Genomic DNA, 59,773 nt, shown 5'->3' with positions numbered 1-59,773 from the left:
TTAAAAAAATTTAATAAATAAAAAATGAAGTAAAAAAAAAACAAATAAAAAAAATTTAAAAAATTTTTTGGTTTTTATTTAAAATGTATTTTTTCCCTGGATTTATAAAATTTTCCAAATCTTTTTTTTTATAATTTCAAAAAGAATTTCCCTATTATCAGTTATACCAATTGCTTGGGAATCGTTTGGGCATATTTAAAAATAGATTCTCGTAGTTTAGGAAATAACAGTTTATTTATTATCAATTAAAATAGATTGAGCGTATAGTTAGCAGACAATAATTTGAAAAAAACATTTCTTTATTTTTAATTAACGTAAAATTATTTGGGAAACACATCTGTAATAGTTTTAACGTTTGAGAAATAATTATTTCATTTGGAAATCAAGTTTAAAGTACGCTTAGTGGACATCGATTGAACAAATTTTATATTTTTTATTATTTATTGTTATTTTTTATTTTTTATTATTGCTATCGTTTGGGAATTATTAAGGCAAATTTAGAAATATGTTTGCATAATTTAGAAACTCATAGTTTATTTATAATTAGAGAAAATTAATTGAGAGCGAATAGTTAGCAGACATAATTTTTTAAAAGTTATTTCTTTTTTTTACTTTAATTGGTATGAAATTATTTGGGAAAAGCGTCTATATAATGTTTTCAACATCTGGGAAATAATATAGTTTAATTTTGATTTTGTCGCGAAAACAGCTAAGAAATATTTTTATAAGGATAAAAGATTCACACAAATTAGTTTTACATAACATGGTTTCATAGAAGATTATAAAATCAATTAAAATATACTTCTCATACAAGAACCAATATTACAATATATTGATTAAATGTTAATATTGACGAAAAAAAGCAACGTGCGTTTTATTAATGTAAATAAAAATAAAAAATACCATTACCAGATAGCTCTCATTATTTGTTATTTATGCGACATTTACATATATATAATCTTTTTGCTTTTTATATTATCGATATTTTTATTTTTTAATTATATTATTCAATTAAAAACAAATTTAACAAAAAGAAGTTATATTATAAATAAATAGTATGTTTAATAAATAATTTTTATAAATCTTATATATTTATATATATGTATAATTAAATATATGTATTTAATATATGTATATATAATTAAATATATGTATATATTAAATATATGTATAATATATAATATAAAATATATAATTTATATATAAATATATATATATATATATATATATATCACAGTAGAACCAGTATGTGCACTCCACCCTTTTTTCTGGTTTGCGTCGATCCACCATGTTTTTGGGTGGAATCAATCAGACGCAAGATCCGTGTGATGCTCAGAGACGGAATACTGTGGTCACAGTGTCACATGTGAATGTCTAATGTGCAATAAATGTACGTTTACAAAAATTATATATTTTTTACATTATTATTTTATTTGAGGTATAAATATAAAATTTTTAACAATAAATAATAATCGAATTATTTATAAAGTTGTGCTTAAGGGTCAACAGGCGACATGGTGGAGACGCCTATCGGCCGGCCGGGAATTACAGATTCTTATTTTCCAGATATTAGCCAAAATATTGAATAAATCTTATTAAATTTAGGATATTCTTAATCAGTAAGCTCATTTGTAGTCCTCTAAAGAGCTATTTTATGAAAAAAAGATAAAAATAAAAATTTTTAATAAACTTGGAAGAATGCGCAGCTAGGAACGGGTAAGGTTGGGTTAGCCGCGAGTCCGTTCCCTCAGGGGCACTACAGACTCATCCCTGTAGTGTACGGGTGTCGCAATCCCGAGGTACCCGAGCTGGAGTGTGTGCGAAGGATGAATGGGGCGTGATGGGCGTGCAGGCCCTAAAAAGGACTTGTCCACTGCACTAGGTGAAGGAAAACACCGAAGATAACACCCGGGGGGGAGGCCTCGTTAGCTGAGTAAGGCAACCTCCTAAGGGGAAGGAAAACCCCCGACAGAGAAAACCAAATTTTCTTTTTCAGATGGGATGACATCGAAGAAAAGAGACGACTTCCCAGGGTCGGATACTGGGAACCGGCGTGGGGGGGGTGTAGGCCTGGCTCCCTCCTCGTCGTCAACAGACGACAGGTCGTCCGCAGTTTTGCCGGCTGGGGCTGCGGACTGGACAGCGACAGTGCCGAGGAAGGATATCGAGAGGACTCGTAGAGCTTACGAGGGCCTCATGGTGCGAGATGACGGAATCGATCCTAAGTATGTTAGGAAACTGCTTGCACGGGTCGATTCCAGGTGCAGCGAGCTTGAGGAGTATCAGGTACTCCTCAAGCATTGTGAGGTGCACGTTACCAAGTGCTGGTGCTCGAGGGAACGCTGGGACTTTGTCCATAAGTGTCCCTCGTGCGGTACCGAGGAGTGCTTGGATGAGCCTGAAGTCAGCGGCAAGGGACCTTTCCCGTCTCCGGAGAGGATACGTGGGGCGAGCGACGACGAGGAGGCTGGGGGAGACCTCACCTTCGTGTCGCTTCCTTCGCCGTTCTCGGAGGACGAGGCTGAGGAGAGAGATCCAACGTGGAGGGTCCACGACGAAAGGATCCTCAAGGGAAGGAAGCAGTACCCTCCCAAGGAGAGTGCTGCGGACCTCTCAGGTAAGAGCAGGCGCGCGCGGCAGAGGTCGCCCGAAGACCACGGGTGACTACGCGGGACTTGCGGAGGCCAAGGAGAGGCTGAACGAGGCGACTCGCAAGGAGCTGCAACTCGCGGACCTGCGGAGGGTGTTGGACCCATCTTTGGGCCCGGTGCTCACTGCAGTAGGACGGGAGAATGCGCCCACGGACGAGCAATATAGGGCGGAGCTCAGGGGCAAGACGGCCCCTGAGCTCAGTAAACTCGCGGGAGCTTTCACCACCCAAGTGGAGAAGTTGGCCGGAGTGCATGGCATTGAGGATCTCTTTGCCATGGAGCTTCGGACTTCGTCGATGAAGCTGGGTGGTGTGATCGAGGAGCTCATCATGAGGGTCGCGACGGACGTCGACCCTGGGATGGATGCGCTTCGCAGCGCAAACCAGGGTCTTCGGCTGAGGATTTCGTCTCTTGAAACTCAGCTGGAGAGTACGAGGGAGGAGCTGGCTTCTCTCCGGGCCGTTTTGCCTGGAGTGGAGGCTCGTTACTTCCCAAGTACTGGGAAGAAGAGAAAGAGGAGGCGGCGTGCTCGTTCCTCTTCTTCGGATCAGGCCGGCGGATCCTTGGGGCTTGCTGCTGAGCGGCAGCGGGACGATTGTCCGGTCACGGTGGCGGCGGTGTCGTCCCTTATTGATCGTCGTATTAACGACTTGAGGGGCGACATTGCGTCGATTGTTGTGGCCTCTTTGAGGTCGGAGCTCGCGGGGCGGGCTGGGCCCGCTCCCTTCGGAGCGACGCCCATGCGTGCGCCCGTGCAGCGAGGTCTTGGTGGCGCAGCTGCGCCGATGCGGTTTCCCGCTCCGGGGGGCTCCGCTGCTTCCGCTTCTGCGGAGGTTTCGGCGGACGTCTCTGGGCGCGGGTCTGTAGCTGGTGGTGGCGGTCGTGGGCGTCGTCGTCGTCGTTCGGGGCCTGCTCCTGGTGGTGGTGCGGCGAGCATTCCAGCTCACGAGGGAAGAAAGAGACGAGTGCCTCCCTCCCTCCCTTTGTCGTCGGTGGTTTCACTGACGGTTGGGACGGCGAGGGAGGAGGACCGCGAGAAGACCTACGCCTCAGTTCTTCGTGAGGCGAGGCAGCGGGTGGATCTGCCCAAACTGGGCATTCACTCGATGCGCCTTCGCCGGGGGGCGACGGGGAGCATCCTTCTGTCCATTCGTGGGGGGGATTCTTCTAGGTTGGCGGATGAGTTGGCGTCCGAGCTCCGGGGAGTGGATTTTCCTACTCAGGACGGAGTCAGGGTGGGTCGTCCTTCCCGCATGGAGGAGGTCCGCTTGAGAGGGCTGATGGCCCTCACTCCGAGGGAGGATATCCTCTCTGAGGTGGTGAAGGCAGCTGGCTGCAGCGCGGGAGAGATCAGGATGGGGGACATTAAAATGTTCCCCAACTCCGATATCGGGACTATGTGGCTTCGGTGTCCTGCCGGGGCTGCGCGTAGGCTAATTAAAGCCGGAAGCATCAGGTCGGGCGGGGGGTGGTGGGTGTTGACGGTTACGTCACTTGCCCGCCGCCCTTTGCAATGCTTCAAGTGCCATGCTTTTGGACACACCGCCAATAGGTGCGGGGCGGAGGTGGATCGCAGCGGATGCTGTTATCGATGTGGCCAGAAGGGGCATTTGGCTGCCAAATGTGTGGCGCCGCCTCTCTGTCTGGCTTGTGAGGGGGCCGGTAAGCCCTCGCAACACAGGGCAGGTTCGGGAGCGTGTGCGAGGAGGATCATTCCTCCCAAAGGATTATGGAGGTTTGGCTCCTCCCCTCAAGGTCGTCGGCGTTCCGGTGGGCCCTCCCCTGTGGGTGGGTCTCCGGAGGCTATGAATGTTTCGGGGGCCGGGGGGTCGCCGGGGGCGCCGTTAGGTGACCCTGCGATCCCTTCGACCTCCTCAATGTCTTCTCGTTAGTCGTGTCTAATGTGGTTATGGGAGCTGCGGCCTGCACTCGTTCTTCTTTGCGGGAGGCAAGCGGGTCCGGTTACGCTCTCTGTCTTAGTCTCTGTCCTCGCACACTGTGGACTATGGGAGCTGCGGCCTGCAATTTGTTCTTTAATCAGAACTGGCGGGTTCGGTTACGCTCTCTGTCTGTGGTCTTTAATGTTGTCACTAGTCAACTCGTTGTCTTTTGTTGTGGGTGAAATACCATCCTTTCACCCACTCAATGTGGTTCAGCCTTTGCGCCTTTTATGTTAGCCCTCTGTGGGCTGGGCCTGTGGCCTTTACTCAGTCTGGTCACGCTTGTGGTTGTGTACATGTTTTGTGCACCGTGTTTTAGTTTTGTGATGTCCTTGTGACGTCTCAGTCTTGTGATGTCCATGTGACGTCCTTGTTGTTTACCGTCGGGCGGTTTTCACCGCTTCCGTCGGGGACGGCACGAGTGAGGAGTGAGGGCTCCAATCTCATTGCACGCTGTCCCTGGGACGAAGAGAGGGGGTTCGGAACCCGGCTCCCTCTTGCTGCCCTCTCCCAGGTAGGGAGAGTGGCGCGGGAAGAGTGTTACCTGGAAGAGACACCACCTTCTTCCAGGGGGAAGAGCCCCGAAAGGGGTCATGGCCGAGGGTGTCCACTGGAAGTTTATGCGAAAGCGGTTCCCGGTGGACAATACCCGTCAAGGCAAGGGTTTCAGTGAGGTTTTAGGTTTGGGTCAGGCCACCTCCTTCTGAGGTGGAGAATCCCCCACACGCCTTCTGGGTCCTCCCTCAGGACCCAGTCGGTACGGTTTGTTGGTTAAAGCAAATTTCCTCACTATAAAAAAAAAAAAAAAAAGCCGCGAGTCCGTATTTTATTTATTATAAATTTTTAAGAGCGAAAATGTAATATCCGGCCTTTTAGAGGACTGCTTTATTATATAAAGAATATATTAAAACAAAATTCACGAAGTTATGTCACTTATTTTATGAAATATCTGGACGATAAGATTCTTACTAGATTTATAAGGAGCAGGGGAAATTTCTGTGGTAACATACTGACTGCTTGACAAGGAGAGAGCATCATTCCATCTTTGTCTCTCTTACATCGCATATGTAGTAGCGTCCATGTAGAAATGTACTTAAATTTTTCGTAGATCCTCGATTTTTTTCATTGCTTCTAAACATTCAGCTAAAAGAGCAGTTGAGACTATTCGAATAAAAAATATTTCATCTTATTTTTTGCAAATAATATAATAATATATTTTTTATTTAGGAGTACAAAAATATATATTACGCATAAGTTATTTATAATTTTCGTTCAAATTAAGAGAATATTGTATTGAATATATTGTAATGCATATACACATTAATTTTCATTAACATGCAATTATACGGACTTGGTAAAGAAAATAAAGTTTTCAGTTTCTTGTATACAAATGTATATTTTTATTATACACATGAAAATTCGAAATGAATATAATGACGTCAGCCAGAAGGCGATTCTTTTTCAATTAATTTTTAAAACAAATTTTTAAAAATATTTTTATATATTCAAATACTTATTATATTATATAAAAATTATTGTGAATTATACTCATTGGAGTAATAATTATTGATTGAAGCTGTTATGGCACAAACTGAACATTTTGTACATTGTCTGTATAATATTTTACTTATTTATAAAATGTATTTTATAAATAAATGAAATAATATATATATATAATATAAGATTATAATATATATAAGATTATTGATGTTACATTGTATAACTCTCATTTCTTTCTCTCTGCTACATAAGTACTTATGACGTGAAAGAACTTACGAGTAACGTATGATGGCTCAATGCAAGAATATTTAATCACGTAAAAAACTTGAGTTCAAATATATCAATATCAATTTTTTTATAATATATATTGGAATATAGAAAATCATAGAAATATATTTTTTATATAGGCGATAAACTTAATTTGATATTAAAAATATTTTAATCATTTTACAACTACACATACTATAAATATATAAATGCAAAATAATTCCGTAAATAAATTTCAAGTAATAAATCAATTGCACACATGCACACAGCTGGTATGTAGAGTTTTATTAAATTTATTTTTAAATTTATTTTCTGAATTATTTTACACTTATATATAGTGTATGTAGTAAAAATATTTTCAATATATTAAAAAATTTTTAAATCGCCGAAATATAATTTTTTTTTCATTTTTCTATATTCTAATATATATATATATATATATATATATATATTATAAAAAAATTGATATTGATATATTTGAACTCTTTATATACTGGATGATATACTGAACATCCTTGCATTGATTATACATTACTCAATATTCTTTCACGTTATAAGTATTTGGAGCAAATTATACAATAGCATCAATAATCAAAAAGAAATCAAGAATAATCAACATATCCCTTATATAATATATATATATATATATATATATATATATATATATATACGCACATATGTGCATAACCATATATACAATTTCCAAAAAGTGGGTGCTTATTAGCCTTGCTACGCTACTGCCTTCTGCTACGGAAGGCCAGAAAGCATTTTCAGGCGGCATCTCGCGTATTCCGGCACGGTAGAGGAACAAGGACAACACGTGATTATCGGTCCTTGTCTCTCTACGGTGCGTCCGCGTGAACAATGCAATGGTATATGTACGTGTACAGACATGCACCACTACATAAAACCTGAGAATTGGTTTCTCGGCGTTGGCAACACTGAAATCGGAGTTTCGCGTTGTCACCGCGCGAGGTCTCCAACATCAATTTGGAGTTTGGCCGGCCGACCTGTCGACCCTTAAGGGTTCAGTATATCATCCAGTATATAAATTAGAGTTCAAATATATCAATATCAATTTTTTTATAATATATATATATATATATATATATATATATATTGGAATATAGAAAAATGATAAAAAAATATATTTCGGCGATTTAAAAATTTTTTAATATATATTGAAAATATTTTTACTATATACACTATATATAAGTGTAAAATAATTCCGAAAATAAATTTAATAAAAATCTACATACCAGCTGTGTGCATGTGTGCAATTGATTTATTACTTGAAATTTATTTACGGAATTATTTTGCATTTATATATTTATAGTATGTGTAGTTGTAAAATGATTTAAATATTTTCAATATCAATTTTTTAAGTTTATCGCCTATATAAAAAATATATTTCTATATTCCAATATATTATAAAAAAATTGATATTGATATATTTAAACTCAAGTTTTTTACGTGATTAAATATTCTTGCATTGAGCCATCATACGTTACTCGTAAGTTCTTTCACGTCATATAAGTACTTATGTAGCAGAGAGAAAGAAATATATATATATATATAAACTTATCCCAGATAACACAAACATATTCTATAAAGATTCTATAAATATTTTTCGAGAATATTAGAATATTCTGAGAATGTACTGATATAATGAAAAGAACATTATATAAATGTGCGGAGAATAATAAAATGGGACTACTTATAATATGCGGAATACATTTACAAAATATTCTTTGCAATATTCTTGTAATATACGGAATACATTCACAAAATATTCTTGTAATATGCAAAACAGATTTTAGAAATATTTACGAAATATTCATAGGACATTCTGCCTGTATTCGTTTTCCTTCTCATTAGGAGCTATTGGGAAAATAAAATTTATAATATATGTTATGTATATGGGAATAAACGATCACAAGCTATATGTGTTTCTATACTCTATACTCTATACGTATAGAGTACGTATAGAGGCACATAGCTTGTGTTTGTTTTATTCCTATATACACACATAACATATATATTATAAATTTTATTTTCTCAACAGCTTCCAATGGAAATAAAACGAATGTAGACTCCTATAAAGTAATATGAATTTTTGTGTATTAGGAATAGAATTTGTAATAAGATTTGAAAGAATTATAAACTTCAAATTTTTTATTGCACATGTATTTCTTAGTATAAAAAACGTTATAAATATTAATATTAAATTAATTTTCATACGTAAATATTTATAACAAATATATTATAAAATAAAGAATTACTAAAGAATTACTAAGAATTACTAAAAATACTAAAATTAAACTCAAATACTAAATTAATGATACAAGGAATTGATAAATATTGCATCTCTTTTAAAATAATAATGAAAAAAATTACTTCTAAAGAAATAATAAAGTTAAGAGATACTTCGTAACAAAATTAGATCACAACTGTTGAAAAATCTAATTAATTAATTAATTAATTAAAAATAAAAAAGTTAATTTTAATTTATTTAAATTAATTAATTTTCGTTCCTTGAAATAAAATTAATTTTTCATCGTATTCTTAGAGTTTCATTTTACATTCTTGATGTGTGACCACTTTATTATAAATCATAATAAATGAATTAGATTACGTCGTCTTTTTAGTGTTTCTAAACTTTGCTTTGACAAGCCATGCTTTGATAACTGCTTCAATGTCACACAGAGTGATTGAGCTATGTGTTTTTTGCACTGCCGCTGGAATATAATATTTAAATAATTAAATAACTACAATTATATTAATTATTTATACTTAGCACATTGACCCACATTAATTAAGTCTTTTTTAAGTGCATAGATGTTACTTCAATAGCCAATAATTAATATATAGGATTTCTAGAATCTGTATTTGATATCCAATTGATATGGCAGAACAATTTTTTATACTTAAAAAGGATTCGATTATTATGGATCATTAGTATAATATACACACTGTGCACGTGTGTGCATGTACATATATGAGTGTAATACTTACTTATTATAACAGCTGCAATACGTAAAAGAGAGAATTTATTTTTTCCTTTAAATCCAATCCAGCTATAGCCTTCTGCTACTTCATTGGAAAATAATTTATGTGGAATTTTATAAGATACTGCCCATAATCGCAGTCTGTTACTAAAACTATCTTGAGCATTATCTTCTACAATAGTGTGTTCCAAATACATTGGATTATTACAATCAATAACATCATTAGAATTATCACAAGATTGGCTACTCGAATCATACAAATTAAAATCATCAAAACAGTCCACATTCGTAGAAGAATGTAATTCATCGTTATCATCAATATATTCTGAGTCTTCTACATTTTCTGCGATTACATTAAGTACCTTTTTATTATTGCTATTCGATGTTAATAATAAATCGTTATCATCAAAGGAGCAATCTTGTGATAACTCTAAGCATGCAGTTGTTCCTCTTTTTATTTTTCTGTATAAAGTAGTCTTAGAATAACGACGTTTCATTTTTAATTTCAGTAAGCAAATTATTTTTATTATTAAATTAAGTTTATATTTTACTAATATTTTGCTCTAGTAGTATTTTTTTTATTTTTTTATGTTCTCAGCTAGACAAAAAATAAAAATAAAAATTAAAAAATGCTTGTAATTAAAAAAGAAATTTATTTATAATAATTCTTACCATAAAAACGTCTCACATTCTTCGGTTTTCCTTATGATTGCGATAATAAAGTTTCCTTGTATTAGTGCTACAATAAAAAGAAATATTTTATGTCCGACTTTATAAAAATATAACCTTATATTTACTGAAATGTTTGATTCTAATAATGATGTAAAAATTATAAAAATATTCTTAAACCTTATTTAATTTTATATAATAAAATTAATAAAAGTGAAAAGACACTTACCTCTGATTAAAATGTGATTAAAAGTTTCGTATAAGCAGCAATACGAAGCAACACAAGAATAATATATGGACATGTAGCACGGCAAAGAAGACCGGTATCGAGTTAAGTATATCATCATAAGGATGATAAATGCGCATGTGCACTTAACATAATGTGCAATAAATAAACTCGAAAAATATTCTTAGAACGTTCTTCTTTGTTGAAATAATCCGATTCTGATTATAATATTCTATGTATATTTATATAATATTCAATTAAAATATTCCGAAATTAAGAACATTTGCATTTTTTAAGAATATTTATAAAACATTATGTGCTATCTGGGAATATTCTATGTATATTTATATAATATTCAATGCGAATATTCCGAAATTAAGAACATTTACATTTAATAAGAATATTCATAGAACATCGTGTGTTATCTGGGATATATTATATATATATAATATTTTATTTATTTATAAAATACATTTTATAAATAAGTAAAATATTATACAGACAATTTATTACATAAATTTTTTTTATGAATATAATAAATTATTTATTATATATATTTTTATTTAATTATTTATATAATAATTATATTTAATATATATTACGCACACGGATAAGAAATATTTTACATTTGCTCATTATATATAAAAATATAAAAGTAATGGAAATTAAATTTTACATTAATTTATAATAGTATTATGAGATATAATAGTTAATACATGAAAATCATATAAGATAAATGCTGTACATCAATTAGTATAATATGATTACAAGTCAATAAATGATTTTGCTAATATATTATTTTGAATTAAAATTAAAAAAATATAAAAACAAAAAAAATAAAATTAATAAATTTTCTTCATTCTTTGTTTTCTTCTTTTATTAATTATTTTTTCTATTATTTGAATAAAAGATGTATCGTGTATAATAGATTAAATAGATAGATAATTTATATAAATATATAATTACGTTTTAAAATTTATATATATATATATATATATATATATATATATATACAGGGTGACCCATTTTAACTTAGGCAGCCAAATAACTTGAAAAATAAGCACACTACAAAAAAATGTTTACAATCAAAATTTCGTCATTTCGAGGGGGACGTACAATGACGTTAACATCAGCCCCCTCACCTCTCCCCCTGGGCGGTGAGGGGGGGCAAGTTTGAAATTATAAATGGGAATCCCTATTTTTTATTGCATATTCGGAATCTTTGGCTAAAAACACATACAATTTGTCTGAAACATTTTTCTCGATTCATGATAGATGGCGCTGTAATCGACGAAATTCAATTTCTTTGATTTCTCTTACTGAGAACCCATGCTTACGATTCTGCAATACATTAACAATAAAAATACCACGTTTTCATTGTTAATACTCGAAATTAGTCTTAAAACAAACTTCTCATTATTTTTTATTACTCATTAATTACTTCTCAAGAAACTGCTTTTAGCGTAACCCAGGAACAACAACGTGGAACGTAGCAATTTTCTATTCCCTTTGGGGTGCTTGATTAACGTGAGTCCCCTCGCCTCTCACAATTCGGGGTGCTTGAACGTGTGGTAACCCAGCCAGTGAAGGCAAGGTCGAGTGGTAACCCAACCAGTTAAGGCAAGGTCAAGTAGTGACCCAGCCAGTAAAGGCAAGGTCGAGTGGTGACACAACCAGTTAAGGCAAGGTCAAGTAGTGACCCAGCCAGTAAAGGCAAGGTCGAGTGGTGACCCAACCAGTTAAGGCAAGGTCGAGTAGTGACCCAGCCAGTGAAGGCAAGGTCGAGTGGTGACACAACCAGTTAAGGCAAGGTCAAGTAGTGACCCAGCCAGTGAAGGCAAGGTCGAGTGGTAACCCAACCAGTTAAGGCAAGGTCGAGTAGTGACCCAGCCAGTAAAGGCAAGGTCGAGTGGTAACCCAACCAGTTAAGGCAAGGTCAAGTAGTGACCCAGCCAGTAAAGGCAAGGTCGAGTGGTGACACAACCAGTTAAGGCAAGGTCAAGTAGTGACCCAGCCAGTGAAGGCAAGATCGAGTGGTGACCCAACCAGTTAAGGCAAGGTCAAGTAGTAACCCAGCCAGTAAAGGCAAGGTCGAGTGGTGACACAACCAGTTAAGGCAAGGTCAAGTAGTGACCCAGCCAGTGAAGGCAAGGTCGAGTGGTGACCCAACCAGTTAAGGCAAGATCGAGTAGTGACTCAGCCAGTGAAGGCAAGGTCGAGTGGTGACACAACCAGTTAAGGCAAGGTCAAGTAGTGACCCAGTCAGTGAAGGCAAGGTCGTGTGGTGACCCAACCAGTTAAGGCAAGGTCGAGTGGTGACCCAACCAGTTAAGGCAAGATTGCATTGTTATCAGCTCTCTCCGCATGAAGGAGATGCTCAAAGTGTGCACCATTATTTTCTAAGAATAACAGTAATCGACAGCGAAAGTTACGTTGTACATTTTCTAGCATTAAAGGAGTTATAGCTTCACAAGCTCTTCTTATTCTTTCCATCATATTCAATCTTGTCGTTGGAGCTTCACTATCCACTGCATCTTTAACGTATCCCCATAAAAAGAAATCAAAAGGGTTCAAATCCGGTGATCTCGGAGGCCACAGAACTGGTCCACCCCGCCCTATCCACCGATTTGGGAACCTTTGATTCAAAAACATCCGTACAAGACGAGCATAATGAGCAGGAGCACCATCTTGTTGATACCATAAATTTAGTCTAACTGCAAGGGGAACATTCTCTAGGTATGCTGGCAAATCATTTTCGAGGAAGTCTAAATACATTGGACTATTAATTGGACGTTCAAAAAAATGAGGTCCAATAACTTGGCCATTGCAAATGCCTACCCATACATACAAACTCCAACGATGTTGATTAAGCACCTCACGATACCAATGTGGATTTTCTGGTGACTAATAGTGGCAATTATGCCTATTGAGACCATTGCTGATGAATGTTGCTTTATCACTGAAACAAATATTACTAAAAAAATCTGGATTCTGATCTAACATCTCAAGAGCCCATCTACAAAATTGTACTCTGAGTACGTAGTCGGCCTCACTTAATTCCTGTACCAGAGTAATATGATACGGATGGTAATTGACTGATCGTAACAATCTATGTGCCGTAGTTTGAGGGATTCCCAGTTGTCGTTCTATTTGACGGGTACTAATATGGGGATTTTGATGAACCATAGCCAAAACTGCGAGCAATCTAGGGTCATTATTATTATGAAGTCTATTCCTTCGCCTTTCGCGATGAAGTGGATTATTACGAGATCTTCTTTCAATGTTTATAATTTGTTGATCAGTAGGATGGCGGCGATTTGGGAATCGCTCCGCATAAGTACGGGCAGTAAGTCTGTAATTTCTACCACATTCACCAAAGGTTATAAGAATATCGACTACTTCTGTAGGAGTATAATTTGCCATTTTACCAGAATTTTATCAGAGTACAAATGTTAAAAAAATACATAAACACTTGTGACTTTGGCACTAAATGGAGTGCGCACTGAGTGTGCACTCGCCGCAAATAATTGGGCGTTTCTTGTGCGGTACTTTGGACTATTCAAGTTGCCTAAAGGGCAAGTTACGCTAAAAGCAATTTCTTGAGAAGTAATTAATGAGTAATATAAAATTATGAGAAGTTTGTTTTAAGACTAATTTCGAGTATTAACAATGAAAACGTGGTATTTTTATTGTTAATGTATTGCAGAATCGTAAGCATGGGTTCTCAGTAAGAGAAATCGAAGAAATTGAATTTTGTCGATTACAGCGCCATCTATCATGAATCGAGAAAAATGTTTCAGACAAATTGTATGTGTTTTTAGCCAAAGATTCCGAATATGCAATAAAAAATAGGGGTTCCCATTTAAGATTTCAAACTTGCCCCCCCTCACCGCCCAGGGAGAGAGGTGAGGGGGCTGATGTTAACGTCATTGTACGTCCCCCTTGAAATGACGAAATTTTGATTGCAAACATTTTTTTGTAGTGTGCTTATTTTTCGAGTTATTTGGCTGCCTAAGTTAAAATGGGTCACCCTGTATATATATATATATTAATTTCAATATATACATATATATATAAATTATTATTTAACTATTACATACGATACGCCTTTTATTCAAATAATAGAAAAAATAATAGAAAAAAAACAAAAAATGAATAAAATTTATTAATTTCATTTTTTTGTTTTTATAAAATTTTTATTCAAAATAATATATTAGCAAAATCATTTATTGCGACTTGTAATCATAATATTACGCTAATCGATGTACAGCATTCATCTTATAAGATTTCCATGTGTTACTACCTCACAATATTATTATAAATAAATGTGAAATTTAATTTGCATTACTTTTATATTTTCATATATAATGAGCAGATGTAAAATATTTCTCACTCGTGTGCGTAATATATTGGTTTTTGTATTTATACTGATTTTACACATATCAAATGCAAGAGAGACAAAGATAGAATAATACTCTCTCCTTGTCAAGCTGTCAGTATATTACCACGAAAATTTCCCCATGAGTATAGATCTAGTGAGATTTGTTCATCCCAAATATTACATAAAAAGAAGTTACGTAGCTTCGTGAAATATTTTTTAATTTATTCTTTATATAATAAAGCAAGGAGACAAAGAGTCGAATTTTGCATTATTGCTCTCAAGAATTTATAATAAATTAAATACGATCTCGTGGCTAACCCAACCTTACCCGCTGCTAGCTGCGCATCTCCCCAAGTTATATTATGAATTTTATATTCATCTTTTTTCCAAAAAATCAATCTTTGTCTCCCTGCGGACAATCCTACTGATTAAGAATATCGTAAATTTAAGGGTCGGCAGGCGACATGGTGGAGACGCCTATCGGCCGGCCGGGAATTACGGATTCTTATTTTCCAGATATTAGCGAAAATATTGAATGAATCTTATTAAATTTAGGATATTCTTAATCAGTAAGCTCATTTGTAGTCCTCTAAAGAGCTATTTTATGAAAAAAAGATAAAAATAAAAATTTTTAATAAACTTGGGGGAATGCACAGCTAGGAACGGGTAAGGTTGGGTTAGCCGCGAGTCCGTATTTTATTTATTATAAATTTTTAAGAGCGAAAATGTAAAATCCGGCCTTTTAGAGGACTGCTTTATTATATAAAGAATATATTAAAAAAAATTCACGAAGTTATGTCACTTATTTTATGAAATATCTGGACGATAAGATTCTCACTAGATTCATAAGGAGCAGGGGAAATTTCTGTGGTAACATGCTGACTGCTTGACAAGGAGAGAGCATCATTCCATCTTTGTCTCTCTTACATCGCATATGTAGTAGCGTCCATGTAGGTACAAACACTAATACGTGAGCACACGGATGCAAATATTGAGAGATAATGTCAGCAAAAAGGCTATCATATTATTTTTATTTTTTTGTATATGTATGCATATGTAAATAAAGAACAAAAATAAAAACTATTTTAAGATGACATTTTATAATTAATTTTTTATATGTATTTGCATTTTATTAATATATATTACATTTTTGATATGTTTTTAATTTATAATTTATATAAACATAAGTATGAAATAAAAATTGAAATAGTTCTGAAAATAAGTATATTAATGATAAAATTATTCAAAACAATAAAAAAATTAAATTTAATATTTTTTAGTGTTTGTACCTACATGGACGCTACTACATATGCGATGTAAGAGAGACAAAGATGGAATGATGCTCTCTCCTTGTCAAGCAGTATTAAAAGCCATATTAAAAGCTCTAGCTTCATTCAATTAATAATCCAATATAATAATCAACAATTATTTTTATATAATATATAGTATTTTTAAATATTTTTAAATATTTAAAAATATTTTTTTTAAGATTAATTGAGGAAAAGAATATTTTAAATATAAAAAAATATTTTAAATATTCTTTTTCAATTAATTTTTAAAACAAATTTTTAAAAATATTTTTATATATTCAAATACTTATTATATTATATAAAAATTATTGTGAATTATACTCATTGGAGTAATAATTATTGATTGAAGCTTGTTATGGCACAAACTGAACATCTTGTACATTGTCTGTATAATATTTTACTTATTTATAAAATGTTTTTTATAAATAAATGAAATATTATATATATATAATATATAAGATTATAATATATAAGATTATTGATGTTACATTGTATAACTCTCATTTCTTTCTCTCTGCTACATAAGTACTTATGACGTGAAAGAACTTACGAGTAACGTATGATGGCTCAATGCAAGAATATTTAATCACGTAAAAAACTTGAGTTCAAATATATCAATATCAATTTTTTTATAATATATTGGAATATAGAAAATCATAGAAATATATTTTTTATATAGGCGATAAACTTAAAAATTTGATATTGAAAATATTTTAATCATTTTACAACTACACATACTATAAATATATAAATGCAAAATAATTCCGTAAATAAATTTCAAGTAATAAATCAATTGCACACATGCACACAGCTGGTATGTAGATTTTTATTAAATTTATTTTCTGAATTATTTTACACTTATATATAGTGTATGTAGTAAAAATATTTTCAATATATTAAAAAATTTTTAAATCGCCGAAATATATTTTTTTATCATTTTTCTATATTCTAATATATATATATATATTATAAAAAAATTGATATTGATATATTTGAACTCTAATTTATATACTGGATGATATACTGAACATCCTTGCATTGATTATACATTACTCAACGTTCTTTCACGTTATAAGTATTTGGAGCAAATTATACAATAGCATCAATAATCAAAAAGAAATCAAGAATATAATCAACATATCCCTTATATAATATATATATATATATATATATATATATATATATATATATATGTTATATATATACGTTATGCACATATGTGCATAACCATATATACAATTTCCAAAAAGTGGGTGCTTATTAGTCTTGCTACGTTACTGCTTTCTGCTACGGAAGGCCAGAAAGCATTTTCAGGCGGCATCTCGCGTATACCGGCACGGTAGATGAACAAGGAGAACACGTGATTATCGGTCCTTGTCTCTCTTACGTGCGTCCGCGTGAGCGATGCAGTTGGTGTATGTACGTGTACAGACATACACCACTACATAAAACCCGAGAATTGGTTTCTCGGCGTTGGCAACACTGAAACCGGAGTTTTGCGTTGTCACCGCACGAGGTCTCCAATATCAATTCGGAGTTTGCCTGGGTGTACTGCCGACCCTTAATAAGATTCATTAAGTATTTTGGCTAATATCTGGGATGAACGAATCCGTAATTCCCGGCCAGCCGATAGGCGACATGGTGGAGACGCCTATCGGCCGGCCAGGAATTACAGATTCTTATTTTCCAGATATTAGCCAAAATATTGAATGAATCTTATTAAATTTAGGATATTCTTAATTAGTAAGCTCATTTGTAGTCCTCTAAAGAGCTATTTTATGAAAAAAAGATAAAAATAAAAATTTTTAATAAACTTGGGGGAATGCGCAGCTAGGAACGGGTAAAGTTGGGTTAGCCGCGAGTCCGTATTTTATTTATTATAAATTTTTAAGAGCGAAAATGTAATATCCGGCCTTTTAGAGGACTGCTTTATTATATAAAGAATATATTAAAAAAAATTCACGAAGTTATGTCACTTATTTTATGAAATATCTGGACGATAAGATTCTCACTAGATTCATAAGGAGCAGGGGAAATTTCTGTGGTAACATACTGACTGCTTGACAAGGAGAGAGCATCATTCCATCTTTGTCTTTCTTACATCGCATATGTGGTAGCGTCCATGTAGGTACAAACACTAATACGTGAGCACACGGATGCAAATATTGAGAGATAATGTCAGCAAAAAGGCTATCATATTATTTTTATTTTTTTGTATATGTATGCATATGTAAATAAAAAACAAAAATAAAAACTATTTTAAATAATAAGAATCTATTTATGTGTGTGTGTGTGTGTAATTAAAAATTAATAAAAAAATTAAAAAATTAATTTATATATACCATATATTTTTTTTATATCATATAAAAAAATCCTAGAAATGTACTTAAATTTTTCGTAGATCCTCGATTTTTTTCATTGCTTCTAAACATTCAGCTAAAAGAGCAGTTGAGACTATTCGAATAAAAAATATTTTATCTTATTTTTTGCAAATAATATAATATATTTTTTATTTAGGAGTCCAAAAATATATGTTACGTATAAGTTATTTATAATTTTCGTTCAAATTAAGAGAATATTGTATTGAATATATGTAAATAAATTTCAAGTAATAAATAATCAATTGCACACATGCACACAGCTGGTATGTAGATTTTTATTAAATTTATTTTTAAATTTATTTTCTGAATTATTTTACACTTATATATAGTGTATGTAGTAAAAATATTTTTAATATATTAAAAAATTTTTAAATCGCCGAAATATATTTTTTTTATCATTTTTCTATATTCTAATATATATATATATATATATATATATTATAAAAAAATTGATATTGATATATTTGAACTCTATTATATACTGGATGATATACTGAACATCCTTGCATTGATTATACATTACTCAATATTCTTTCACGTTATAAGTATTTGGAGCAAATTATACAATAGCATCAATAATCAAAAAGAAATCAAGAATAATCAACATATCCCTTATATAATATATATATATATATATATATATATACGCACATATGTGCATAACCATATATACAATTTCCAAAAAGTGGGTGCTTATTAGCCTTGCTACGCTACTGCCTTCTGCTACGGAAGGCCAGAAAGCATTTTCAGGCGGCATCTCGCGTATTCCGGCACGGTAGAGGAACAAGGACAACACGTGATTATCGGTCCTTGTCTCTCTACGGTGCGTCCGCGTGAACAATGCAATGGTATATGTACGTGTACAGACATGCACCACTACATAAAACCCTGAGAATTGGTTTCTCGGCGTTGGCAACACTGAAATCGGAGTTTCGCGTTGTCACCGCGCGAGGTCTCCAACATCAATTCGGAGTTTGGCCGGCCGACCTGTCGACCCTTAACTCGAGTAACATTTATGAACGCAGCCCTGATTGGTCACCTAAAGGCTACTCTACGCCAGGGAGTAAATTTTGGAAGGCAGCCCTGCAGACAGATTGTGTCATGTATTTACGTCATTGTTGCTTATAGGTTTTGTCACAATTAAATAATTCGCTGCGTAAAATAAGGCTTTTACTAAAGAGTTAGAAAATTAATTATGGAGAATCAACCATTAAATGCTGTCGAGAAACCGCCACCGTATTTCGTTGCAACCGCTCCAGCAGGTGTGTTCTAATTTTTTTAAGGTTAAGATTAGGGTTAGGTTAGCCTGTTATAAATATATTTTTCTCTGCATTTTGAAAAATACTATTTTCCATAATAATGCATATAATTATTGATATTGTTTCAATTAACATCTGACGTTATTAAACATTAAAATGACATTATTCGTTGTCAAATGACATACGTTTGCTACCTGGAATTTTATTGTTATTTATCTCTTTTTGAAATGTATATTTAGTATTAATAAAAAAACTGAAAAAATGCTACAGTAAACCTAGATAACAAAATGTCAACATATTTTGACAGCAGATTCTATTTACTGTGTCTGTATTTGTTTTTTACTAGCATAATTTGTTGGCACAATGTAATAGAAAAAAATGTAGATGAGACCTGATATATCAATGATATTGATGGTAAAAATATATTCTAAATAGAATAGGTTTTGCTATCACAAGTGTGATAACAAAAGTACAGCAGAAATCAAGCATAGCCTATTGTCACTACATGTCAAAACGTGCCCGACAGAACATATCTGTAAATAGAATTATATTAATATAAATGTAACAAAACTAAATATTACAGGTATTATTGTAAAATACTGATAATTTATCAATTATTTATAATTTTTAGTTTACAGGGTGAGTCATTTTAATCAACGCACGTAAATATCTCGTACAGTAAGCAAGATGGAAAAAAATGTTTCAAAAAGTTTTTTGACTATGAGGGGAACATAAAATAGTGTCATTGATTTGAACTGAACATTTTGCAAGATATTTTACATTTTATGCCAAAAAATTGTAAACTTTAAACTTTTATAATTTGAAAAGTACTTCAAATAACACTTTTTTATAGGATTTTGGAAAGCTCTTTGGATAAGATATAAAAATATGTAATAAAAAATAGCAGATTCCATTTAAGAAATTGAAGGTGATCTTCACGTGACCTTTAAATGATTATACAAGGTTAAATCAATAACACCATTTTATGTTTCCCTCATAGTAAAAAAACTTTTGGAACTGTTGGAAGAGCAGTCGCCCGGCAAGCGAAAGGTCTCGGGTTCGATTCCCGATTCTGCGACTTTCGGATCTATATTTTTCTCTCGCATTTATTTCTTTAGGGGGAATAGGGGATACATGGAATTAAAAATCTCTTGTAGAGATTATTCCAATTTTAGATCTTGGCCGTGTCCAAGTAAAATTTGGTGCCTTGTGCACAAGGTATTTAATTCTAACGAAAAAATTTAGTTTCGTTTAGGATAACGCACTGTCATCCGCGATTTGGCTCTTATTGCCTGTCTTATATATGTTAAATTTATATTTATATTACAGAGCCTAGTTAAACTCTTAAAAAAACTTTTGTTTGAAACATTTTTTTCTATCTTGCTTACTATACGAGATATTTACGTGCGTTGATTAAAATGACTCATCCTGTATATATATATATAATTATATTTTATCTAATATAAATGATTAACATAGTTACATAATTAATAAAATAATTAAATTTTAATAATTTGTTTAAGGTCCTGAATCTCTTTGTTGAAAAAATAAGTTGATAAAATTATAAATACTATACACTTTTAATTTTGTTAATTGTGTTTTGTAGTGTTTATACATATTTATCTGTGAGAAGTTTAAATATGAAATAGATACATCTCATATATTAGGATAAAAATTATAATTTGATATAACATATTTTATGATTGCTGTTTTTTGCCATGACGTATCATGAATTAATGGCACGTTTATAATCATGAATTAATGACACATTTTCCCTGTTTTGTGATAGCAGTGCATGCTCGATTTTTATCTCGTTTTTGCTATCACGATATTCTAATGAAGGAATAACTAAATAAATCAAAAGTTTGTTACAGATATACACATTCTTTTCTAAGTAAAAATAAAATTTATTTAAGCAAAAACTTACTTTAAACAAATTTATTTAAGAAAAGAAAAAAAGAAAAGTGACAATAAGTTATTTGTAAAGCATTGTTTGTTTCATATATAAGTTGTAAATTTTTATCATTAGCGAACCCATCATGGCAACTACCTCCTGGATATTATCCCAGTAATATTGATGCAACCTATCAAGGAAACTATGTTCCATCATATGGTTCTGTGCATTCCACAGCAATCATTGTTCCAGAAATTATTCTAGTTGGTGGCTGTCCGGCATGCAGAGTATACATTGATTTTTTTATTATTTGAATGTTATTGTATTTGTCTACACATGCTATAAGGTCAAAAAAATTAATATTCAACCTATACATAACAGGTAGGTGTGATGGAAGATGATTATACATGTTTTGGCCTATTGTGTGCGATTCTCTTTTTTCCAATTGGAATTATTTGTTGTATGCTGCTAAAAACAAGACGCTGTTCGAATTGTGGAGCTTATTTTGGTTGACTAATTGTAAGAGTAAGAATGTCTATACTACACAAAACAATTTTATCTGAAGTATATTTAAAGCAAAAGAAAGATGTTAAAAATAAATGAATAATAATCTATAATGATCTATAATGAGTATCTATAAGTATCTATAATGTATCTATATTTTTGTAATGTAAAGTAATTTATAGATGTAAAAGAAATTTAAAATAAAAAAACAGGAAATAGTAAATAAAAATTATAAATAATATATGTAAATAATTATGTAAATAATAAATAATTAACAAAAATGTAAAATAGCAATTTTAAAATATTTTTTGTTATACATTTTTGTGGACAAAATTCTAGATATTTAATTTATACTTATTATGTATTACGTATGTACGTTTTGTAATTACTAGACAACACAAACGCCCGCTTCGCGCGCGCCATTATCCGTTTTTTTTGTAATGTATGTGTGTATGTGTGTGAGATTTAACTTCGCGCGCGCTATTAATATTATTTTAATTTTTTTATCGCACATATATCGCGAGACTTCCTGTGCAACTGATATTTAGACTTAAATAAATTAAATCTTAAATAATTTTTAGATTTCTTTTCATGCAAACTGTCAATTTGCGAATAACCGCAAATTAACACAAGTGACAGCTGCTCAAGACATGAACTGAGCGCATTGAAAGAACCAATCGGCATCGCGGAAAAACGGCAACAATTAAAGCGTCACATGCCTTTCTTCAAATAGGATCTTATTTCGACAACTGTCAAACTGTTAATCTTCTCAACAGCTGCTCGATGCTTGGAATATAACACATAACAACCGCAAATCGAGACAACCAATCAGCATCGCGGAAAAGCGACGACAATGTCAATAACATGCTTTTTTTAGAAAGGGAAATCTTGATTTACTATTTTTTTATTTTGTTGTATTACTAACAATAAGTATATATTTTCATTCCTATTTGAAAAAAGGCATGTAACGCTTTAATTGTTGCCGTTTGTCCGCGATGCCGATTGGTTCTTTCAATGCGCTCAGTTCATGTCTTGAGCAGCTGTCACTTGTGTTAATTTGCGGTTATTTGCAAATTGACAGTTCGCATAAAAAGAAATCTAAAAATTATTTAAGATTTCATTTATTTAAGAAGTTTAAAAATCAGTTACACAGGAAGTCTCGCAATATATGTGCGATAAAAAAATTAAAATAATATTAATAGCGCGCCCTTGTGTTGCTAGTTAAATTTAAAAAAACACTGAATTGAAATAATATAGTCATTTGTGTGTATGTGTGTGTATGCAAACAGAAAAATGTTTTTAAACAAATAGCCTTGTAAAACCACCATTTATACAGAACGTCACTTAAAGACCCCGCACTAAGTACGTAGTGTTATTTCTTATCAAAAAAAGTCGAAGACTGAATAATTTAATAAAGAAGTAATTTATGAATGAGTAAAGTCAGGTCAAAGAGCGTCGAGTTTTAATCAAGCTGTTTTTATATAAATTAAAATTTTTATTTTTATGAATTAAATTATTTAATTATTGAAATTAAAATTTAGTCTTTTATTATTTATCATGTTGCTTTTTCGTAAAATTTACATTTTCTTTTTGTTATCTTCTCGTAAATGTGATATTTAACTTAATTAAAACACACCTTGTATATTTTCAGATCTTTTAGATTAAAATTATTTGACAACAACTATACAGCATACAGCCACATACACATATATTTATTACAAAATATATTTATTTTGGGTAAAAGTGCAGTATAACCCCCCCCCCACCGATTTGCCTGAAATTATTCATTTTTATGTTTAAAAAATATTTTGAGAAAAATAATCGTTGCTCATACCTCGTTTTTTATTTAATTTCAAAGTTTCATGTTTCGTGAATTTTTTCGCATGTAAAGTCCCGGGTATAATTTTGAATCTCCACGGGCGACGCGAGCCGAAGCACAGACTTCTAGTTTTTATTTAATGCAGCAGTATGGACGCGATGGTATAAGAGTTTGATTGAAATAAACTGGATGACTTGATCCTCGTATAATATTGATTTATTACGATTATGCGCGACTATGTATTGCGATGCGCTCCTCGAGACATAAGGGTGCATTCGTTTATGCAGTGACTGCCGCAGAATGCCGCAGATGTCGTTCGTTTACTCCACCTGCGCAACCGACTGCAGCGCAGTTTGTTGTTCGTTTAAGCAGAGCTGCTGCCTATCTGCGCAGCCATCTCGGAGGTCCTGCTCAGGATGCTCTGCTCGCAGGACTGCGAACTACTGCGTAAACGAATACGTATAGATCAGTTGCACGACATTGTCCTCGCTTAACGCGAACAACTTTTTGCCGTGTGTGATCACGCATACATTTCTCTTCCTTTCTGAATCGATGAAACAATTTAAGAACTGTGTCTCGGTATCCTCCAGAATTAAAGAAAAGATGCGGACATCCTCTTCGGACGTGTTTGACGCAACGGGAAACAGCAACGAGGACGATTTGACCCGCTTGTCGTCCAGGTACACGCCATCGTTCTTGGCGATTACCACCTGGCAAAACTCGCTACCCATGTCCAGAGCGTTTTTGCTCAGAAGGGCGAACTCGCCGGAAACGAATACGTTGTTAAGCCAATTGAACTTGGAATATGAGTTATGTTATAAAAGTTCAGAACAAAGAAGGTGGAGAACAACTCCTCCAAATAGATCCTACAAAACTAAAAGTAATGCAAGGTAAGTAATACAATAAAATTATGAATCTGTTAATTTATATTTACGATCCAATTAACTTAAAAATGCACTTTTATCAAGAATATAAATTTAAAGTAATCTGTTTCAAAAAAATGTGCTTTGTATAAAGATGCAATTCTGTTACAGTCATTCCTAGCTATCAAGCTACTTCGTCCCCAGTTATTTTGGAAAAACCTGAGAAGTCTACATTTAGCAACATTTCAATCCTACCGTCATCACTGTCTGAAAATGTTAAGTGCACACGTCACATGTCAGAACCTTCAACAAGTTCTGCAATACAAGGTATATACAATAAGACTATGAAGTTTGTTAATTCATATTTGCGATCAAATAAATCTAAAAATGCACATTTATCAAGAATATTTAAAGTAATCTGTTTCAAAAAAATGTGCTTTGTATAAAGATGCAATTCTGTTACAGTCATTCCTAGCTATCAAGCTACTTCGTCCCCAGTTATTTTGGAAAAACCTGGGAAGTCTACATTTAGCAACATTTCAATCCTACCGTCATCACTGTCTGAAAATGTTAAGTGCACACGTCACATGTCAGAACCGTCAATACAAGGTATGTAAAATAATCATGGGTACTTTCCATTCAGCAACACAAGTCAACACAAAGATCATTTTATCTTTATTCTCATAGAATGTAAAACAAAGATAGAATAATGTTTGTGTCGACTTGTGTTGCTAAATGGAAAGCACCCCCTAAAATAAAAATATTTAGATTTAATGTAGGGTATCGATTGTGTAACTTTTTCTAAAATGAAAACATGAAAAGTGAAAAATTTTTTCCAATTACACATTGATTTTATTTTTAAATTAATGCGTGATAGGCAGAAATTTTTCACTTTTCACGTAATAAAATATAATATACAAATATAATAAAATATAATATAAATATAAATATAATATAATATTAGTAATAAAACTAAAACATTAATTGGTAAAGTATTTCTTAATATAATTTCTTTTCCTAGGATTGTATAAATTAATGATTTTTATAATATTATTTTCTTGAATCTGTAACCATTATATGATTTTTTTATATTTATGAGTTTTATAAGTAAAATATTTTTTTTGTTTTAATTTCAGATGCCACTAAAGAGAATTGGACAGATGCAGAAATACAGCTTTTACTTGAACAACGTCTTGGTATGAATGACAAGTTTGAAAATCCAAATAGCCGAAAGACACCATATTGGAATTTAATTGTTAAAGTTTTTGAAGAAAAAGGTTACAAAATAACAAAAAATGATCTGGTCAACAAGTGGAAAAATCTCCAAGTTACTTATAATCGGAATGTAAGTAAGTTGAAAAGAACAGGCGAAAGTGCCATCACTAGGAAGTATTTCCATGAAATGCATGAAGTTTTTGCGGCAAAAAAGAGTGTAAATCCTCCGGAAGAATCCCTGGGTTCAACTTTCAAACCGGAAACACTTACCTTAAAGGATGACTCAGCTGGCATATATCAGGAAAAGACTGCAGATATCAAAGAAAATATTTTACCAACAAAAAAAAGGAAATTAAAGAAAGAGAAAATCAAATTTCAAGAAGAAATGTTACGACTTGTCGAGGAAAAGAAATTACAATCATTACAATTAAAGAAAGAAATTTGGGAAGATAAAAAAAAGATTGCAACAGACAAAATTGAAGCGATAAACAGTCTTGTTACTGTCCTGAAAGGTTTACAACAAAATCGTACTACATAATATAAATATCAAACATTTTTAAAACTTTCATAATATTTAACATGCCAAAGACATTAATATATTATGCAGGATTCACACTGCGTCCAAATGACGTATGACGTCTTATTTATCAATAAGAAAATTTGATTTTTGATTAACTCCAAAAATCATATTTTCTTATTGGATATTATACGTCGGATATCGGACGCAGTGTGAATCCTACATTAAAAACTTACAATTAGATATGTTGATTTGTTACGTGCGTCGTTTTTTTTATTACTTTTCTTTCACTCTAGAAAAGTTTCGTGATAGATATCCTGATCTCACAGATAAAATTTTTGTTTTTTTGTTCTTAGATGTCTTATAGTGAATTCGGTTGGATGCACTAGTGCACATTGAGTGCATATAAAGGTTTATCATATACAAGTTCACAATAACACAAGTAATTAAAAAAGGAAAATAATTAATAGTAAGAGCTATTATTGTTATTCAATATGAATAATGATAATAATAGCTCTTATTATTATTTTACTTTTTTAATTACTTATGTCATTGTAAATTGTGTGCAATAACTTTTATGTGCACTCAGTGTGCACTAGTGCATCCAATTGAAGTCGCTATTAGATGCCTTTTAATGCTTATATATTTTTTAAATTAGGTATGATCTCACTAAATAAAGTTAGATTTTTTGTTTAGTTTCAGATGTCTTATGTTTTAATATTTACGTTTTTTATCATTAAGTCAAATATGATCTAGATATAGTTTATTTTCTGTTTGTTCTTAAATAACAATACTTATGATAATCCTTATGTACCTGTTACATACTTAAAAGTACTATAAATGTATACGAAATGTTATAAAATTATTAAATATACTTTATTCATGTCTTCTATTCGTCCACAAAATATCGGCAATTCTATTTCTTTTATTATTACCTGCTTCCAAAATGACATTGTCTTCATTTTGGTTCTCATTCTCATTCTCATTTTCAGATTCGTTGTCACTTAAATCGATTTCATCATTACATCGGATGCAAATATTATGCAGAACACAAGCAGCAATAACAACTATTTTCATTTCGTTCATGAGAGACATATTTAAATATTTTAATCTTCTAAATCTACATCTGAGTTTTCCAAATGCTTGCTCAATGACAATTCTCTTTGAACTTAATTTTTTATTGTAAAACTTTTGCCTTTGAGACAAATGCCCATTATCACGAAATGGTGTTAATAAATAAGGGGTTAAACTGTATGCAGAATCTCCTAAAATATGAGTTCCTTCTGGTATAAGTGTTGAATCTTCTGCAAGTGCCTGACCAATTGGACTTTCTCTCCACACTCGAGCATCGTGAGTAGCACCGGGCCATCCAACAAAAATGTCAATAAATTTACATTTTGCATCACACATCCCTTGTAAAATAATCGAATGGAATCCTTTTCGATTATAATAACTCATAGCATCAATTCTCGGAGCTGGAATTTCTATATGCATTCCATCAACTGTACATACCACGTCTGGGAAATCATTTGGTCCTCTGAGCTCGTTAAACTCTTGCCTTATATTTTGGAACTCTGTCTGATTTGGCCAGTATAAATGTTCATTTATCATATTACACAAAGCATTGCATACATCATAAAATACTTTATGTACAGTACTTGGGCTTAAGTTAAATAGATTGCTAACTTCCCGAAAAGAATCTTGATTTGCCAGTAACCACAGAGTTGATAATATTGCTTTTTCCAAAGATACATTAGGATGACCTCCATTATTATTATTAGATTCAAGCATAGGACCAACTGCTCTTCTGACAACCTAAAACAAAGCAGATATGAAATTTATACAATATTTATAAATTATTAAATTACAGATAGATAAATATAAATATATAAATGTAAATATATAAATATAAATATCTAAATATAAATATATACACACAAACACAATACATATGTATAATAAATTATATATACATATATACATAATTATAAATATATTAATTATATAAATATATATATATATATATATATATATATATAATTTATACATATGTATTGTGTGTATATATATATATATATTATTATAATTTAATTTTAAATTACAATATTTCTAATGTATATACTTACCTCAAAAGAACCTCTTGTGAGACGAAAATGTGATTTAAATGTTTTATCATGCATTCCAAAAATTGTATCACAAAAATTTTTTACTTTGTGCACTTCTATACGTTTCTGCTCCTGCATGTAGACAACAAATGGATGTAATGTGTACGTGTATACATTTAACATGTCAATTAAATTAATAAATTAAATTAACTATACTAACATCATCCAATAACAGCAGCTCTTCATCAGAACTATCTTCTGATGATGAGTTAGAATCTGAGCTACTATTAATGAGATCCATAGCTTGATCAATAATGTTACATGAAATTAAATCCATTCTAAATCCATCTGTTGTTTCTGAAAATTAAAATATTTAAATGAAATTTCTTTAAAGATATTAAAAAAAATTAATATCTTACATATAATGTATATAATTAATAAATATAACCTCTAAATAAAAAATATATTTTCAAAATATGAATTGTTTCTATTAATAATGAATTTTTTCTAAAATAATATTAATATATCAAACTAACAGCGTACATATCCCGAAGACGTTTAGAGAACATCCTGAGGATGTTCGAATGTCCTCTGGATATCCTCTGAATGTCTTTCGGATATGTGTGCTATTAGGGAGAATATATTTTTTATCCTATTTAAAAATTTTATTATATTTATTCAAATAATAATTCATATTTATTTAAAATTTCTTTACTTATACGCACTCCAATTACAATCTGAGCAGTCAATTCACGCAGGTGATCGTTCGGTAAATGATGTCACGTGACTCGCAGATAATAGACGCAGTGGATGCGCTAATCACTGCATAAACGAATGCACCCGAAGATTAGCAAGTGATGATCTGTGCGAATTTATCTCAGGCCGCACAGGCAGGCCTTCGCTGTCGATCCGAAAAAGCCCGATACCTCCCGGAATCCCGCGATTGATATTTAGACCGTTCATGTTCACGTGGTTGACCGTTTCTTCGTTTACGTGATAGGACCAAAAACAAAGTGAGACAATGATGCGTGTATATATATATATATATAAAAGGAAAACAATGTCTCTTGTCTCGACCAGCACATCCCAACAGATACATGCCCAAACATCGTGCAAATTCGTGAAATATAACAATATGGAATAATAATTCTAAACATTTCATGATGACAATGAGTAGAAAAAATAATAATTTATGGCTGTAAGGTACTGCGCATGCTCATTAAATTTGTTTTTTGTTTTTTTGTTTATTTTCTGCATATGCATATTAATGTTTAATTTATAAATTAAATAAGATTTTTTTTTAAATAATGAAATTACACAAATTTTTAATGTTGATAAGTAAAAAACAAAGTTTAAAAATGTGTATCTTTGTAGTATACTTTGGCATAATGATGAAACCGTCACGACAAAATTTAAAAAAAATGAATTAGATCTGTCAAATCATACAATTGTTGATTGGCAAAACTTTTGCCGTGAAGTATATATATAATTATAATATATTTATTATTTTTATCATGAAATTTATAATATTAGTAATTATTTTAAATATACAAATTATATATATTAGGTGTATGTGTTTATTAAATTGGGTTGAGTATCATTTTGAGAAAATTGGAGGAGAAAGAATAATCGTCAAAATTGATGAAGCCAAAATTGGGAAAAGAAAATATTACAGAGAACGACTTATTGATGGAAAATCGATTTTTGGAGAATTCGAAAAGAATAGTAAAAAATGTTGTACCTGTTTTTGACAGAACAGCAGAAACATTAATAACTGTAGTTAAAGATAATGGATACTTTCTGGAACAATTATAATGTCCGATTATTGGAAAGTGTACAAATGTTTAAGGCTCGTCTACATAGGCAGTAAATAATTCAGAGTAGAGTAAGCAGTAAGGCCTGTTCTACAATACGTCGTATGTCGCAGTCGGATGTCGGAACGGAAACGATTGTCCAATAAGAAAATTTCTTTCTTGAAAACAAAATGTTCTTATTGGACAATCGCTTACGTTGCGACATACGACGTATTGTAGAACCGGCCTAAGCAGTACGAAATGGGATTTGTTCATTTTGTTACTCCCGACGAAATGAGTGAATCCCATTTCGTATTGCTTACTGCTTACTCTTTACTCTGAATTGCTTACTGCCTATGTAAACGAGCCTTTAAAGAATAAAGATTTTAAAGATTACACTGTTAACCATATTTATTAAATTTTGTCCAACCAGATACCGGTACAAAATCTTATATATAAATATAACAGTAATAATATTAATAAATAAATATACCAATAATTATATCAATGGCATAGGAATCTAAAACGCGGTTAGAATAGCGTGAACAATTCCAAATTTATTCTTATATATTAGTTAACGTTTCGACCGATTTTTCGATCATCTTTAGCGTATACATTAATTACCCCTTACAGCCTAACAAAACGAAAGTAAATTATCATAAGATTTTCCGCATCATTAATACAATATAAAGTCAATATATCAAAATTATAAACCTTATACAGTAATTAAATCTTAAATGATGTCAAGGAAAATAATATAAATGTAAAGTCGGTATAAACTTAAAAATGTTGCGCCGCATTTCTTAGTAGTAGTCAAAGACGTGGAATAAGTTTTCTTAAGAAATCTATATGTAATTGCATCTGTTGTATTTATAATTTCAGAATTATTTGATAAAGACCTAAACCACAGGTCGAAACGTCATAAGGTAAATAAATAAAGAAAATTTTTGTAGTCCAGTATTGGTCGTTTATTTCACAAATGTAATAAGTTTAATTTAATTCTTACTGGCGTCTAATCAATTAACAACGACATCAAAATATTTAAATTTACACCTGGTCCTAATTATGATGTACACTGACCGGCAGGAATGGTGTCCGACGTCAGAAATGTACGGCGGAGGAAACGAGACACCGATAGACAAGCGCGACCCGCGGTGTCTGCATGTCCGTATAGCTGTCTCACTCGCACTCCTTCAATTCATAGTCGAGTGAGTGAGACAGCTATTGGACACCATTAAATGACACCACGTCTTGTATTGCTTTCTCTCTCGATCATACAATGTTTGAGAGAGATGCAATATCGGAATACCCCCTACTACTTTCTCCTTCGCTCCTTGATCTCCGCCGCGCTTTAAGCGACACATACAATGTCGCGCTATGTATGTGTGCATATGATTTTCGGCTGTTATACACGTATACATACATCTGAAATCTGACGCCGGACACCATTCTTGCCAGTCGGTGTACAGAAGAACTAATGTTTTTTTATCAATGGATATCAATAATGTATACAAATATACAAATAAAAGTCAATGATAGTAAAACTTTGAGGACTTACGTATGATATATAAATGCGTGGTTGAGCTCTGTCTTTCTATAAGGTACTTTGAGATGAGATGGTACGGAACAATTAAGTGAGAGGTGTTAAAAATTACATTGTAAGTACACATGTTTATTATAATTGTTGAAATGAATACTGTGATGGTCATCACCTATATGAATTTTAATTCTGTAGATTATTTCATTTATTATAATGGGATCTAGGATAATTCCACGTTTTTCACCGATGGAATTAGATGAGAATTCCTTCCTACACATATTGTTTTCCTTAAGCTTTGAAAGCGGTCAAAAGATTTATAGATTGAAATTAAAGATTAAATAGAATGATGATTGTCATAGTTTATCTATATGAGGTATTACACATATAAAAGGTTAATAAAAGCAGAAGTAATATTACGGTTATAAAAACTAATTTATTACATTTAATCGATATATACTGATAGAAACAATAAAGTTTAAATTAATATAAAATTATAAAAATAAACTCGAAAGTTAAAACAAATGAAAAAGCGAACGTTTTGATCCAATTTTTCGGATCTTCTTCAGCGCAGTACACAAAACAAATTAAAATCACAAAAGTCTAAAGTTCATGTTTAACGTATAAAAGTCTAATAAACATATTTAAACGCGGTTACATCAATAAACGAAATAAAACGTCGTAAGATTAACACTAAGATGATTCTCACTAATCCATCACATTTACGTAACTGTGGGAAGCGCTCCTCTTGAGTTTTCTGACTACGAGGTTGGCAGGTGTTAAAATATAAAACATTAATCGCATCATATATACAGGGTGTCCGGTAACTAACGAACCAATGATTAAGGACGGATTCTCTGGCCAATTTAGAGACGATTTTTTCTTGGCAAAAATGTTGAGAAGTCAATAATTTTCGAGTTATAAGCGATTGAAAAAAATGGGTTTTTAGAAAACTAAACGTTTTGGAGTTAAAAGTCTAACATAATTACATTCTTCAGTTAATTTCAGGTAGATTTTACTGTAATAAAATTTTAATTTGAGGCTTAGTTATAAAGATATATAATGACAAATATTGGAAAGTTGTAAAAAATGATGACCTTCTTCGACATTTTCGCTAAGGAAAAATCGTTCCCAAATTGACCAAAGAATCCATTTGTAATCGTTGGTCCGTTAGTTACCGGACACCCTGTATACTAAAATAAGTCGTCAAAACGTCAGATTTTGCATTTTCGCCTTTAAAAATTTATAATAAATAAAATACGGATTCGCGGCTAACCCAACCTTATCGCTGCTAGCTGCGCGTTTCTCCAAGTTATTATTAACCTCCATCTATTTAGCAGACAAATTTGATATTTCCCTATTATTAGTTATACCAATCGCTTGGGAATTGTTTGGGCACATTTAGGAATAGATTCTCGTAGTTTAAGAAATAATAGTTTATTTATTATTCATTAAAATAGATTGAGCGTATAGTTAGCAGACAATAATAGACTGCTTGACAAGGAGAGAGTATCATTCTGTCTTTGTCTCTCTTGCATCTGAAAACTCGAGTTTAAGTCTAGCTGGTATAATAATTTTTTTAAAAATATATTAGAATATATAAAAATTATTTTAAAAATATATATTTTTAAAGACGATTTGTAAGAATTTTTTAATATTGAAAATATTTCAATAATTTTGCAACTATAACACACATTGTATATAAATGCAAAATAATTCCGTAAATTAATTAATCAAATATTTTCTATATTTTAAGAACTTCAATTTGTCTTTACAAAAAAATATATTTTTAATAATTTTTATAAATTTCAATAAAAAAAATGTTGATACAGATAGATTTGAATCCGAGTTTTCACGGTGACAGACTGAACACCTTTGCACTCAGCCATCATGTACACCGACCGGCAGGAATGGTGTCCGACGTCAGGGAGTCGATTGAGTAACTTTTTCTAAAGTAAAAATGTGAAAAGTGAAAATTTTCTTCCTATCACACATCGAGTTCATTTTAAAATCAATGCACGTGATTGGCGGAAATTTGTCACTTTTCACATTTTTACTTTAGAAAAAGTTACACAATCGATCCCCTGGACTCGAACCAGGGGCAAAGTGTGTCGGTAAGGGGCAAAAATGACGGTCTCTTCTTTAGACAGGCCTTTGGCGATCTGTCTATTAATCTGTGGCAATGCAATGGTGTATGTACGTGTACAGACATGCACCACTACATAAAACCCGAGAATTGGTTTCTCGGCGTTGGCAACACTGAAATCGGAGTTTCGCGTTGTCACCGCGCGAGGTCTCCAACATCAATTCGGAGTTTGGCCGGCCGACCTGTCGACCCTTAACTCGAGTAACATTTATGAACGCAGCCCTGATTGGTCACCTAAAGGCTACTCTACTCCAAGGAGTAAATTTTGGAACGCAGCCCTGCAGACAGATTGTGTCATGTATTTACGTCATTGTTGCTTATAGGTTTTGTCACAATTAAATAATTCGCTAAGCAAATTTTCTAACTCTTTAGTAAAAGCCTTATTTTACGCAGCGAATTATTTAATTATGACAAAATCTATAAGCAACAATGACGTAAATACATGACACAATCTGTCTGCAGGGCTGCGTTCCAAAATTTACTCCTTGGAGTAGAGTAGCCTTTAGGTGACCAATCAGGGCAGCGTTCATAAATGTTAGTCGAGTTAAGGGCAAAGAGGGTTGGTTAAGGGTCGACAGGTCGGCCGGCCAAACTCCGAATTGATGTTGGAGACCTCGCGCGGTGACAACGCGAAACTCCGATTTCAGTGTTGCCAACGCCGAGAAACCAATTCTCGGGTTTTATGTAGTGGTGCATGTCTGTACACGTACATACACCATTGCATTGTTCACGCGGACGCACCGTAGAGAGACAAGGACCAATAATCACGTGTTCTCCTTGTTTCTCTACCGTGCCGGTATACGCGAGATGCCGCCTGAAAATGCTTTCTGGCCTTCCGTAGCAGAAGGCAGTAGCGTAGCAAGGCTAATAAGCACCAACTTTTTAGAAATTGTATATATGGTTATGCACATATGTGCGTATATATATATATATATATATATATATATATATATATATATTATATAAGGGATATGTTGATTATTCTTGATTTCTTTTTGATTATTGATGCTATTGTATAATTTGCTCCAAATACTTATAACGTGAAAGAACGTTGAGTAATGTATAATCAATGCAAGGATGTTCAGTATATCATTCAGTATATAAATTAGAGTTCAAATATATCAATATCAATTTTTTTATAATATATATATATATATATATATATATATAGAATATAGAAAAACGATAAAAAAATATATTTCGGCGATTTAAAAAATTTTTAATATATTGAAAATATTTTTACCACATACACTATATATAAGTGTAAAATAATTCAAAAAATAAATTTAAAAATAAATTTATTAATAAAAATCTACATACCAGCTGTGTGCATGTGTGCAATTGATTTATTACTTGAAATTTATTTACATATATTCAATACAATATTCTCTTAATTTGAACGAAAATTATAAATAACTTATACGTAACATATATTTTTGGACTTCTAAATAAAAAATATATTATATTATTTGCAAAAAATAAGATAAAATATTTTTTATTCGAATAGTCTCAACTGCTCTTTTAGCTGAATGTTTAGAAGCAATGAAAAAAATCGAGGATCTACGAAAAATTCAAGTACATTTTTAGGATTTTTTTATATGCTATAAAAAAATATATGGTATATATAAATTGATTTTTTAATTTTTTTATTAATTTTTAATTACACACACACACACAAATAGATTTTTATTATTTAAAATAGTTTTTATTTTTGTTCTTTATTAACATATGCATACTGTTATGTCTTGAGGTGGCGGGGTAAGACTATACACCGTTACACGCCGATACATCGACTTGTTTTGGTGACAGCTCAGCGGCAACTGCCTTATACTGGTTATTCGAGGTGTAGGATAACAACAACGTCGATCACCTTGTCGACCTACCTATCGATACATTACAATTTCCTCCCTTTTACGACGTGTTTACTTTTCCTTTTAATCTCGCAGAACGACGCACGCACATCTGTTGTTTGGCTGCCGCCCTTCCTGCATCGGTTCCATCTATTAATTCGTCGGTTCCCCTAATTTTAATTATTTGGTCTACGTGTCTCTTCACGTACAGTTAGGAGAAATTTCGACCTCAAAAGTTACAGGCGATAACTGCTTTATTATTTTTCCCCGACTGCGTTTCTTATTTCGGACACTAAAATCATCAACCATTACTTCTTCACCGATTTGAAATGTGACGTTACGATGCCCCTTGCGAGCCGCTATTTGAGCAATGTGCTTATTCTCGATGTTGTCGGTCGCGTCTGGTTTAAATAAATCGAATCTCGTTCTTAGCTCTCGTTTATACATCATCCACGCCGGAGTTCTACCTGTCGTACAATGTTCAGTTGACCGGTAGTCAAATAAAAATAGATTTATCGCGTACTCAAGTGTTTTACCACTCTTAACCATTTTTTCGACCTTATTTTTAAATGTTCCAACAAAATTTTCCGCCGCCCCATTCGTAGCAGGGTGATGAGGTGCTGAAAAACTTTGTTTAATACCGCTTTTCCTCATAAATTCTCTAAATTCAACGCTCGTGAATTGGGTCCCGTTGTCGGTAACTAAATGTCTCGGTAGTCCAAATCTACCTAATACCTTCTTAAATTCCGCCAGCACCTTCGGTACCTGAGTACAATTGTTCATGTCGACAATCTCTGGCCACTTTGAATGCGCGTCTATTATAAGCATAAACATATGCCCGTGAAACGGACCTAGAAAATCGCAATGAATCCTACTCCAGGCTTTATCCGGCCACGGCCAAGGTGTTAACGGTACATTCGCAGGTTTCTTTCGTTCTTGCGCGCAAACCGAACATGCCGCCGTTACTAATTCTATATCTCTGTCAATGTTCGGCCACCACATATATGACCTCGCTAACATTTTCATTTTCACAGTCCCGAAATGAGACGCGTGTAACTCTCGCAACACACTCTCTCTTATTCTTTCTGGAATAACTACTCTGTATCCCCACATTATAAATACAACCCTTTTCTATTATTAATTCATCTCGTTTCGTAAAATATTTTTCTTCGCTTTCATTTAGTTCTTTCGGCCACATATCATTTATATATTTACTAATCTGACTTAACGTCTTATCGCGCTTTGTTTCTCTCGCAATCTCCACCGCATTTAGTGTTTCGATATTTTCTTGCACATAATTTATCGCTGTGTATTCATTCTCGAACACTGACATTACATCGCTTATCGGAAGCCTCGATAGTGCATCACAATTACCGTTTTGTTCTGATCGGATATATTCTACCTTGTAAGAAAATCTTGATAAGAAGTAAGCCCATCTCTGCAATCTACTTGCTACTGTTAATGGAATTTCCTGCTTCGGGCCGAAAATATATACTAAGGGCTTGTGATCGGTTCTCAAAACGATATGTTTCTCGTATATATAATTGTAAAATTTTTTGAAACCAAATATAATTGCACTTGCTTCCTTATCAATCGGTGCTCGATGTAATTCTCCGTCCGGAATGACCTTGGACGTGTAAGCTATCGGTTTTTCAATACCGTCGGCGTATTTATGTGATAGTATCGCTGATAATCCGTACGCCGAGGCGTCGCACGCTAAGATAATCTCTTCTTTCGGATCATAATGCGCTAACACTTTTGACGATGTTAGTTCAGTTTTTACCCATTCAAAGGCTTTATCGCAACTTTTGGTTCATTCAAACTTACTTCTCTTAACACACTCGTATAGCGGTTTTAGCATTTCCGCCCTGTCCGGCAGAAATCTCGCATAATACGTAACTAACCCTATAAAAGACTGTAACTGTTTAAGGTTTTGCGGCTTCGGTGCCTCACTCATCGCTTTTACTTTAGTTATGGATTTATGCAAGCCGTTCCTGTCGATTACGAATCCGAGAATGTCTAGTTTTTTTTTAAAGAAGTCGCATTTCTTAATATTTACTTTAAACCCACAACTTCCCAGACGATCAAATACTTCCTTTAATGTTTGGAAATGCTCTTCGTCAGTTTCCCCGGTGCAGAATATATTATCTAAATATGGGATTGCGCCCCTTACACCCGCCAAACACTGCTCAATTTTCCGTTGAAAATCTCCCGGCCCCGATGCTATACCTTCAGTCAGTTTCGTGTACTTATATAGTCCTTTGTGCGTTATTATCGCCAAATAGTTCCGAGAACTCTCTTCTACTGGAATTTGCATATACGCGTGTGTCAAGTCTATTTGCGAATACGTTTTTCCATTTCTTACCGCGGCGAAAATCTCATCTATTAACGGCAAAGGATGGCGATCTATAATCAGCCATGGATTTATTGTTAATTTAAAGTTTCCGCAGATCCTGACCGATCCGTCATTTTTTATTACCGGCACTATAGGAGTTGCCCATTCGCTAACTTCAATTTTCTCCAGATGCCCTAGTTGAACTAATCTATTAATTTCTGTTTCGACTTTTTCATTTAGCGCGAATGGTAATCTCCGTGCTTTCAATGCTACCGGCTTCGCACCTTCTTTTAATACTAATTTCAGCATCCCTTTATTATATACTCCGAGTCCCGGACCAAACAACGTGGGATGCTGCCTTACAAACTCATTTCTTACGTTCGCTACATCCATCTTATGTATTACTCTTTTGCTAACTAACTCGCTCTTAATCGCTAGCGGCCATAACCCGAGGAGTTTTAATCATTGCCTGCCTATTAGCGTCGGCCCCGCTCGCGACATTACTATCATATTTGCTTTAACTTCTTTTTTGCCTAACTTCACGACAAGATCCTGTAATATTCCTTCGTGACTTAAAAGTGTTTGACCGTATGCATTCAACGTTTTACTTAACTTTTTCATCTCTAGTGTCGGAAGTAATTTATTTTTATTTTCCCTCGATATTATCGACGCGTACGTACCCGTATTGATCTCCATATTTACGCTTTTTCCGTTTATCGCGACGTTTACATACATAGGTTCCGCTATGACCTTGTCCCCGCTTGATTCTATGGTACCGCATGTTGATTCCTCGCTGTTCTCTCCTAGCTCGAGGTTAAGAAAGTCGTATGTCCCTTCGTCCTTCTCTGCTCCTACGTCAACATGTTGGACGTCTTCCTTCTTTCTTCGGCACTGCGTGGCTAAATGACCCTTCTTATTGCAGCTTGTACACGTTTTATGGCGATGGAAACAGTCCCGCGCCCAGTGGTTCGCCTTTCCACGGCAGTAACAATTTCTGCTGCTTGTTGAGCTTTGTGACGATGGGCCTGTGTTTCCATTCGCGTGTTTTGCCTTTCCGTGACCTTGTTTACCACGATAATTATTTCGCAGCTTCCCGTAATTCCGATTCGGTTTGGCAACTGTGTAAATCGTATTAACATTTGTTTGCGCTGCCGTAGCTGTATTAAGTTTATCCGTGGACGTGGCATTCCTCTCGGCTTCCTCCGCTGCCGTTGCTATTTTATACGCCTTGTCGTATGTTAAGCCTTCTTCTCGAAACAACAGTATCTTTGTAGCATGGTCTTTTATTCCACATACCAGTTGATCTCGTAGAGCTGTTGCCGCATCTTTGAATCCACAGTTTATTGACAATCTTTTTAGTCTCGCCGCGAATTCTGCGATTGATTCAGTCGCCGCTTGTTGCGCTTGGTGGAACTTACATCGTTCCATCGCTTCCGATGGTTTCGGGCATAAATGGTTTGACGTCAACTTTATTAACTGCTCATACGTTTTTGTTATAGGCTTATCTGGTGCACACAGATCTCTTATCAATTTATATGCTTCCGCACTTATTTTAGTTAATAACACTGGCACCTTCTTAGCGTTTTCCACGTCGTTCGCCAAGAAATACAATTCTAAGCGTTCGGTATACGTTTCCCAATCGTCCTTGCCCAAGTGAAATTCCAATTTTGAGTTATTATCGTTTGCCATTGTGTGAGTTGCCTTCCCTTTGGAATGCTTCTCTGTGTTGTCACTCTCTCTACCGTTCGCCGTCACCTTTGCGCCACCTTGATCTCGTACGTGCCGTGCCAATACTCTTCGCAACGTATCTATACTATCGTTTTCCTTGAAAACTAAATCGCCGTCTACTGAAGCTGCCTGCTGGAGCTTCTCAATTAATTGTGATTTCGATAGTTTATAAATCCACGATGTCGGCATTTATTAGACAACGCACTTTCCCTCGGTTATTTGCACTCTTTTTCTTATTAGCTTGCACTATGCGTTCACTATTTTTCCTCGTCGCCAAAATTGTTATGTCTTGAGGTGGCGGGGTAAGACTATACACCGTTACACGCCGATACATCGACTTGTTTTGGTGACAGCTCAGCGGCAACTGCCTTATACTGGTTATTCGAGGTGTAGGATAACAACAACGTCGATCACCTTGACGACCTACCTATCGATACATTACACATACATATACAAAAAAATAAAAATAATATGTTAGCCTTTTTGCTGACATTATCTCTCAATATTTATATCCGTGTGCTCACGTATTAGTGTTTGTACCTACATGGACGCTACTACATATGCGATGTAAGAGAGACAAAGATGAAATGATGCTCTCTCCTTGTCAAGCAGTCAGTATGTTACCACAGAAATTTCCCCTGCTCCTTATGAATCTAATGAGAATCTTATCGTCCAGATATTTCATAAAATAAGTGACATAACTTCGTGAATTTTTTTTTAATATATTCTTTATATAATAAAGCAGTCCTCTAAAAGGCCGGATATTACATTTTTGCTCTTAAAAATTTATAATAAATAAAATACGGACTCGCGGCTAACCCAACTTTACCCGTTCCTAGCTGCGCATTCCCCCAAGTTTATTAAAAATTTTTATTTTTATCTTTTTTTCATAAAATAGCTCTTTAGAGGACTACAAATGAGCTTACTGATTAAGAATATCCTAAATTTAATAAGATTCATTCAATATTTTGGCTAATATCTGGAAAATAAGAATCTGTAATTCCTGGCCGGCCGATAGGCGTCTCCACCATGTCGCCTGTCGACCCTTAGGGTGCGATTACATGGACGCGCGGAAACGCGGAAACGCGGAAACGCGGAAGAAAAAGTAACTAAACTTTACTAGAGTCCCGCATTTCCGCGCGTTCCGTTCCGTCTGTTTTGATTGCCTTATATTACATGGAGCACATTTTGAGCGGAAAAGCGGAACGGTATAGTGACAAATAGACATTTGTATTAATTTTTTAAATTTATATTTACTTAATTCATTGTAATTCCTTTTAATATGTTCATCTTTTCAACTTATCTATTGAATACAAGCATTTTAATCAATAAATATAGTTAAATATTAATATTTTATAATTCCCCGTTCCGCTTTTCCGCTCAAAATGTGCTCCATGTAATATAAGGCAATCAAAACAGACGGAACGGAACGCGCGGAAATGCGGGACTCTAGTAAAGTTTAGTTACTTTCTCTTCCGCGTTTCCGCGTTTCCGCGCGTCCATGTAATCGCACCCTTAAGGGTCGGCAGGCGGCCCGGCCAGGGGGTCGATTGTGTAATTTTTTCTAAAGTAAAAATGTGAAAAGTGAAAAATTTTGTCCAATCACACATCGATTTCATTTTAAAATCAATGCGTGATTGGTGGAAATTTTTCACTTTTCACGTTTTTACTTTAGAAAAAGTTACACAATCGACCCCCTGAGGATCGATTGTATATTTTAAAGTATGGTGAAAATGACAAAAGTGAGCTCTCGCTTGATTGGGTAACTTTCATCATAGTGAAAATACGAACTAACTTACATGAAACTGTTCGGCAAGATATTCTGTGTCGAATAACGTCAAAATTGTGCGTATGTTGTTTAATATCCTCTATATCACACATACCTCAAGAAAGTTACGTATGTAAGATTATTTTATTGCTATGATAATAGAAAACGACGATAATGATAATAAAAGACAACAAATAAAATATCAAAATATTATAAAGAGGTTATTAAGAAATACTTTAGATCCGTTTGATACATCAGAGACTACATTTGTCAAACTATACAGGTATAAATAAATTTTTATTATAAATTTCATTTGCAGTATATGTTAAATTATAATTTGCATATATATATATATATATACACATTGAATATTTATTTATATTTTAAATTATAATCTCTTTACTTGTTATGATATAATTTCATATATCTTTAATGTAATTTTTATATATTTTATATTTTATTTTTTTTGCATTTTTCGCTTATTTTTATTATTATATCTTATCCGCCCCCGACCAAAATCCGAATTTTGTTTATTCATAAAATTCAGTTTATTCATAAAATTTAATATAATTTTTTTTTTGTTTCTCTGTAATTTTCATTCTTATTCACACCGTTCAAACTGCAGAGATTATAAAGATAAAGATATCACTGAAACATATATGCATGCATATACGCTTTACGGAATGTTCACTATGGTTTGTGCTCCCGTGAATCTAGGGATATCGTATTTTCACCTTGCTCATAGCCAATCGCGTGTATTTCTTCACGTGAAATGAATGTGCGAAAAGTGAAAAAAATCGACACAAGTAGACAATCGATCTCCAGGGTACTTATTACGGTTCTTTGAGTGAGTTTGCTCACAAGGTAAAAATCACAAAAGTGAGAGATTCACTAGGTTGTTTACGCTTCTATTGGTCAAAATCTAGTGAATCTCTCATTTTTGTGGTTTTTATCTCGTGAGCAAACCCACCCAAATACATAACTCACCCAAATAACCGTAATAGGTACCCAGAGGGTAGATTGTGTATCTTGAGTGAATTGCTCACGAGGTGAAAATTACAAACGTGAGGAAATTTACTAGAGTGCCCACGATTTCATTTGTCGATATCTAGTAAATCTTTTCACTTTTGTAATTTTCATCTCGTGAGCAAATTCACCCAAGATACACAATCGACCTCTTGGACTCTGACCCGATTCGAACTCTCGGTGAAAACATAATCATAGAAGCACGGTTCTCGGTACTCCGCAGGTCGCACGAGCGGGGTACTTTGCTATAGTTTACGTCACATATACTGTACTGAAGTGCTATAGATAGTACAGTATACGTGACGTAAACTATAACAAAGTACCCCAGTTCGTGCGACTCGCGGGGTACCGAGAACCATGCTTCTATACTCGTCTATATTATTTGTCTGTGGACTCTACCTGATTGTGAACAGAGAAGGTATAGCGGGGAGCCTTAGAACATATATACCTGGAAGGGGAATTGCTATTGTTCTCCATGGTAAAAATCTGTGTCCAAGTTGGGTGCGAGAGAGAAAGATAGCTTTTAACCTATGCTCGCAATGCGCAAACGTAGATGACGTCACGGTGACGTCACGCTTACCGCGCCGTTTGAAACTGGAAATGTAATTGGTGCTTTCGCTAATTCGCGTTTGCGCATTGCGAACGGAGGTAACGATCTACTCTTCTCTTTCCTTAAAAACGTGGTTCTCTCTCGCACCCAACTTGGACACAGTTTTGCGCTCCTATTCCCCTTCCATCTATATGTTCTAAGCGGGGAGCACACACTTTTGCATAAGCGCATAAGCATATGCATAAGAAATTCGATTGGTTGAATTTCTTGTGCATATGTTTATAGACCAATCAAGATTATTAAGCGGGAAGCATACTGTGACGTCCCGTCTATTTAAAAATTTTTATTTTTCAATATAACTATTGCGCGCTATTCATATTCTCGTAGAAATAAGACTATTAACAATCATTATATTTTACTAATTGCTCTAATCTGACTATTTTAGTATTAATAGATAAAATCGCCAGATCTGGGGTCCTCTACCTAGGAACCAAACATCTCTATCTAGTCCTAACCACGCGACCAATCAGGCACCATCTAGGGACCCCAGAGACGGCATGTAACTAGCGGAACTAACCAGATATTCCTTTACAGGAGCACTTATCGATACACTTATTACAATAACGCCAAACTATAAATAATAAGTACGATAAATATTAATATAATCAAGCACAAGAGATAAGGACTAAGAATGTTAATCCACTCTCTCTTAAAGTAAATTACAATACAACGTGATATATTATTCATTCCGAAACAACCTTCTTTAGTCAGATTTACAGAATCCTAATTACATCAAATTTATATGATAACTAAAAAAGAAACACTAATTTTTTCAGAATTCATACCTGAAACGAAACACGATTCTGTAAGTGCGACTAAGAATTACCCGAGTACACATTTGAATATGTAAACCTTTCAATACTGCATTAATGAATTATGGATCCATAAATAATTATAGACCTTTTTATTAACTATAAATATTAAATATTATTAATAAAGTATGCCATAATTAACTATCAATATCATAATTGAAGGATGCCATAATTGATTGATCAATATACGTAAAAGGACCAAACAAGGAGTAATAAATGTACCGCTAGACATAAGTATTCGTAGAGATCGATTTGGCGACACGATAACTTGTAACTTGACCCCGTATGACCCCTCTGCCGCATTCCTGAGCTTTAGGAAAGAAACCAACGCCCTACTCCGAAGCAAAGATTTAGAAACCAAAATATTATCTTTATCATTATAAGCTACAACTTAAACTATCAAAAGCTAGCCCTTGAATCCTTTACAGAATAACGTTGCACACTTTTTAACAATAAAATATCTCAATTATTATCATAATGAATATTTAAGGAATTACAATCTCCTGCACATTTTGTAATGGCTTCTAGGGCACGCAATTTAACCCTTTAGTACAAATTATAATGATAAATATTAACGTTTTATAAATAAGCAATTCGGAAACTATTGTAAAAATTCCCATTCGTCTATTAAGAATCACAATTATACTGCGCCAACGAACCATCTTAGCTGATGAACCACCCTTCGCCCTCTCTTCGATGACGCAAACCGAATTCCTACAGAACCATAAACATGTCAAAATCTAAGCGCGCCTGGTCCTCCGAAGGGTATATAAATCGCGGATTTTGCGTCCTGCGGGCACTTCGTGTCAACTTCTAGAATAGAGTATTTCGTATTACTATTTTCTAAATTCTACACTTAGCCGATTACGGTTAATCTAGTTTTCGTGTCAATTAGTACTTAGATTTTTCTGCGATTTCTTATATGTTAGTTATCATTCTAGTTAACTCATCTGATAGATTAAATTTGTAACTCCAAATTGTACGATTATAAGTCACAGACTTAGAAATTGTTCATAAATAAAGGAATAAAGAATAAGATTAATATAAAATCAGTGCACGTCTATTCTTCCAACTCCATCCTGGGACCGAGGTCCCCAGGAGAACTACAACCTAGGCATAGTCACCAGGAACAACAGAGCAGATCTTCATCTCCGTGCGAAATCAAGTAAGAACTAATCTTTTTTAATCCTTAATCTAATTTTATAATCTCCTAATAACTAATTAATTAATATTATAAGGATGAACATATCCTTGTAAATGGACAACCGGAAACGCAACCTTGTACGTAAGAAGCGTACACGCCCTTCAGTAATTAGGAAATATAGATCAATCGCGACTACTTTCTCAAATTCTCAAGAGAGATTATCCGGAGATAATATAATCAACGAATTAATAGAATTGTCTAAGAATACCTATCAAGATTTTTCACCTTTCGAGGAATATAATTTTCCTGCTGTCTCTTTACCAGAATTAGTAAGCTCAGGACCACTAGAACCTCCCTTTGAAATCGACTACTATCCGACGTATCTAAATCTTTAATAATCTCAACTCGCGATTATTTACCGATTATTCTAAATGTTCAAATCCTTGATAATAGACTATTATTTTATTTTATTAATAATATATTTTAATTTCATATCTTATATCCTAAATAGAAAATACGATTTTGAACTAATATTAATTTTCCTAGACGATATTATATACTCCTATGAAACATTCCCTATTCTTAAAATTCCCCAGATCCGAAAAGTCAGTTCCAGCTCTCGGCGCACCCAGGGTATAGTCGGTGCATGCAGATTGCCCTAAATAAATAGAAAGCTAACCCTTTCTTCCTAGACCTAGAGTAACAGAGGAGGAAAGAAGGTCACTTGGACGTGACAACACACTCTTGCATAAGCGCATAAGCATATGTATAAGAAATTCGATTGGTTGAATTTCTTATGCATACGTTTATAGACCAATCAAGATTCTCATGTTTACGCTTATGCGCTTATGCAAAAGTGTGTGCTTTCCGCTTATGGCCGCTTTCTAGCTATCAAGTAGAAGCTCATTCGTAAGATTGTAAGAAAAGAATTGAATTAGGACATTCAGCTGCAAATACCAAACTTGGATCACAGCGAGTTCAAACAGAGAGAAGACTTCTCTTGAGTTCGTTGGCGTCCTTTAACGCGTTCAGACGTGTTTCGTCTGAAAAATTTTTTCCTTTGTGTTTTGTTTTGGTCCTAATATAGCGGGGAGCATGCAAAAGTGTGTGCTCCCCGCTTATCATTACAAAATATAACCCGCTGATCGTGTTCCGTTATCAATTCTGTTTTTAAATATCAATTACCCGCTGATGGCCAAAAGTCATCTCCCTGACTGGGTCAAAAAAAGATTAAGAAGAAGAAGACTTCTCTTTGCTGTAAGCTTATTACTGCTGAACTTACATGAAATAAATTGTAAAAATAAATGAGTCAAATACTGATTATAAAAAATCATTAGTATTAATATTGCAATAAATAAAATTGAAGTTTGCAGAGATTATATTATTAGCATTATATTACATTAGGAATATTTAAATTAAATCTCATTTCTATTTATTAATTTTGTGCATGGCATCCGCACAGGCTCCGATTGCCGTCGATATTTCATTTTTATTGTAACAATAATTCGAGCCGAGTACAAAAGTTTTTATTTTGAATATTTAAATTATTATAATTATTTCTATAAAATAATATTTTTTAATGTTTAATTTATTAACGCAAAATGATGACTTCCTTACCTATTCTGAGTGCTATGATTGACCATAATCCTACAGCTCTCTGATTTAAATTTTAAATGTTTTTAACATATTTGATGGTTTAAATTTACTTAACATGTTTGCTGTTTTATATGTGTATAAGGTTCGTAACATGGAGGCAGTAAGAAGTATAAAGCTCTTAGATTGAATACGGGAAACTTTTCTTGGAGCTCAGAGTGCAGTACTAGAAAAGCTTGTATCATTGATGTTGTTTACAATGCATGAAACAAGTACAAATTAAAACTCTGGTGAAAAATGTCATCATTGATGCAACATCATTTAGACAGTGGTATAAAAGTCATGTGTTTCCACTGGGGTTCTACTGGTAAATACTAAACTATAACTAAAATATAACAACTTAAATTTATGGAATTTAAATTGTTACATTAAATGTATGAAATGCACATAATTATAATGTTTTTGTAGACAGAAGCTGAAGAAGAAGTATTGCACAAAAAAGTTTCAAGAAAACAAGCAAAATACAAGGCAAATTTGCCAGGTGGAATTGCTTTAGAACAATTTGCAACGGAATGTGTCCTTGGGATAAATATCTTATTTATTTAATAAACATATGTTCATTTGTATATACATATACATATATGTATATATAATTTGAAAAATATCTATATGTATATTTTTTTTTTAAGTCGTTAAATTTCTTACAATTAACAGTAAAAGTAACAAAACAGAGAATAGGATTTTATTTTATATTTCAAAATCTTTCATATAAAACATTTATCTTTATTTTATCTTTTTACTCTTAATTTTTCTCATATAAAATTTAAATTATCTTTATATATTCTAGAATATATATCCATCAGTTCTGCTCATCACATTGACTAGGTCTGCTTGATAATTCAAGCTAAAAATGAAGTAAATTACATTTAAATCACATCATCATATTCAAAATAATTTCAACTAATTTCACTATTTCAAAATAAATATTTCATAACTTATAAACAATCTTTTTTGACAAGTGTTTAATGAAAATTATTAATTGAGTAAAAAAGACATATATTGACAAATATTAATTTTTAATCATAAAAAAGAAACATCATAAGTAATTAAGATTCTTACTTATAATGTTTCTTTTTTATGATTAAAAATTAATATTTGTCAATATGTCTTTTTAACCCAATTAATATTTTCATTAAACACTTGTCAAAAAAGATAGTTTATAAGTTAGGAAATATTTATTTTGAAATAGTGAAATTAGTTGAAATTATTTTGAATATGATGATAATGTGATTTAAATGTAATTTACTTCATTTTTAGCTTAAATTATCAAGCAGACCTAGTCAATGTGATGAGCAGAACTGATGGATATATATTCTAGAAGATATAAAGATAACTTGAATTTTATATGAGAAAAATTAAGAGTAAAAAGATGAAATAAAGATAAATGTTTTATACGAAAGGTTTTGAAATATAAAATAAAATCCTATTCTCTGTTTTGTTACTTTTACTGCTAATTGTAAGAAATTTAACGACTTAAAAAAAAAATATACATATAAATATTTTTCAAATTATATATACATATATGTATATATATATATATATATATATATATATATATATATATATATATATATAAACTAATTATATGTATGTACACACATACATATGTCTATATTTATATGATTAAATATACTTTCTTTGGGTCTCACGCGCGATTATCCTTTTTACATATAATCATGATTAATGCGTTATTGGACGTGCATTATTTGAAATAGAAATTACATTTAAAATAAAAATACAAAATGTAAAATTATTTTTTATTTTACATTTAAAATAAATTTTTTCAAAAACTATCTTATATTTTCTTTTAAATGGTTTTTATTTCTTATTTTCTTTTTTCTTATTTTCAAATGCATTTTTCTTACAAACTATACTTACAAAAATTAATAGAGATATTAATGATATATATGTGTCACTGATACTATCACATTCTCATTCTGGAATCATTTATTCTAATTATATCTTTGTAGAAGAAAGATGAGAAATTTTGTCTCATTAAAAAAAATGTTTTATAAGTAAACTGAATGTCTGTAAACAATATAAGCGAACATTTTTTAGAATCTTATATACATATATGCTATTAATGTAAATGTTTAGTAATTAAATTATTTTTGTATTTCAATTTTATAACAAATAAAAAAAAAGAATTTTTAAATATAAGAAATAATAGAAAATATAAATAATAGAAAATAAGAATTTAATTATAAAATGTAAATATTGAAAAAATAAATATAAAAATAGAATATTTAAAAAAATTATTTTGATAAAAAAACATTTTTAAAATGCCTATTTTCCATTTCCCATTTTAAATATAGATATCTAAAAAACATTTTGCATTTTTAACCTTTATAGAAATTTATCATTAGTAACGCCAATTTAATACTTATTTCGAGTACTTAAATTACTGTATATCAGTATTTTAATACTCGAAATAACAAGGGAAATATATTTAAAAATTCCAACTATTTTGCATTTTCTATTTCAAATGAATTTGGACATATTGTGTACATCTGTTAATAAAATAAATATGATCCGATTCTAAAAAAAATCAAATTCCTAGGAAGCCCACGTAGCCTTAATAAAAAAGAAGAAGAAGAAAAAAGGGCCTAAAACTAAAACAATTTATTATGTTTGATTCTCTTTATACGTCATCACATTTAATTGGTTAGAATTTATTGACCCAACCTAAAATGCGCCAATCAGGTTTAGAATCTTGCATCTTGAAAACCACATGTTATATACACATCATCAATTTTCTTTATCTGTTATCTCTCGTTCCATGCGAACAGTATTCGATTCTTGATATGTCAGTAGAATGATATTTTGTTAATACATATATTGATTCTAGTTGATGGCCGAAAGTCGTATCTGTGACTGGGTCAAAAACGATTAAGAAGAATACATATATTGCTGAGAATGGAGATATTTGTAAATTTTATAGAGAAGCATATTCTCGGCGCAATTTTATTGACGATATGGCTATTGTATTTTTGGGATCATTATTTAAATTTGCGTCAGGTAATTGCATTAGTTTCTATATTCTAACCTTTTTGCGATTTTTTTCTAATGATGAATTTGATTAATTACTATAGCCGAATAAATGTTTGCGTAAAATATTACGCATTTAATTTGTATATGATTAATTAGAATTAATATGATATTATTCTCTCTCTCTCTCTCTCTCTCTCTATTAGAATTAATATTATTATAGTTTTATTGGAGTTTAATATTTTTTTAAATTATTACGTTTGTGAGGTATTTTTTCATTTTTAATTCTACATATGTTCATAATTATTATACAAAAGATTGTATACAAATTAAAAAGATTATATAATTAAAGTTAATCTTTTTTATGTATAAAATTTTTTAAATGTTTCAGAGGAAATTAATGCTGCAGTTGGTTGAGTTACCAAAATCTGTCGAGGGATTAATGGCTAAAGATGTATATGAGAAGGCTCGTGCATATGCATTAGATAGAAATAGCTTTCGTATTGTACAAGACCTGTTTTCTAAGATTTTCAATACAGTGAGAATTACTTAAAAAAATATTTTGATAAATTAAATGTGTTCTTGATTATAATCAAGTAAAATTTTGTTAATTTTTATCTTATATAATAAAAAGACTGATTTTGCAGATAATTCTAGTAACTTATGGTTATTATTATGCTTGGCAATGGAGTATTGAAATAGCTAAGTACTGCGGCATTAATCATGAGAATGACATACTGCTAAGCGCAATATGTATGTTTATTGTAAATGTTGTTTCTCACATGATTAATCTTCCATTAGTGATATATGATACTTTTGTTTTGGAAGAAAAACATGGTTTCAATAAACAGGTAAAATTGTTTACATAATATATTTTGTAATTAGAGCTCTTTTTTCTTAAATATATGATTTGATTAAAACGAGATTTGTTTAATTAAGTAGATGTTAATGTTTGTTTTCAGACAACTGCATTTTTTATTAAAGATGAGATTAAAAAATTCATTGTATCGCACATTATTGCATTACCCATTTTGTGCGGTATGATTTGGATTGTGAAAAATGGTGGTGATTATTTCTTTTGGTATTTATGGATATTATCGATGGTGGTTTCGTTATTTATGATGATCCTGTATCCAGAAATAATAGCGCCATTGTTTGACAAATATTCACCATTACCCGATGGCGAACTAAAACAAAAGATTGAAGAATTGGCGGCTTCTTTAAAGTTTCCCTTGTACAAGCTGTTTATAGTTGAAGGTTCCAAGAGATCGTCACACAGCAACGCTTATCTGTATGGTTTTCACAAACATAAAAGAATTGTTCTTTTCGACACTCTCATTAAAGGTTATTGCAAAAAAGATGATGGTGATTCTGACAAAGATTATGGCTGTGAAACAAACGAGATATTAGCAGTGCTTGCACATGAATTGGGTCATTGGAAACATAATCATACTCTAAAAGGATTTCTGCTTGGTCAGGTAAATAATATTGTAATGTGTATATGTATATGTATATGTATATGTGTATATATATATATATATATATATATATATAAAATTACTTATAATTTATATGCAAGTGTTAATTGCAAATTTTATATATGCTATTTCTTAAAAATAACTACATATGTATATGTTTTTTTATACCAATTGCCTGTTCTCGTTATTTTGTGTATAAAAGTATTGAGGTAAGATCATCGAAAAATGAATTTTTTTTTTTTTTTTTTTTTACGAGATATTTTATAATTTCTGTAAAATGACGTCAGTACAAAATATTTCATAAACTAATTTATCTTTTGACTATTTTATTCTTACAACTTTTATGTCAAATGTGTGAGACATTGTAGTTCCATTTTAAAAACCTAGGTTTACCTTTAAATGATCTTCACAAATGATTTTAATTGAGCCTTCTGGATTCTCGCTGTGACAATGTTAGAGTGTGGCGTCACAGATGAGAAAGTACATGCTAAAAATTTCTAGATACCATTTTTAAATGAAAAGATATTTCGATGAAACACTATTTCAGAAGACTAGCATATTTTTAAAATATCTGGAAAACTTCTTTTCCTTTTACATCAACGACCGTAAAATAATCGTGATAGACTCTGTTATGTGGAATGATTGCACATGTGACAAAGACTAGACTATTACAATCATTTTATATGATTGATTGATTATAAAGGGAAAAAGATAGTTTTCGAGGTACATTACGAGTGTGTTAAAGCTATCTGAAGTGTTGTTTCATCAAATTTTCATTTCAAAATAGTATCTAACAATTTTTAGCGTTTGTGTTTTCTTGCCTCTGAAGTTACAGTTTCAACATGATCAGTCAAGCGCTAGAAACCTTAAAATTCAAGATTATCATTTTCCTTCTCGAAATCTTTTAACTTTTGTATGAAATATTTTCTCATTGCAGCCACAGTTTTAGTAATTTGACTATATTAATTAAAATAAAATAAATTCCCAATTATTAATGACAGTCACTAGTATTTAAATAGAAGTTTTGGAAATAATCGACCAAAGTAGCAAGTAATAATCGTTTCACTGTGAGACTTAATAAAAACGATTATTAGTCGATTATTTCCAAAACTCCTAAAATAAAATACTTTGTATTATATATATACATATATATATTTTTTCTTTTAGATGATCTTTGTAGCCAACTTTGTTATGTTCGCAAAACTCCTAAGCTATACGCCAATGTATAACGCTTTTGGTTTTATGGATTCCCAGCCCATATTTATTGGTCTAGTTATAGTAATAATGTATATTTTGATACCATTGAATATAGTAAGTATTCAAAAAATTTTTTAAATTGTTATTTTTTCATTGCGTATTGAATGAATTTAATGAAATAATATTTAAATCCTCTTTCATAATTTTTTTCAGATCTTTAATTTCGTTAGCGTAGTAATCGGTCGAAGATTTGAATTTCAAGCAGACGAATTCGCTACAAAATTAGGTCACGGCGAGGCTTTGAAAGCGGCTCTGTTAAAACTACAAAAGGACAATTTAGGATATCCTTTGTATGATAAATTGTATTCCAGCTGGCATCATTCGCATCCGCCTACTATCCAGCGTTTGGAAGCGATAGATAAAAAAAAATGAAGGCCAAAGTCTTTCAGTTCACACAATTATAACTAGTTTGCATCTTATAAAAAGAAATTCTATAGTGTATCAATATTGATTGTTATTTAAATTATTTTAGTATTTTACACTCGACGGATTTTTAAGCTAATTAAGGTAAAATAAGATAATTATGCTTCCTGCTTTTTTATAAAATATTAACATGATTATTCGACATCTATTCTTGGTTCTATATCAACTTTCTAGAATCTAATTAAAATAACAATAGACTGATAGTATTTTACTATCTCATTTAACATTTTTATATGCTATATATTTTCCTATAGTTTTGCATTAGTTATTTGATATATATATAAACGTTTTTCCAATACCATTTATATAAATTGTAATTGATGGGCGGCTATATTTTGTAAGATATTTTCTCTATATTTATAGAGATTTATCCAATTTAGAAAATATTTCGCATTTAATTTTTTTCGAAGAAAGTAATCTGTATTTTATTTACCGTTTGAACTTGTGCACTACTGTTAAAGATTGCGCTATTATGTTTATCATATAGGTATACATACAAATTCTAAGTGTTAGTATGTATAAAAGTATATACTTTCGTATATAATAAATATAAAATATAACTTTCAAAGTTGATATTCCACATTTTTACAAAACAGAAATTTGTAAAAATATATCACTTTAAATATAATTAAATTAAAGGAATAAATAATGTTTTCGACCTGAATTTCGAATACTGGTGAATTAATATTTAATAAACTACAATGTTTCGACTATGGGTTTTGGTCCTTCTCAAGTGTACTATTATACAAAGAAGTAATTATTCATAGTGATGCGCCATAATTATATGTGAGCAAGAAATTAAATTTTATCTTAAAAATTATTTATCCCTTTAATTATTGACTGACGACATCAAGAATTTTGATTATTGATAATTAAATTAATTAAATAATTTATTAATGTAACCTTTAATATAAACATATACAAGGTGTTTCCGGGTTAAATAGCTAAACTTAAAATACAAATTTAGGACCTCAAAACAAATAAATATTTTATCTGGAAGTTTACTCGCAAATACTTTCTTGAAGAGACATTGACTTTTGAAATTTTGAACTATAGGAATGAAAAATATCGAAATAATTTAGATTTATCCTCTTTATTGCTTTACAGTAATCAATTTAATGTAATTATTAAATATTTTGGTCAAAATGATGACCTCCAGTGCAGAGACAAGCATTACACCTATCAGTCAGCTATTTGTTTTGTTATTGAGAGGTGCAATACTATCTCTGCACTGAAGATCATTATTTTGAACAAAATATTTAATAATTACATTAAATTGACTTGTTACTGTAAAGCAATAAAGAGGATAAATCTAAATTATTTCTATATTATTCATTGCTATAGTTCAAAATTTCAAAAGTCAATATCTTTTCAAGGAAGCATTTGCAAACAAACATGCAGATAAAATATTTATTTGTTTTGAGGTCCTAAATTCGTATTTTAATAGCTAATTAACACGGAAACACCCTGAATATATATATTCATCTTATGATATTATCATTATATATTCATATACATACACACACATACATATACACACATACATACACACACACCACACACACATATATATATATATATATATATATATATATATATACATATAGTGTTATATATAATAGATATGGTGTTTAAAAATATTGAAATTTCATGTATATCAAATTCGGACGCAAGTTCAAGTCGAGTCAAGTTTTTGTCTTTTTCTTTAAAAATAAAGAAAGAATTAAAATATCTATATTCGTGTGTACACTTTCTTTTGGTTAATCAGTTCAATTGACTTTCTATGCAAAAACATTTTTAGCTCAGAAAGGAAAGTTTTTCTGAAAATTTTCTTAAGTCTGAATATCTTGAATTATCTGTAGCATGCCAATTACAGAATAGAAGAATTATATACATATAAAATTCAATTATATGGAAGACGGCCGATTTTTATATAAGCATATTACTGGAGAACATCCGAAATCAGAACGCTATATTTTCTATTCAGACAGATTGAATTTCTCTTTAAATTAAAGGTAGGAGGTCCGGCTAGACTCCGAATTGATGTTGGAGACCTCACGCTTCTTCTTCTTCCCGTATTAGCACTGGGCTAAACTCATGTAATTCTCATGCTGCCAGATGATCCTCGAAGTTTTATACAGACCATTCCCACGTATGTGAGTTGTCTCATCAGTCCAAATCAAGGGGGGGGGGGTTAGATGTTGATTTTGCATTTTTGTAGGAACATAACAATTGGAACTAAAATCCTCGGATACTGAGAGCAGAGCAAAAAAGAAATCTCATAGGGCGGAGGCATGTCCGAGTCTCTTTGAAGGAAATTTAAGAGACCCCGACGATGAGAGTTCAGGAGCGGATAATACCACAAGATATGATCAATGTCTAAGTGGGATGTGCCACAATCACAGCAGGGGGAGCTAACCCCAAGGAGAACAGAAGGTCAAAATGATGTCAATTTGACGTCATATTGACTAAATATTGACCAAAAATGACATAAATTTAGTCAATATGACATCAAATTGACATCATTTTGACTTTTCTGTTCTCCTTGAGACGATGTCGCATCCGTGTAGGCTGTAATTCAAATTGTAATGATCAGAACGAATGCGGCAGGCTGTTACGATTTTCCGGCAACCAAGGTTCATCTCCCCAAACTATGGGCACACAATGAAGGGTGGGTAAAGATCAAAATATCTTCTCCCATTGCAACTGGTGCGTTTGAGCAAGAATTTCTTTGTTGACTTTAGATATTTTCTCGGGTTCGATTCCCGATTCAGCCGACTTTCGGACCAATATTTTTCTCGCCTATTTCTTTACAGGGGATGTTAAGAGAAGGAACAAGGGGAATTTCTGAGATCCCAACCATAGGATTCAAATTCCTTAGTTTCCAAATTTTCTTTCTTTCTTAATTGTCGCAATAACATCGCGTTTGGCTCTATTGGTCGAGAGGAATGAAGTGTAGATTGTGGTTTTAGATATTTTAGTTTTATGCTTATGTGGAGATCAGTATACGGAGGGAGATAATCCGAGGGCTCTTCATTTCGAGTCGCCCCCTTCGCATGTAAATCTGCTGTTTTATTTTCCAGAATGCCCCTATGAACAGAGACCCAAATCCCAGTACAACCTGATTCCCCTGCAACTAGGCCGATCTCAGCTTGTTTTTCAGGATGGTAACTGAGTATAGTTATATAAGATCTCCATCTATTTCATGATTAGAGATAACTTTCACTACATTCCTCGAAATTGTCAATATCGTAGCATTCCTTATATTTCTCTTCAAGATGAAATCCATAACGTAAATTATTGTGATGCATTCATCCGAAAAAAGCAAGAAACTGCCATTTAGCTTATATCTTCTCCACACCGACACAGATTAATAGACGGATCGCCAAAGGCCTGTCTAAAGAGGAGATCGTCATTTTTGCCTCTTACCGACACACTTTGCCTCTGGTTCGAGTCCAGGCTAATAAAATCCTTTAATTTTACCAAAAAACTTTGCCTCTGGTGCGAGTTCAGGCTAAAATCTTTTTATTTTATACGTATAATCTGTCTATAATCTGTCTATTAATCTGTGACACCGACAAGGTGGGGGAGAAATAATAAGGGGAATTTTCTATGGAAATGAAGTAGCCGATTATAGTAGATTATTGCGTGTAGTTTATGAAGCCCTTTTACGAGGACGTTATAAGCCTCGTCGCGAAAGACTTGACCATAAACCTTCTGGCAAGGAACTCTGATTTACGACCTACGGGTCCGATCCCCGTCTCCGCGTAAACAATGTTAATTGGGTAAGACTGTCTCAGTCCGACACAATATCTCAAAGCCCAAAAGGTCCCCCCTTCCACTCATCAGAAAGAGGAATGAAGCGTAGTCTATTGATCCCCTAATCATAACCTTGAATATGCAAAGCAAGATGCTTGGGTGCGAACTCCATCAGATATCCATCAGGAACCTCAAAACGCTGGCCAGCCTGCCACACTTACTAAGCAAGGATCTTGTGTGCAAATAATCCATCAGCTTAAACCTGGGCCCGGTTCCACCTGCATGTTAAAACCAACCCAATCGGGGAGCCACCAATATAAATAGAACGATTTGTCGTGTCCCGCCTCTTCTTGGTAAAAGTTATTCAGGCCGATTTCTCAGGAGAGACAATCAAATCTCTAGAACTCAAGAAAACCGACAACGCCGCAATCGAACGCTCCAATGACTCTCCGGTCTATTAGACCTCGCGTAGAGGGCGATGCCATCAGCGAACTGTATGATGATGGAGCAATCGTCTCGCAGAACAGATCCACACTGCGACAGGTAAATGTTGAATAAGAGGGGGCCTAAAATAGAGTCCTGAGAGACATCCCTATGTGAATGGAAGACCCTCGAAACACTGCCGTCGACAACAAACCCTGCATCCTATCAATTGATAAATGAACCAGGATATCTTCGCAGGGACGCCCAGCTCTACAAGCTGTGAGACCAGCACGGCAGGCACGACATTATTGAATACCCACTGTATATCTAAGAATAAGTATGCCGTGGACTGTCGACTAAAAAATGGATCCCGAATGGATCCCCGTCAGCAATATCCCCAGATTATCGAGGCATGAAACCTCCTACGAAAGCCAAACTGGAAGGTGGGAAGAATCCCCGAAGGTTTTACCCACCAACTAAGGATTCAAAACCATCTTTTCCAAAACTTTCAATAAATAAGACATTAAAGCAATGGGGCGAATCATGAACATCAAAGAATGGCGCCACGAGTCAGGGAACGAACCGGATTGAAGCAAGTCATTGAGAATACCTAGCAGAATCTCCAGATACTCTTCCGGCAGTATTGATAGCATCCGATTGTCGATCCTGTCACCCCCCCTTCCCTCCCGGAGAGGATCGCTTCTTAACATTTCGTATGACCAAAGCTAACTCCATAGAGGAAAAAATATCGTCAAAAACCTCACACGAGCGATTAGCCGGGCGCGAGAAGTCTTCGATAGAATGGAAGGCTCTGTGGAAGAGGCTGGGCAAAGGAAGAAGATGACGTCCTGCATGGTCTTCGAAGCTCGAACGTTGGAAAGTGGTGGCGGGGCGCCCGGTTCCAAATGTCAATTTCTAAATCGTTTTATAAAACGTCACAAATGCGACACTGGACTTTTAGGAGAGAGGTTCTGGCAGAAGTCCCGCTATTCCCTACGCTTTTCCGCCCTCAGCGTGCGCCTCGTGACGGTCTCCTGTCTTTTAAATACAGAAAAATTTACAAAGAATGGATTTCTCTTGTATATCGAGAAGAGTTTACGCCGCTCGTATACCGTCTCCTGGCAGGCATCGCTCTACCAAGGAATGGGCTGGGAAGTCCTGTTACCTCCGAACGACGCCCCCCTTGCCGGGGACCGCCCGGCCTTTCGGGAAGGGCACTGATTCAACAGGTGCTTCGCGAATCCGTTCTATCTCTGTACCAGGGAAATTCTAGAAGCCCCGATCAGCTCCCTAAAATGAGCCAGAGAAGAGCGAAGATTAGACGAATTGAGCATCTGCAATCCTCGAGTATCTGATCCTGTGCAAAAAGAACTTTCGTCTTTTTACAAAAGAATTAATAGAGGACGATATGGGAAAGTGGTCGCTGAGGAAGGTGTCCTTCAAAATATTCTACACACATAAACCCAACATCGAAGACGAAACAAAGGCGAGGTCAATCGATGACCTGGCATGCGGAGGCCTGGCTAGAAAGGTCGGAGTCCCATCGTTTATACAAAAGAAGCCCTCAAAGCCGAAGAGAGGAGGGTCTCCCTCTCCCTGTCAGTTCTCCGGCATCTCCACGAGTGATGATGAGCATTGAAGTCGCCCAACAGAACTTTATATTCCCACTGTGCGAGCGAGCCATGGAGGTGCCTATAAACTGAAATAATAGTAAGATCAAAGTCCCCAAAATGGATGGAAACAGTCATACTATCCATTCTGCTATCAAACTGAGGAGAATTGTCGACCACAGTGTAGAATAGTGTGTTACGAATTGTTATTAGTAATTCTATTCCGTGTCGAGAAAGGGAATTCTTCCGAAACACAGCAAAATCTTTCAAAGAATAATAAGAGCAGGCAATAAATTATGCCTCCGGGAAGGCACGGAGAGTTTTGGATCTTAGCCGACTGAAAGATGAGGATCCTAGGGCGTCTCCACTTTTGACGAACTCCAATTTTTTATTTGAATAAATCTTTTATTTCTCTTATTTCTTGAGTTGGTTTAATTCTGTCTAACCTCGGCGGGGTGATCAGATTAAAATAGTTAGCGCTCGGCAGGTAGAATACAGGAGGTAATCTGTTTCAGTGAGGTGTATGTCGGTTACGCTCTGATTAGCGACTTGTCTATCTGAATTTTTGTTAACGACTTGTCTCTCTGGATTTTTGTTAGCGACTGCCTTCATCGCCTCGCTCTCCGTTCGCGGTGATCTCCTGTCTTTTCTACATCTTTTGGGGGAAGATGTAGAAAAGCTCTCCCATTGGCTAATTTTATTCACGCGTTTTTTATATAGGTGCAAGCAAAGCAGGTTAACTCTTTGCTTGCGATCCGCGGTTTCCGGCGTGTCGCTTATTTTCTGTCGCGTTTGCGTCTTCTCGCGATAAGCGCTTCGCGAGAGCGTGAGAACGTTTCTCACACGATTATATAATGCCGACTTACTAATTTATTACTAATATGATATTTAATATAACATAGTTATAGTCATTCGGACTATAAC

The 59,773-nt window shown here is 33.3% G+C and overlaps 5 protein-coding genes and 1 long non-coding RNA gene across 10 annotated transcripts; 4 read left to right on the top strand and 2 right to left on the bottom strand.

Moving 5' to 3' along the window:
• Positions 1–8,887: 8,887 nt before the first annotated feature.
• On the bottom strand, positions 8,888–10,371 carry LOC146723858 (uncharacterized). 3 transcript variants are annotated; one of them, XR_014924326.1, is made up of 4 exons: positions 10,265–10,371; positions 10,039–10,105; positions 9,374–9,964; positions 8,888–9,096 (listed from the first exon to the last, which is right to left on the bottom strand). XR_014924326.1 is itself a non-coding variant. In XM_085480971.1 (4 exons), exons 1-4 carry the CDS (start codon positions 10,335–10,337, stop codon positions 8,990–8,992), a joined length of 393 nt encoding a protein of 130 aa, XP_085337097.1. In that variant the 5' UTR covers positions 10,338–10,371; the 3' UTR covers positions 8,888–8,989. The 3 variants fall into 3 exon arrangements, 1 of the variants encoding a protein (XP_085337097.1); XR_014924327.1 differs by having other exon boundaries at positions 9,374–9,538; XM_085480971.1 differs by having other exon boundaries at positions 9,374–9,519.
• Positions 10,372–19,331: 8,960 nt separating this feature from the next.
• On the top strand, positions 19,332–22,278 carry LOC114931337 (membrane protein BRI3). The gene is made up of 3 exons (XM_029303320.2): positions 19,332–19,595; positions 21,622–21,773; positions 21,868–22,278. Exons 1-3 carry the CDS (start codon positions 19,529–19,531, stop codon positions 21,997–21,999), a joined length of 351 nt encoding a protein of 116 aa, XP_029159153.1. The 5' UTR covers positions 19,332–19,528; the 3' UTR covers positions 22,000–22,278.
• An 893-nt stretch (positions 22,279–23,171) lies between these two features.
• On the top strand, positions 23,172–27,309 carry LOC114931341 (uncharacterized). Of its 3 annotated transcripts, XM_085480966.1 has the most exons (5): positions 23,176–24,321; positions 24,400–24,699; positions 24,844–24,999; positions 25,138–25,281; positions 25,809–27,309. In XM_085480966.1, the coding sequence occupies exons 2-5, from the start codon at positions 24,615–24,617 to the stop codon at positions 26,423–26,425; spliced, it is 1,002 nt and encodes a 333-aa protein (XP_085337092.1). In that variant the 5' UTR covers positions 23,176–24,321; positions 24,400–24,614; the 3' UTR covers positions 26,426–27,309. The 3 variants fall into 3 exon arrangements, with proteins under 3 accessions (XP_085337093.1, XP_085337092.1, XP_085337091.1); XM_085480967.1 differs by having other exon boundaries at positions 23,172–24,699; positions 25,821–27,309; XM_085480965.1 differs by having other exon boundaries at positions 23,176–24,699.
• An 11,323-nt stretch (positions 27,310–38,632) lies between these two features.
• On the bottom strand, positions 38,633–40,087 carry LOC114931347 (uncharacterized). The gene has a single exon (XM_029303329.2). It carries the CDS (start codon positions 40,085–40,087, stop codon positions 38,633–38,635), a length of 1,455 nt encoding a protein of 484 aa, XP_029159162.2.
• Positions 40,088–46,093: 6,006 nt separating this feature from the next.
• LOC114931339 (uncharacterized) lies at positions 46,094–48,701 on the top strand. The gene is made up of 3 exons (XR_003819657.2): positions 46,094–46,515; positions 46,997–47,218; positions 47,320–48,701. It is a non-coding gene; the product is annotated as an uncharacterized LOC114931339 (long non-coding RNA).
• A 916-nt stretch (positions 48,702–49,617) lies between these two features.
• On the top strand, positions 49,618–53,877 carry LOC114931334 (CAAX prenyl protease 1 homolog). Its single transcript, XM_029303314.2, has 6 exons — positions 49,618–49,929; positions 50,291–50,437; positions 50,547–50,750; positions 50,862–51,377; positions 52,545–52,688; positions 52,788–53,877. Exons 1-6 carry the CDS (start codon positions 49,828–49,830, stop codon positions 53,004–53,006), a joined length of 1,332 nt encoding a protein of 443 aa, XP_029159147.1. The 5' UTR covers positions 49,618–49,827; the 3' UTR covers positions 53,007–53,877.
• Positions 53,878–59,773: the final 5,896 nt, after the last annotated feature.

Source organism: Nylanderia fulva, unplaced genomic scaffold (assembly GCF_048542155.1).
Source record: "Nylanderia fulva isolate GAGA-0341 unplaced genomic scaffold, ASM4854215v1 Scaffold163, whole genome shotgun sequence".
In the NCBI taxonomy this organism is placed as follows: domain Eukaryota; kingdom Metazoa; phylum Arthropoda; class Insecta; order Hymenoptera; family Formicidae; genus Nylanderia; species Nylanderia fulva.
Note: the sequence above shows the minus strand (reverse complement) of the source record. Positions and strands in the feature narration are given on the sequence as shown.

Coding starts and splice junctions, on each gene's coding strand:
- LOC146723858 (XM_085480971.1), bottom strand. CDS start 10,337: ATGTCCATATATTATTCTTGTGTTGCTTCGTATTGCTGCTTATACGAA. Junction 10,106..10,264: donor TAATCACATTTTAATCAGAG/GTAAGTGTCTTT, acceptor TTTTTATTGTAG/CACTAATACAAGGAAACTTT. Junction 9,520..10,038: donor GAATGTGAGACGTTTTTATG/GTAAGAATTATT, acceptor TGCTCAAGATAG/TTTTAGTAACAGACTGCGAT.
- LOC114931337 (XM_029303320.2), top strand. CDS start 19,529: ATGGAGAATCAACCATTAAATGCTGTCGAGAAACCGCCACCGTATTTC. Junction 19,596..21,621: donor CGTTGCAACCGCTCCAGCAG/GTGTGTTCTAAT, acceptor TTTTATCATTAG/CGAACCCATCATGGCAACTA. Junction 21,774..21,867: donor GTGGCTGTCCGGCATGCAGA/GTATACATTGAT, acceptor TATACATAACAG/GTAGGTGTGATGGAAGATGA.
- LOC114931341 (XM_085480966.1), top strand. CDS start 24,615: ATGAGTTATGTTATAAAAGTTCAGAACAAAGAAGGTGGAGAACAACTC. Junction 25,000..25,137: donor AACAAGTTCTGCAATACAAG/GTATATACAATA, acceptor ATTCTGTTACAG/TCATTCCTAGCTATCAAGCT. Junction 25,282..25,808: donor GTCAGAACCGTCAATACAAG/GTATGTAAAATA, acceptor TTTTAATTTCAG/ATGCCACTAAAGAGAATTGG.
- LOC114931347 (XM_029303329.2), bottom strand. CDS start 40,087: ATGCCGACATCGTGGATTTATAAACTATCGAAATCACAATTAATTGAG.
- LOC114931334 (XM_029303314.2), top strand. CDS start 49,828: ATGGAGATATTTGTAAATTTTATAGAGAAGCATATTCTCGGCGCAATT. Junction 49,930..50,290: donor ATTATTTAAATTTGCGTCAG/GTAATTGCATTA, acceptor TAAATGTTTCAG/AGGAAATTAATGCTGCAGTT. Junction 50,751..50,861: donor AACATGGTTTCAATAAACAG/GTAAAATTGTTT, acceptor GTTTGTTTTCAG/ACAACTGCATTTTTTATTAA.